At 39.0% G+C, this 72,089-nt stretch overlaps 1 protein-coding gene across 4 annotated transcripts; it reads left to right on the forward strand.

Annotated features, from left to right (window-relative positions):
* The first annotated feature begins 4,652 nt into the window (after positions 1 to 4,652).
* Positions 4,653 to 46,800, forward strand: BRMS1L (BRMS1 like transcriptional repressor). 4 transcript variants are annotated; one of them, XM_080672260.1, is made up of 11 exons: positions 4,700 to 4,963; positions 11,768 to 11,858; positions 17,838 to 17,965; positions 19,947 to 20,026; positions 33,755 to 33,919; positions 37,644 to 37,740; positions 39,070 to 39,153; positions 39,822 to 39,886; positions 40,990 to 41,029; positions 43,691 to 43,817; positions 45,233 to 46,800. In XM_080672260.1, exons 1-11 carry the CDS (start codon positions 4,822 to 4,824, stop codon positions 45,348 to 45,350), a joined length of 1,137 nt encoding a protein of 378 aa, XP_080528386.1. In that variant the 5' UTR covers positions 4,700 to 4,821; the 3' UTR covers positions 45,351 to 46,800. The 4 variants fall into 4 exon arrangements, with proteins under 4 accessions (XP_080528388.1, XP_080528387.1, XP_080528386.1 ...); XM_080672259.1 differs by having other exon boundaries at positions 4,705 to 4,963; positions 43,670 to 43,817; XM_080672262.1 differs by lacking the exon at positions 33,755 to 33,919 and having other exon boundaries at positions 4,653 to 4,963.
* The last annotated feature ends 25,289 nt before the right edge of the window (positions 46,801 to 72,089 follow it).

The raw sequence follows: 72,089 nt of genomic DNA on the forward strand, positions 1-72,089 counted from the left end.
TATTAGTAAAAGGTCTTCTGACTTTTGTTTTTTCAGCTACAGTACTGAGTCAATCAGAAATGACAAGATTTGTTGATTTTACAGCTGATGTCTCAGCTCCACCTAGTGGTGGTGATTGGATTTTAAGTTTCTTCCCTCAGAGACAAAATTTGCTAATTAAAAAACAATGGAGCCCAAGAAATATAATGGAATGAGTGAGAGTAAAACATGGACTTCTAGCTGCTTCCCTATATCTACTTTATTCCCAACAAAGATGAAATTGAAAATTATATAGATAAAAGTTTTAATATTTTCTTCCTGCACCAGATATACTCCTTGGATTACATATGTTGCACTTTGGAGATCACTGGCCTAGAGAAGACCAGTCTTCACACATATGCCCCAAAAGATACAAACAATAATATTCATTGAGGCAACTATTTTTAATAATTAAAAAAGGAAACGATATAAATGTTTACTAACAGGTTAATGAGTCAAATTTTTAATATTCATTAAATGGAATACCTGTACTCAGTGGAATACCTTAGAGCATGTTGAAATAACTGGATTTATCACAATGGATACATCTCAAAAACATTGTTAAGGAAAAAGGAAGTTGTAGCATGATATTAATGTATGAGAACACTTTAAAATATGAGCCTTTTAATACATGTTGAAGCAATCCTACATATTACTTATGCACACAAACATACAGCAATAGTATGCACACATGCATGGCAATCAAAAACACCAAAGTCTTCTCAGGTTACTCTGGAAAGAATTGGGATTGAGGAGGGATCTGGAGCAAATGTAGTAAAATGCTAAGACTTGACAAAGTTTAACGGTGGGTACTGTGTTAGGTATACAATATTCTGAGTACTTTTTATGTGTTAAATTATTATGTAATATTAAAATATTTAATAAAACTGATTAGAAAAAAGTTACCCCAAAGAAGATATGGGAGGGAAACTTAAAGGGAAAAGTCCTAATTATTTTATATCTACTTTGTACCAGAGCAAACCCAGTAGGGAATAGAGTGGCATAGGATTATCTACAAGAATATTAAAAGGACCAAGAATTTTGATAGGCAGACCATTGTAGTGAAAGGACCAAGAATTATGATAGACAGATCATTGGAGCTAAAATTTTAAAAAAATAAGAGGAAGTGACATTAGGGATATGTTCTTTTCCAGCCTTATGTTTTTCCTTATGATTCTGCTTATTTTCCCTACACGTCTTTTCTAAAATCTGTTTGGGGAGATGGGAGAGAAACTCTCCTTTTTAAAAAATTGGGGTGACATTGGTCAACATGAACATATAGGTTTCAGGTATGGGTTTCTATGTTACAAGTTCTGTATATTGCACTGTGTGCCCACCACCCAAAGTCAAATCTTCTCAGGTCACCATATATTAGACACCCCTTTGCACCCCACCCCCTTCCCTCTGGCAACCACCACACTGCTATTTGTGTTCATGAGTTTCAGAATTTATATCCCATATATGAGTGAAATCATATGGATCTTAGTTTTTTCTGACTAACTTATTTCACTTAGCATAATGTTCTCAAGGTCCATCCATGTTGTTTCAAATGGCGCTATTTCATCCTTTCTTATGGCTGAGTAATATTACATTGTTTATATGTACCACATCTTTATCCAGTCCTCGATAAAACACTTTGGTTGTTTCCATGCCTTGGCCACCAATTATGCTACAATGAATATAGGGGTGCATATATCTTTGCAAATACAACTTCACAAGCAATTAGGGAAATGGAAATCAAGACTGCAATGAGATACCACCTCACACCTGTTAGAGTGGCCATTAACAAGACAAGCAATAACAAGTGTTGGAGAGGTTATGGAATAAAGGAAACCCTCAGCCTGGCTGATGTGGCTCAGTGGTTGAGCATCAACCTATGAACCAGTCAGGGTATGGTTCCATTCCTGGTCAGGGCACGTGCACGAGTTGCATGCTCGACCTCCAGTGTGGGGCGTGCAGAAAGCAGCCAATTAGTGATTCTCTCTCATCATTGATGTTCCTATCTCTCTCTCCCTTCCTCTCTGAAATCAATAAAAATATATTTTTTTTAAAAAGAACCCTCACTTACTGCTGGTGGGACTGTAGACTGGTACAACCACTATAGAAAGCAGTCAAAAAATTAAGCATAGAGTCACCATCCAACCCAGCAATCCCTCTCCTGGGTATACCCGAAAAACTCGAAACTCCCATTAAGCAAAACACTGTCATGCAACTCTAATTGCATTATCCTCTACTGTCTGGCTGCCTTACACACAGATATAATGATGGCAAGAATTTTAGAGCTGTAAGAAAAGTTAAAGATAATATAATGCAACATTCTCATTTTACAACTGACCAGAGATGAGGTGGTTTGCCAAATTTAATTGGCTGGTTACTAGCAGAACCAGGATGCCTCACATTCAATTTCCTTCTGTATTTCTTTGAAAAGCGGCAACATAAAAAACACCTCTTAAAGATGTACTCTATGTTGTCGTTAAGTGCAGGCTCTGGGTCAAATTACCCAAGTTCAAGCCTAAATCTACTTATTAGCTGTATGACCTTGGCCAAGTAATCTAACTACCCTGTGCCTCAGTTTCCTTATCTGCAAAATGGAAGGCATAATCTTATCTACTTCAAAGAGTAGTTATGAGGATTAGCTGAATTAATGTACTTAAAGCACATAACAATGCTATAAAGAGTGACCAGAAATCTAAGCTATTGTTACTATTTTGCACACACTCTGCTAGCTGCTGATATAACAGCCATTAACAGAGGTTGGAATTTTACCCACAGCTGTTATTCTTTGGTCTGGAGTTTAAGAAACCAAACCAAAACAAAATCTACAGTTGAGATAATGTTTACAAATTTGGATATTTCACATAATATCTAAATTTCCAGTTTCTCTTGAAAATTGAAAGGTGTGACATCTACTAGTAAGCCAGAATTCTGAGGTAGTAACAACAGGCTGGAGCTACAAGCCGTTGCTCCCTTTAGTCCGCACTTCTCATATAATGTATGTGCGTGTGCTCACACTCTTCCAGTTTCCATCTTTTTAAAGATGTACTTATTTTTTAAAAATTATTTATTTCTTTTAATCCTCACCTGAGGATACGTTTTTATTGGTTTTTAGAGAAAGAGGAAGGGGTGCTTTGTGGTGCCCAGGACTACGCTCCAACCAACAGAACCACCTGGCCAGGCTTCTGTTTCCATCTTCTAACTTCATCTGCCTGACCACTCCATTCCTTTGAAATTGTATACGCTAAACATTACACAATACAGTGTGACAGAAACAATTACAAAGTTGCAAAGTACAGAAGTAGCCTGAAAGAACATGAGTGTGTGCTGTATGGTGGAGGTGCTGCTGGTGATGTATGTTGCCAAGAAAGCGGCTTTGAAAAAGAAAAGGAGTAGAAGAGGATTTCAGAGAGAATAAGATGTGCAAAGACATTGAAATGGGAAAGTTTGTGTGTTTAGCAACTGAGGGGTTCAGTTATGAAGAACATAGTAAGAAGAGAAGTAGACTGACACTAGATAATAAAAGCCTTAGTTTGCATTTTACCCTGTAGGAGATGGATAGCCCTTGAAATGTTTTCTGTCACTAAATCTAAATCTAACTTTAATGCAATTATCGCTGGATACCCTTACCATCCTCCATAAAATGTCTTTGAACCTCACGTTTGAGAATGAAATACTGTAAAATCCACAATATTCTATGAAATGTCTTTCAATAGCAAATTGGCACTTTAAGAAGAAGCTCTCTCTTTATAAAATACAATTTAGATTTGTCTGCAAATGAAGTTTCCTCATTTGTAAAATAGGGATAATAATAGCACCTACCTCCCAGCTATTAAATTAAGAATTAAATTCAGTATAAACCATGGATACCTGATACAGAGTAAAAGTGTCAACTAATTTTAGTTATTATGATTGTGATCTTTATTGACTCCTCCTTGTGTATCATCTTTCTCATTGAGGAAACAACATTTCACTAAGTCAATTAAGTATTTTTCATTGAAAACTAAAGTTAAATCAAGACTAGTGGCATCTTTGGGCTGTATTGGTATAAATGTAAAAAATACTAGATGAATTGCCCAGATAAAACTTCCTTCTATATTATTGATTGCAAAAGCTTCAAGAACAATGTAAAGATTTTTGTGCAACATAGAAAGTGTAAGTTATCGTCTGCAGTTACTAATTCAACACTTAATAGTTTATTAGTGGTAATAAAGGTGCTTAGGTAGTAGAGACGTTTTTCCAGTTCCCCCAGGCTCAAAGAGGAGGAAAAACACGCGGAAAATACCTTTTTACATCTGACAGTAACATCTTAGATAGCTAGGGAACTGAGACAATCACTTGGCGGGAAAAGAATAAATACAGACTAAACCCGCACGATCTGTTTCTGTTTAGTTTATAAACTGCGATCGAGACTGTCAGCTTTCGTGCCTTGTGGGACTTGAAGTCCAGAGGGAAGAAGTGGTGAGGGCTATTGAAGCTTGGCAGTCTGCAGCCCCTGCAGGTCTGAGCTGTAGGGACTACAACTCCCAACAGAAACTGCAGGGCCGCGCTGTGATTACGGGCAACCAACCGTACCTGAGCAGGGCAAGCCCCGCCTCTCGGCTGTGAGGACTGCCTCCACCAATGGCAGAGCTCCCAGTGCTGAGCCTCTGGGTTAGGTTGTGAGGCTCTGGCTGGAGGCGGGGCGGAGCCCAGAGGTTCAGAACTAGCTCGGCCGCTGGGTGGGTCGGGGCGTTCGGCGCGCCCTACATTGAAGAAGCAGTGGCCGGGCTGGGCACCGGGAGTGGAAAGCGACGGCGCGGCTGGAAAATGCCAGTCCATTCCCGTGGGGATAAGAAAGAGACCAACCATCATGATGAGATGGAGGTGGACTATGCCGAAAACGAGGGGAGCAGCTCCGAGGACGAGGACACGGAGAGCTCGTCGGTCTCCGAGGATGGGGATAGCTCAGGTGTGCAACCCGGCGGGGCTGGGACCGAGTCCTCGCGCCGGGCTAGCGACAGGCCGCTCCCCGCACGCCGGGCAGCTGCGTCCTGCTGGGAGAGCGGGGCGGGGAGAGAGGGAAGGGGCGGAGACTGGCTCCCGGCCCTCCGCAGCACCCGGGCGGTCTCGGGGCGCTGTCTGGCTCCAGGCGGTCCCGGTTGGCGGGGCGGGGCAGGACGCGGGCCTGAGCTTGCCCGGGCAGGACGCAGCGCCGTTCTGCTCGTGGCCCTTAGGACCCCGGGCAGTGCCTCCAGGCTATGCACTCACCGTAGCCGGGAATGTCCCGCAGTTTGTCTGGGAGACTCTGGAAATAGCTCCTCTTTCCAAACCACAGATCTCTTTCCTTATTTTTCATCTCTGCAAGCCTTCTCAACATGGGTGGATTGTCGGGGCTGAGCTTAGTTTGTACCGGGTCTTGGATGGTTTAGAATTTACCCTCAGAGTGCACGTCAACCTGTCATTCCTCGCTTGACATCCATCAGTGCTCTTGCGGGGGGGTTTGGGGAGGGGGGCGTAGGTGTGTGTATGTGTTGTGAGAGAGACTTGGGAGTTGTCCTGTTTGCAGCATCTCTGAAGTTTCCAAGACTGAGAAGAGCCCAACATCAAGGGGTGATTGGGAATCAAACGAATAAATTGGCTGATTTCTGGCAACTTTGAAATTCTCCAAATCATTTCTTCCCTGAAACCTTTTCTAACTTTGGCCGGTTTTGAGTGGTGTTTTTGTTTTTGGGGTTGTGTGTGTGTGTGGGGGGGGGAGGGGGGACAGATTAACACTACAAATTAATTTTGCAAACTTTTAGGAATTAAAAATATAAATGGAATTTGTGATACCTGAATTCTTTTCTTTCTATCCATATGATGAGGATGAGACTTTTTTTTTTCTTAGCCTGATTTTGGCCATGTAAAGCAAGGATTGATGACAAGTTGATGACATTGTGTTACAACACTGACATTCTTTAGGTTTCCCTTTCAAAGCAAATCCCTATGTAAGTATGTAATTTCAATAAATAAATCAACCATCCAAAATAAGTATTTATGAGTGACTTCATTGTGGACACTGGGCACAACTTAGTGTGAGCTGTAAATAAATAGTTATGACCTGATCTCAATTAAAGAGCTGCCGTAAGTCACCACTTGATTAAATTGCCAAATGAATGCTTATAAAAAATGCTGTAGGAATTCAGAGGTGGAGGCAGTCTTTTCAAAATAGGGTGAGCAGCAAAGGTTAGTTGAAGAAGGTGGGAGCGCCTTCATTATCATGAAAAATGGGTAGAATTTGGATTGGGGTGGTAATGGTCAGGTGTTTCTGCAGGAGGAGGAATTTAAGAAAAAGTATAAAGGCCAGAGCTTAAGGTTTATTCAAAAGAATGAGAAAACCAGTTTGGTTGGGAGAAGGATTTGAGCTAGGAAAGGAAAAGGAAGGTATAGATGTCAAAGATATTTTTAAAAGCACAAAACAGGATTGATGAATGCAAAGAAATTGGTTGTAGGATGAACAGAAGAGTAAAGGATTTGAGATGAAGATGGAAAATAGAGTAGTTCAGACACACTGCTTTAGAGGTGATGGTGGTATATTTAAGAGTGCCCAACTGACAGGTGGGAATGTGGCATTGGAACCTGCCTGGGATGGGAAGCATACTTTAGATGTCATCTGGCAAGCTATGAAAGTAGGAGAGATTTCAAAAGTGAGGAATACAGAGAAAGAACATCTAGACTGTTTGTGAATACATTTCCTAGATCTGTAAAACATTTTATTTTCAAATGTTCTTTTTTTTTTTTTGGATGGGAGTTAGGATCTCACAAAGTGACATCTATTGCTTAAAATTCTCCCTCTCTAATTTTTATGTTAACTCTTGTGACTTTTTACTGGTTTTTATTGTATCCCAGACAATAATAAAATCCTTTATTTGTGAGGAATGTAATAATAATTTGAGCTATAAGTCAAACTTTAAAAAAATATATTTTTTATTGATTTCAGAGAGGAAAGGAGAGGGAGAGAAAGATAGAAACATCAGTGATGAGAGAATCATTGATTAGCTGCCTCTTGCATGCCACCCAATGGGAATCAACCCCACAACCCAGGCATATGCCTCTATTGGGAATTGAATCGGTGACCTCATGGTTTCTGGATCAATGCTCAACCACTGAGCCACACCCAGCTGGGCATAAGTCAAACTTTTTTAAGTGCAAAGAAATTGTAAAAATAAAATTGGCAGTTTTACTACTTGTAAAAGCACATCCTTTGTACTATTGGCTAACATGTTCAACTTCCACAGTTTTATTCTTCTTAAATCTTGATACTGAGCAGGTCCTAAGGCTACAGGAAAAACTCTACTATGCAGTGATATTGGGGAGTGAGTCATCCTGAGGGACCAAGTTTTGAAGAGCTGAGGAGTTAGCTATTAGAAGCCAGACATAATTTAAATGGTTTAGGAAAGTTTAAAAAAAAAAAAAAGAATCATATACTTCCTTGCTATGTGAAAATAACTACCTAATTTAACTCTTGCTCATAGTTTGACTTTCATTTGATGAATATCAATATGCAGATCATTTTATACAGACTGATGGTTGCCAGAGGGAGTATGGGGAATTGGGTAAAAAGGTGAAGGGAGTAAGAAGTACAAATTGGTAGTTACAAAATAATCATGGGGATGTAAAGTAAGGCATAGGGAACATATTCAATAATACTGTAATAACTATGTATGGTGCCAGGTGGGGATTGGAAATATTAGGGGAACACTTTGTAAAGTATATGCTGTACACTATGCTGTATACCTGAAACTAATATGAAAGAATATTGAAGGTTAAAAATGATGTAGATTAATTTTATTTATTTATTTATTTTTTTAAATCTTTATTGTTAAAAGTATTAAATATGTCCCCTCTTTTCTCCATTGACCCCCTCCAGCCTCCCCCTCCAAGCCCACAGATTTTGTACAAAGGGTAGAAACATCCGCAGATTTGGGGGGCTGAGGGAGAGATAGGAACCAAAATGAGGTTTTATAAACTATGCTTTCTAGCTCTTAAACAGGTACTATATAAATCCAAGACAGTCTGTCAACTGGAGATTATATCAGCACCACAGAATGTCTATACTATATTTTATAAAACATATTTCACTGAGATCTACTTAAAAATAAAAAATATATACCCATTTCTAAATTATCTGTCATTTTATTTAGAAATTTCAGGAAATATAATGAAATAAAATTAAGATTATTGCCATCAGCATCGTAGGTTAAAATTAAAAACCATATATATATATATATATATATATATATATATATATTATTTTTTATTTTTTATTTTTATTTTTATTTTTATTTTTTGCTGGTTAATCCTCACCCGAGGATATTTTTTTTAAATTTAATAAATCTTTATTGTTCAGATTATTACAATTGTTTCTCCTTTACCCCCCCATAGCTCCCCTCCACCCTGTTCCCACCCCACCCTTTGCCCTTACCTCCCCCAACACTGTCCTCATCCATAGGTGTACGATTTTTGTCCAGTCTCTTCCTGCACCCCCATACCCCTTTCCCCCTGAGAATTATCAGTCCACTCCCTTTCTATGCCCCTGATTCTATTATATTCACCAGTTTATTCTGTTCCTCAGATTTTTAATTCACTTGATTTTTAGGTTCACTTGTTGATAGATATGTATTTGTTGTTCATAATTTTTCTCTTTACTTTTTTCTTCTTCCTCTTCTTAAAGAATACCTTTCAGCATTTCATATAATACTGGTTTGGTGTTGATGAACTCCTTTAGCTTTTTCTTATCTGTGAAGCTCTTTATCTGCCCTTCAATTCTGAATGATAGCTTTGCTGGGTAGAGTAATCTTGGTTGTAGGTTCATGCTATTCATCACTTTGAATATTTCTTGCCACTCCTGTCTGGCCTGCATAGTTTCTGTTGAGAAATCAGCTGACAGTCGTATGGGTGCTCCCTTGTAGGTAACTAACTGTTTTTCTCTTGCTGCTTTTAATATTCTCTCTTTGTCTTTTGCTCTTGGCATTTTAATGATGATGTGTCTTGGTGTGGTCCTCTTTGGATTCCTTTTGTTTGGGGTTCTGTGTGCTTCCTGGACTTGTAAGTCTATTTCTTTCACCAGGTTGGGGAAGTTTTCTGTCATTATTTCTTCCAATAGGTTTTCAGTATCTTGCTCTCTCTCTTCTTCTGGCACCCCCATAATTCGGATGTTGGTACGCTTGAAGTTGTCCCAGAGTCTTCTTACACTATCTTCAACTTTTTGGATTCTTTTTTCTTTTTTTTTGCTTTTCCGGTTGAGTGTTTTTTGCTTCTTTGTATTTCAAATCTTTGACTTGATTCTTGCATTCCTCTAGTCTGCTGTTGGGTCTCTGTATAATATTTTTTATTTCAGTCAGTGTATGTTTAATTTCTAGTTGGTCCTTTTTCATATCTTCGAGGGTTTTGTTATATTTATCGGTCTTTTCTAGGATATTCTTGAAAAGCCTTATAACCGTGGTTTTGAATTCTATATCCAGTCGTTTGTTTTCCTCCATTTCTTTCATTTGTGATCTGTTTCTTCGTCTCCCCATTTTTCACTGCTTCCCTGAGTTGGTAGGGTAGCTTTGTGTGCTAGGTTTCCTATATGGCCCAGTGGGTCGGCCTCCCCAGTTAACCTGAGGTGGACACTCTTGGTGCACCCCTTTGTGGACTGTGTGTACAGCCTTGTTGTAGTTAAGTCTTGATTGTTGTTGGTATCACTGGGAGGAATTGACCTCCAGGCCAGTTGGCTGTGAGGATCAGCTGTGTCTACACTGGGAGATTTTCGGTGCTGGAGATAGCCTTATAGGATTAGCCTTGCCAGATTGCAAAAGCCTCTGTGCTCAGCTTGGAAGGGGTGGAGTCTCAGGGCGGAGCAGACAGTCTTGGCTTCCCATCAGCCCTGCCCTTGCGCGCGAGTCTCCAGACCTCTGCCTTCCTCGGTTCCCGAGTTTCTGCCTTACAGTCCAGATTTCCCCCATAAGAGAGTGGGTCCCCAGGGGCTCGCCCGGAACTGCGGTACAGTGCAGTCGGAACTGGGGTTCAGTGCAGTCAGGAGCTTCTGACTCCCTTCCGCTAGGGATAGTCTGTGGTAACCTCCGCAGTCAGTCTTTGTGCGCACGTGCACCTCCAGACCCCTGCCGCCGCGGCTCCCCTGAGTCTCTGAGTCTCCGAGTCTCTGAGTCTCTGTGTCTCTGTGTGCCTTTCTCTCTACCTGACAGTCCAAACTCCCCGTGTATGAGCCTGGGTCCACAGGGTTTCGCCCGGAAGTGAGGTTCAGTGCAGTCAGAATTGGGGTTCAGTGCAGTCGGGGGCTTCCTTCCTCCTCCCGCCAGAGAAAGCCAGCCAGGCACTCCGCTGCCCTTCCTCTCTGCGCGTGCATGTCTCCGTACCTCAGCTCTTTGCCGCTCCTTCTCCGTGAGCTTTCCTCTTTCCTCCTAGTTGTAGAATTTCCACTCAGCCAGCTTTCCTGTGGTTCTGGATGGTGTCCGTTCTGTCTTTTAGTTGTAGTTTTGAAATTGTTGTGCGGGGCAGCAGTTTAGGTGCTTACCTATGCCGCCATCTTGGTTTCTCCTCGATGTAGATTAATTTTACACTTCAGTTATTTTGATGTGTTGATTATATATGATGTAAAAATAGAAAATATGGAATATAGGACAGACCTGGTAATAAAGTGTCTTTCTTAAAAGGTTTGCTTGTTTTTCTCTTCAGTTCCCTCTTTCTCACCGACTGACAGTAATTTGGGGAGAGGAAACAATGGGAGTATAAGAATAGTACCTAGATGAACCCTGATGGGGTAGCTCAGTTGGTTAGAGTGTCATCCCTATATGCCAAGGTTTCTGGTTTGATCCCTGGTCAGGGTATATACAAGAATCAACCAATGAATATAAAATAAGTGGAGCAACAAATCGATGTTGCTCTGTCTCTCCCTTCTTCTCTTTCTCTTATTTTTCAATAATAAAAATAAAAAAGAGATGAAGATATCCTGTAGTTAACAAAACGAGATTAGTTTTCTTTTATATGTGATTGGCAAATCAGCCATATGAGCAGTTCTAGAAGAATTCCAAAAGTGTTTTTGAGCAATATTAACCTTTAAAGGATGTAATCATTTTGGTGCTTAAGTTCTGGTGGGTTGGTGGAAAACAAACCAAAAGTAGGTTATTTACTTTATAGTCATAGCTTAATGTCTATAAAATGCTCTTTAAAATGATTTAAAAATGAATAAGAAAAGAATAAAGCCCAGAGACTGCTGTAGTTTTAACTCCCATCTGTATTGTAGGTTAAAACCTATAGTGGAAATTATTTTGGACAAATGCTGTTTTTGTTTTTCTCTTAAGGCTTAATAGAGGCCTTGCATATCTAACTTCATATTAAAGTTTTTTTCTTTTTTTAACCATTTGAATTAACATTTAGATATATTTGGAGCATAAAACTAATATTATTAAATTAAATTAATTAATTGATTTTTGAGAGTATGTTAAAACTAGGGACAGTGAAATAAGGAAGGGCTTAGAATAGAAGAGGCAACCGGAGAGAGTCTGGGTGGGGCTTCTTAGGGTCAATGAGAAGTCAGAAAAGGAGGCCTAAGAGACAGGTTCAGGGGGTTAGGAGCTGCTGCTACCTATTGCTCCCCTGGTTGCAAGTGTCATGGGGACCCTTAGAGTTAGGAGTTTCATGCCTGTGGGGTAATGTGACGGGGAAGGGAAAGGTGTGGGCTTGCTCCAGGGGGGAGAGTGGGGTGTGCCTAATTTATTTTTGTTATTAACAGAAATGGATGATGAAGATTGTGAAAGAAGAAGAATGGAATGTTTAGATGAAATGTCCAATCTTGAAAAACAGTTTACAGATCTCAAGGATCAGTAAGTAGTGGCTTTAGAAGGTCATTGTCACTGAATCTCAACCATGTCACATGTATAGTAGCACAGGAGAAAGTTTATTCACTCTGAACTGTTTTCTTCTTTGTGTGTTGTGGGACTGACTGATCTGAAAGAGCCTTCTGTTATTGTTTGCTTAAGACTTCATTAACTAAACTGAAGGTTTTGAGGCAGGTTTTTTGAGGGGTGTAATAAGATTTCTCTGTGGATGTTGGGTCTAATCTGCTTTATTCATTCCTTTGTTAAATAATTGGGTAAAGGTAGCATTTTTAAAATTTGAGTATAAGAGAGAGTATTTTCCAAAGATGGCAGAGTGATTTTTGTTTATATCTTAACATTGGATAGTACATACATGATTTTACATGCATATTTAGTTTGCTCCTGGCAGTAACTCTGTAAGGTTGGAAGATAGTCTTATCTCCATTTTGCTTGTGAGAAAGTTAATGGTCAGAGAGGTTAAGTGATTTGCCCATAGTTCATCAGAGAGTGATAAATTAAATCAGGCTTTCTGCCTCCTAGTGATATCGGATTCCTTTCACTAAGACACATTACTTTGGAGGAAATGTCATGGAGTAGAAAGAGCATAGGCTTCACATCCAGGCTTTCTCAGCTGATTAAAACAGTATAATAATAGCTTCTTTATTATTGAATGAGCAATGTATAAGATTCTTAGCCATTTGCTTGGTGTGTAGTAAGTGCTTATTAGATTCACCCAACCCCCTTTATAATGCCAAGCTCTTATGTAAAATTGGTAACATGAGAATAGGCTACACTGATTTAAAAGAACAAAATAGATGCTGATACAGATTTTTAAAAAACTCTTAAAGGTGAGCTTTGACTTTAGAAGTTGCTGGCAACGTCATGGGGCATAGCTATGTATTAAGCATTGTAAATGAAAGAGAGAAATTTCTGAGAATATAGATACCTTCCATGTGTGAAGACTCTTTGGTATATGAATTCTTCATAATTTTGCTGCTTATTCTTTTTTCCCAACCATTTCCCTAGAGAAGCCCAAAGAAGAGATAAAAGCTCATTAAATATCTGGAATTGACAGGCTAAAATGGGACAAATTTATTTACCATAGGAATCTGGCTATTTACACAGTTTCTGGTCTTAACTTTCATTGGTAGTAGAGATGAATATATAGATAATATTCCATGCTAGTGCAACACATTAATATTAGCAATTCAAAATCATCCAAAGTTTAAACTTTTGGCTTTAAAAAACGTTGTACCATTTTCTTATTCTAAATATTTATATTATTAATATTAAATTAAAATGAGTTTAGATTGCCAAAGAATCCATTATTTGGGAAACATGAAGAGTTCATCCATGATCATTCTGGTAAAAAGGAAACAAATTTGTATTTTTCTATTTTAGCACAAGTAATCAATGAATGAATAATTCTCATACAATTAATTAAGATATGCCTGTTAGGTTTTTAAAGTTTATTTCATAGTTATTCAAGAAATGAAAATTACTGTAAAGCTCTAGTATAATATATTACACTAGTGGCCCGGTGCACAAATTCGTGCACATCGAAAGGAAATTAATTAGAAGAAATATTTTAATATCGCTATTCGACTTTTCTCTATAATAGAAGTGTCAACCAAATTCACGATCGACAATGACAGATCGAAACACACACGTGCAATTGGTGCCAGTGAGAGCTTTATATGTATCATGCATGTGCAAGACAACTTAGCCTTTTAGTAGGTGTACCGGTTAATGCGGATTTTGTAATCAAAGAAAACATGATAATTTCAAGAGAAACATCAAAAGTGCTTTATTCAAAGTAATGTCTATCGCTTGCTACACATTTCCCCCATCTTTCAGGTAATTTGTGGATACCATCCCAATAGAACTTTTCTTATTTTGAGGCAAACCATTCAGAGACCCAATTTTCCACTTCTTTGTATGTTTTGAAGTGCTCCTCAGAAAGTGCATGTGCCATCGATCGGAACAAGTGGTAATCTGAAGAAGCAAGGTCTGGTGAATAAGGCGGGTGGGTTAATACTTCCCAGGCAAGATCTTTTAATGTATCTTTAACTGGTTTTGAAGTGTGTGATGGTGCGTCATCATGAAGCAAAATTACTTTGCTGTGTCTTCTGGCACATTCTGGTCGTTTCACGATCAAAGCGTGGTTCAAATTGATTATTTGTTGTCAGTAGCGATCAGTACCAATGGTTTCACCTGGTTTTAGAAGCTCATAATACACCAGACCTTCCTGATCCCACCAAACGCAGAGCATTGTCTTCTTTCTGAAGCGATTTGGTCTTGCAGTCGATGTTGATGGTTGACCTGGATCAACCCATGATTTTGTGCATTTGGGATTCTCAAAATAAATCCACTTTTCATCGCCAGTCACAATTCCATGCAAGAAAGACTTTCTTTTGTGCTGTTGAAGCAACATTTTACTGATGACTTTTTGGTTTTCCATTTGTCTTTCGTTCAGTTGATGTGGTACCTATTTTTCTTCCTTTAAAATCTTTCCCATTGCTTGTAAACGATCAGAAATTGTTTGCTGAGCAACCTTTAATCTTTCTGTAAGTTGTTTTTGAGTTTGACATGCATCTTCATCCAATAATGCTTGTAATTGTTGGTCTTCAAACTTTTTCGGTTAACCTGGACATTCTTTGTCTTTCACATCGAAATCATCACTTTTAAAGCATTTAAACCAGCGTTCACAAGTATCTTGAGATGGAGCATGTTCACCATAAGCTTCCTGAAGTATATGATAACTTTTTCTTCAAAATAAAGTAGTGGATTAAAACTTCCCACAAATGCTCTTTTTTGGCGCGAAAGTCGACATTTTTAAGTGTAAAAATATCTATGATGTTAACACCTTCAGCAAATTTGACATATGAAGTTTTGAAGCTTGCTGTCAATACAACAAAATAGCATACATATCAAATTGCATATATATCAACATATGTGTAACTCTATTGATTGAAAAAATCCGCATTATTAACTGGTACACCTAGTATATATAGAATAAACTTGCTTAATTAGACCTGCTTTATGATTTAGCTAAACTTTTTCCTGCCCAGTGAAGCACCCCAACTTCTCTTTCAGGTAATTGTCAGCGACATAACAGTAAATATCAACACAAAGCAGATTATTATTGTAGATCACACAGGGAGAACAAAGGGTAAAATATGTAACTGCAGCAGTGTTTGACTATATTCTGCACAGTAAGAAAACCTGAAGTCATTTTTAAGGCCCACCATTTCTTACTTCTTTTCAGTGGGTCAAGTTTCTAAGCTTTCTAAATACCCGTTTTCCGGTTAATGAAAAGCAAATAGGATTCCACTGAGTCTCCTATCTACCTACTCCAGGACTTCTGTGAGGATCAAATGAGATGAGGCACGTGAAAATTTGGTTAAAGTGTAAATGTTTCCACCTGGCTATAAAGCAAATTGTGTTCCTGAGCTGAAGAAACTGCAAGGAGGCTGTTGCTAGGGAGAGGAAGCTGGGCATTGCTATGTGACATTGTTACCCAGATGGACACTTAGCATATTAGCCTTTTATATATATAGAGAGGAAAACTTTGCAGCTAGTAAGTCATTAAGCCTAATCTTGTTCATCTTGGGGCTGGCAGTTGCCTTGATTTTTGCTTTCTCATGACTCACTATATTCACCAGACAGTTACCCCTACCAGCTTCATTCAACTCTGAAAGTATTAAAAGTAGACCCATTACCACCGTTTAATAGTATTCTTTCTCAAAGACTTGGTATCTAGAATATGTTACAGGAAAAAAATTAATCTTTGTGTCTGGTTTATACTTCCTTTTTTGTCTTGCCCATTGGCCTTGTTTGTTATTTTTATCCTGTGTATCTCTGTAAGCGGTCTTGAATCCTCTTTAGAAAAGGTGGGAAATAAGCTAATATGATAAGAATAATATAATAGTAATGATAGTAAGAATAGTAATATAATTATCCTGCTTCTCCTGTTCTAGTACCACAGGGCACAATAGCACTCCTTTCATAAGGCAGAAAATTCACCATTTGCAGTTTGTGTAATGGTGGAAGGTGAATTCTTCCACCTCCTTAAAAAGATAGAAGAACTTATACCATGCAAATTTCCATTCATTTCAATATTCATTGTCCAACAAACATTAATTAAGCATCTACTCTGTGACTGGTATTGTTGCTGCTGAGGGACTCATGATCCTTGACTTTGATGAGTTTATACTTGAATTCTAAGATTGTAGAAATTATACTGATTTTGAGGAATCCATTTTTTAAAAGGGCAGTTAATTGAATATTGTTAATTCACATACCTCTTCATTCAAGATGCTGTTCATCTATTCAGGATACCTTATTAATGTTTTGTGTACGTTTGGTGTTTTTAAGTGCAGTAATCCTTTGTATCACATTTTTATCATTTTGCCTAAAGTTGTATAGTAAATCCTCACTTAGCATCATCAATAGGTTCTTTGACCTTAAGCAAAATAACATATAACAAAACCAGTTTTACCATAGGCTAATTAATATAAACAAGAGTTAAGTTTCTATAGTACTGCATTAGTGTTATAACAAAATGACATTGAATAAAATTGCTATGTGAAGATCTGCTGTATTTATAATTTCAAAAAGTATTAAGTATCATGTTGTACTTTTCTGACATTACACATTTATTTATCATTGTATTTTGAGTTTAGAAAAATTTAACCCAGATGTGATAATATATTATTTTGGCAGTTAACTCAGATTATTTTTCCCCTTTTTGTTTATTTTAAAGAATATTTATTTCATTAACACACGAACTTGCTTTCTCCCTTCAGATTCATTATATAAATCTCTATGCTAATTATAATGATCAATTATAGACAATATTGACTCTCTTATTTGTCTTGCTTTATATTTTCAAGAGGAAAAGCAGAATTTTACATGAAAGCCAGGTGCCATGTTTTCAAAAGCCAACTGCTAGTTATACTAACACCTACAAGCTTAATCAGTGGTTTCTTTTGGAAGTTACTACATGCCATCCTGGTGACATATTATGACATATTCTTCACCTATGATAAAAGTAATAAATGGCAAAAAATAATTCACAAAATGATTTTAAATTGTTAGTCTGCTTTGAAATTTTTAGGGATATCTTGAAAGTGCCGCAAAACTAGGATTAGAAGTGCCTTTCATAAAAAATGACAATGTAAATATTTTCTTGTTAAAAGAGTTCTATCCTGCAGAATTATTTCCAAAATAAATATTGAGTTATCTCACATACTCGTCTTTGATAAACTAAAGGTATTGGTATGGTAGCTGGCAAATTAGAATATTTGTATGTGGACTCGAATTCGACAGTAGGGATCCCCTAACCCATTTTCATTCCCTATCCATGGGACAACTCACTTTATTAAGCATCTTCAGTTGCAGCCCGGATGAACTGGGTATGCCTGATCACAAGTTCTATAGTTTTTCTATTTTCTATAGTACTATTGGTTTTACCTTCATCACTCTACTTCCTCTTCGTTCTTTTTTAAAATCAAGCAGGCTAAATATTTTACCCGGACTCTTTTTCAGGAAAGGTGGAGAGAAGCCAGGGGATTATTTCTTTTGACAACTAGTAATGTCTCAAGTTGTTCAAAATGATTTCTGTGTTTCTTTTAAACTCAGTGCTTAAATGACCTTTCTGTTAGACTCAACTTATTGTTATGCAATTAAATAAACCCAATAATCTAGAGTGCCAAAAAGTAGTTATTTCAGTTATGTTTCTTTGTATTGTGAATTAACCATTAAAGAGTGATATATCTAAAAAATGATAGCAAAAATTTATTTTATGACTAAGTACATAAAGTCAAATACTTGTAATTGAGTTTTTAACTTGAGATCAAGGCAAAAATACATTTGGTAGGTCATTAGAATATGAATATTAGGAAGAGGTATTATATAGAAATGGTAAATTGTTAGCCTTTGTTGGGCTTTTTAAATTAATATCTTAATTTTTGCTTTGTTAAGACTTTATAAAGAACGATTAAGTCAGGTGGATGCAAAACTACAAGAAGTCATAGCTGGAAAAGCACCAGAATATTTGGAACCACTGGCAACTTTACAAGAAAATATGCAAATTCGTACAAAGGTAGCAGGTAGGAAAGTGAAACATCTTTTTCATATAGTAGAATACGAACTCTTCAGATTTAAAAGGTGTTTGTCAAGTGAGCATTTGTTGTTAATGGAATCACAAATATATTTACACTGTGGACCAGAGTGTTTCACTGTCAATCACTGTCAATCAGCCCACAGTTATTTATTAAATGCCTCTTGCTTTTCTCTGCTGCTGTGGGGTATCTAAAAAACAAAAACAAAACAAAAAGAAGGCCCTCAAGTTGCTTACAGTGTTACAGTGTTGTTGATAAGATATTTCCACAAGTGAAACAATTAGTAGTTTCATTAAGAGATACTGTTACCTTCATAGTTTAATTTCCTATTAGATAAATTAAAGTTCAATTTAAATACTCTTAGTAGTTTTCACCTTAAGAGTGATAAGGATTTTTTTTTAATTTATAAAAACATTAAAAAGTCTTTGATCAAGATATAGAGAACAAGGAATTAGCCCTCAACCAGATAATTTAATGGTAATTATGATAGGATTGTTAACTCATTTGTGGCTATGAATAAATGAAAATGTACTATAGTATTTGTATGATTAAAATTTCACTCTTCTGTTTGTAAGTGGGATCCTACCTCAGAATTGTCTCCTAGCCCTCATCACAAGGATATCCATTTAAAGAGCACTTGGTTTTTCATAGTCAAACTAAAAACTGAATTTTAATTAATGAAGATGCTGATTGTTTTCTTTTTTTCAGACACTAATTGATCCTCATGTACTTGTTATACTAAATGCATTATGGATAATAGTTTCTTTTTGTTACTAAGCCTATCTTAATCCAAATTTTATTCTTGAGTGCTTAATATGTAAATATGTAGATGATACTCAATTTGTTTGCTGTCTGCATAATGGTTTAGCACACCCTTAAAAATAAGCATGTCTGTAATTTTCTTTGACATTCTTAAAGAACTAAGTGAGATTCACTGGATATTTAGGAAATATTACTTGAGTCAGTTATTCAATTTTCTGCCCTGTGGCCTTTCTTTAGTTTTTTATTGTATGGAGAGTAGTGTGTATGAATGTGTTGCTAATGGCATAGTTCTGAATATCTGTCCCTTTTACTATACAAGAAAGACATTTCTAGGGCCAACTATGGCATGGAGTTTAGTATATACATCTAGAGCTCTGCCATTTTTGTGATGGCATATTTGCGTGGCCATGTTGCCTTGGTACCTCTAAGTTAAACTCTAGAGCATCCATCCTACAGGTAAAGCCTGGTCAGGAGCATTCAGACATCACAGATTTTGTTATATCAGTTTATACATTGAATCCTCTTGGAAGCTTTGGACTCTAAAAACACATAGTACTTAAGGTTATGGTTTTGATGGCTAGAGTATCCAGTTGTTTGAGTATATATGATTAATGAAACCAGAGCTTATTTACTCTGTTTCCATTATGAGTCCTCAGAGATTGTTTTTCATAGGAGAAGAGTTTTATTTTCATTTTGATCATTCTCTATCAAAGATTTAAGAGTATTCTCTAGAAGAATGGGGTAAGAACTAAAATTTGTGGTGTAGTTTCTTTCTAGCTCTTCTTAAAAATATATATATTTTTATTGATTTCAGAGAGGAAGGGAGAAGAGAGACAGAAACATCACTGATGAGAGAGAATCATTGATCGGCTGCCTCCTGGACGCCCCTTATTGGGGATTGAGCTTGCAATGTGGGCATGAGCCCTGACCAGGAATCGAACCATGACTTCCTGGTTCATAAGTCGATGTTCAATCTCTGAGCCACAGTGGCTGTGCTCTTCCTAGTTCTTAAACTCTTAGTTTTCTGCTCTTCTTTAATATATACTTTAGCTGAGCCTTCTAGTTTTAGATTTTAAGGAATAAGTTAGAATCACTGGTCAATTTCTTCCTAATTCATCTTAGAAAATTCAGTTAGGACTATTTCTGTAGGAAAGTGATATTGAAACTTTGTTGCGAACATAATCAGAATAATTGTGTTTGGTTGCAGGAATCTATAGAGAGCTCTGCTTAGAATCTGTAAAGAACAAATATGAATGTGAAATTCAAGCTTCTCGCCAGCATTGTGAGGTACTGTTATTTTGCTTAATCTTTAAGCTAATTTCATTTCTTTAAACCTTTTCTGAGTGTAGAAGTTTAAAAAGTAAATAAAATAAGTTAAAAAAAATTAAATAGTTCATCACTTGTGTGAATTTTTAAAAAAATATAGTTGTACTGGAAGCTGTATTGGAAATAGGACACAAAGGAAGGACCAGAGAAAAGAACTAAGTGAGATAATTTTAGAAGTTTTGTAGCTGTTACCTTAAAAAGACTTGGTAATGATTCTAGCATTACTGATGGTAATGTCATCTAGCATTACTGAAAATACTGTAGTGTTATTTACAATAGCCAAGATCTGGAAACAGCCCAAGTGCCCATCAGTAGATGAGTGGAAGAAAAAGCTGTGGAACATTTACACAATGGAATATTATGCAGCTACAAAAAAGAGAATGAACTCTTACCTTTTGCAACAATATGGATGGACATGGAGAATATTATGCTAAGTGAAATAAGCCACTTAGAGGAAGACAAATTCCATATGATCTCACTTATATGTGGAATCTAATGAAATAAACTGATGAACCAGAGGCATAGATGTGTGGAACAGACAGACAGCTGTCAGAGGCGAGAGAGGTGGGGGGACTGGATGAAAGAAGGTGAAGGGATTAGCCAAAGAACCTATATACATAGCCCATAGACATAATAGTGAGGTGATGGCCAGAGGAAGTGGGGGTGGGGACTGGGTGGAGGTGGGCAAAGTGCATGGGGGAGGGGGATGGGGAGAGGATGGGAACATCTGTAATAGTGTCAACAATAAAGTTAAAAAAAATTTAGTGTGATATGCAAGTTAAGACTCAAATATGCATATTCATTAGGTCAGTTAGAATGTTGGGCTATGTTATCAATTTCTGATTCTCTAAATCTGTTTTCACATCTTTGGGCATAAATCTTTATTTATGGCAAAAAAATAGATGTACTTTTCTATAGGTTCTGTTTATTTTGAATAGCATTTAAAAGACAGTGCTAATTTTACAGATAACTTTTCATAAAACTTAGGTAAGATTTCAAGTGTACTAGTGGAAATAAGAAGATAAGTTCTATAATGATTCTTGTCTTACTTTAAACATACCAAATCTTTATAAATAATTAAAATACTAAAAGTAGATAAGTATGAAAATGGTGGATCTTGTTTCATTTTTCTGATTACAACTGAAATGAATCATCTTTTTTTAAAAAAAATATTTTTATTCATTTCAGAGAGGAAGGGAGAGGGAGAGAGAGATAGAAACCTCAATGAGTCTCTCTCATCATTGATTGGCTGCCTCCTACACACCCCACACCGGGGATCAATTCCGCAACCCCGGCATGTGCCCTGACCGGGAATTGAACAGTGGCCTCCTGGTTCATAGGTCGATGCTCAATCACTGAGCCATGCTGGCCAGGCCTGAAACATCTTTTTGATGTTTGCTGGATGCTTGGATTTTTTTTTCCTAAGAAGTGCCTGATTATGTCTTTTAACTTAATGTTGGGCTGTTAGCCTTTCCCTCATTGATTTTAGAGGTTCTTCATATATTCTGGATACGAATGCCCTGTTGGTTATATGGTTTTTTTTTTTTGTTTTGTTTTGTTTTTTGGTTATATGTTTTGCAAATATTTTTACCCAGGCAGTGAGATGTCTTTGAACTCTCTTTGATGACTTGATGAACAAAAGTTTTCCTTTTTAATGTAACTAAAGTTTAATCTTTTCTTTATGATATGTGCTTTTTGTATCTTCCCTACTTTGAGCTGAAAAGATGTATCTTCCTTTAAAATTTGAAAATTTGCTTTTTAACTTTTAAATCAATAAACTCCCTTTAATTACTTTTTGTGTGTGGTATAATGTATGGATCTAATGTATGGCTAGGTAATTTCAACACTCTTATATACTTCACTAGAGGCCCGGTGCATGAAATTCATGCACTGAGTGGGGGGGGGGATCCCTCAGCCCAGCCTGCACCCTCTCCAATCTGGAACCCCTTGGGGGATAACCGGCAGTCGGACATCCCTCTCACAATCTGGGACTGCTGGCTCCCAACTGCTCACCTGCCTGCCTGCCTGATTGCCCCTAACCACTCTGCATGCCAGCCTGATCGACACCTAACTACTCCCCTGTTAGCCCGATTGCCCCCAACTGCCCTCCCCTGCTGGCCCGATCACTCCCAACTGCCCTCCCCTGCCAGCCAGTTGCCCCCAATTGCCCTCCCCTGCCGGCCCGGTCACCCCTAACTGCCTCCCCTGCCGGCCTGGTTGCCCCCAACTGCCCTCCCCTGCAGGCCTGGTCCCCCCAACTGCCCTCCCCTGCAGGTCTGGTCACCCCCAACTGCCCTCCCCTGCAGGCCTGGTCCCCCCCCCACTGCCCTCCCCTGCAGGCCTGGTTGCCCCCAACTGCCCTCCCCTGCAGGTCTGGTCACCCCCAACTGCCCTCCCCTGCAGGCCTGGTCCCCCCCCCACTGCCCTCCCCTGCAGGTCTGGTTGCCCCCAACTGCCCTCCCCTGCCGGCCTGGTTGCCCCCAACTGCCCTCCCCTGCAGGCCTGGTCCCCCCAACTGCCCTCCCCTGCAGGTCTGGTCACCCCCAACTGCCCTCCCCTGCAGACCTGGTCCCCCCCCCCCCCCACTGCCCTCCCCTGCAGGCCTGGTTGCCCCCAACTGCCCTCCCCTGCAGGTCTGGTCACCCCCAACTGCCCTCCCCTGCAGGCCTGGTCCCCCCCCCCCCCCCCCACTGCCCTCCCCTGCAGGCCTGGTTGCCCCCAACTGCCCTCCCCTGCCAGCCCAGTCACCCCTAACTGCCTCCCCTGCCGGCCTGGTTGCCCCCAATTGCCCTCCCCTGCAGGCCTGGTTGCCCCCAACTGCCCTTCCCTGCAGGCCCGGTCGCCCCCAACTGCCCTCCCCTGCAGGCCTGATTGCCCACAACTGCCCTCCCCTGGCAGCCATCTTGTGACCACATGGGGGCGGCCATCTTGTGTGAGGGTGTGATGGTCAATTTGCATATTACCTCTATTATGTAGGAAGGATTGTTTACCCACTAATCAGTAATTATAACTCTTTTTTATTTCAAATGTTTATGTATGTGATAGCTGGTTTCTAGCTTTTTTCATTTGTTCTGTTGGTCTCTTTGGCTGTTTCTACACCAGTATCACAATTCTGTTTTTACAGCTTTCAGTCTAGTAAGTCTTGAAAACTCAATAATTTTACCTTGTTCTTTTTGTTCTCACAATTGTTATTGTTAAAACATTTTTTTAAGTTGAATTTTTGGGGTGACACTGGTTAACAATATTATACAGGTTTCAGGTGCACAATTTTACACACATCATGTATACATTGTATTGTGTGTTCACCACCCCAAGCCAAGTCCCCATCCATCACCATTTATACCCGCTATACCCTCCTCCACCTCTTCCCACCCCACACTCACAATCAACACACTGTTGTCCGTGCCCATGTGCTTTTTCCCTTTCTTTTTTTTTTCTCAATCTATCAACTCCCTCATGCAGCTCCCCAGCCCACCCTGACAGCTGTCAGCCTGCTCTCTATGAATCTGTCTTTATTTTGCTTGTTAGTTCATTTTGTTCATTAGATTCCACATACGAGTGAAATCACATGGTACTTGTCTTCCTCTGTCTGGCTTATTTCACTTAGCCTAATTTCTCTGTGTCCATCCATGCTGTTGAAAAAGGTAAGATTTCTGTCCTTTTTATGGGAAAAGTATCCATTGTATTAATGTACCACAGCTTTTTTATGAACTCATCTACTGATGGACACGGGCTGCTTCCATATCTTGGCTATTGTAAATATCACTGCAATGAACATAGGAGTGCATATATTATTTCAAAATTAGTGTTTCGTTTTTCTTCAGGTAAATTCCCAGAAGTGGAATTACTGGGTCGTAAGGCAGTTCCATTTTTAATTTTTTGTGGTAACTCCATACTGCTTTTCACAGTAGCTGCACCAGTTGCATTCCCATCAACAGTGCATGAGGGTTCCCTTTTCTCCACATCCTTGCCAGCACTTGTTGTTTGATTTATTGATGATAGTCATTCTGGCAGGTGTAAGATGATATCTCATTGTGGTTTTAAATTTAAAAAAAAATTTTTTTTTATAGATTTTAGAGAAAGAGAAAGGGAGAGGGAGAGAGAGAAATATCAATGAGAGAGAAACATCAATCGGCTGCCTCCGGCACGCTCCCCCACTGAGGATTGAGCCTGGAATTTAGGCATGTGCCCTGATCTGGAATCGAACCAGTGACCTCTTGATGTGTGGGTCGACACTCAACCACTGACCCACACTGGCTGGGCTCACTGTGGTCTTAATTTGCATCTCTCTGATGATTAGTGACATTAAGCATCTTTTCATATGTCTATTGGCCATCTGTATGTCCTCTTTGGAGAAGTGTCTATTCAGGTCCTTTGCCCATATTTCATTTGGATTGTGTGGTGTGTGTTTTTTGGTGTTGAGTTATAAAAATTTTTTGTTGTTTAGTAACATCTTTTAAAAAGTTACTTTTTATTTTCTGTTGCTGTATAGAAAAGTAATTTTCTATATTGATATTATATCCAACCTTATTTATTTCTCATTTTAATTCTAATAATTTCATTACAGATTTTTGGGTTTTCCATGTAGATTATGTCATTTGTGAATAATGCTAGTTTGTTTCTTTCAGTCTGATCTTCCTCTTAATTTATTTTACTTGTCTTATTGGCAATAGGACCTCCAGTACAGCATGGAGTAGAAGCGGTAAAAGCAGATCCTTGTTGTGTTCTTGATTTTAAGGGAATGCTTTTAACAGTTTTATAATAAATATATTTACTATTGGTTTTTGGTTAATACTATTTTTATTAAGTTAAGGAAATTTACTTTTGTTTCTTGTTTTCTAAGAATTTTTACCATGAATAGATGCTTTGTCTGCATCTATTGAATTAGTCATGGTTTTTTGCTCTTAAAATATTAATGTGGTGACTTACATTATTAATGAATTTTCTAATGTAAAACTATACTTGGATTCCTGGAATTACTATTTTTCTTGTGTGTAGCCAGATTCATTTGCTAATATTTTTTTAGAAGCTTTATTTCTATGTTTATAAGTTAGATTTAATTTTTAATTCTCATACTGCCTTTAATTTGATTTTAAGATTTGTAAAATGAGTTAAGAATATTCCATATTTTTCTCTTCTATAGAGGTATATATTTAAGATTGCAGTCATTAGTTTCACGAGTGCTTAGTACACCTTGCCTTTATGATATATTTTTTAACAGTCTCATAAAAAAAGATGCAAGAAAGTACAAAAGAATGAGTTTACAACATGATGCCCATCACCCCTAAATATGTAACATATACTTCAGACAAATGAGGAACATTTTCTTATATAACCACAATCATTGAAACCAGGAAATGTACATTAATATGTTACTATCGTCTAATCTTCAGCCTCCATTTAAGTTTTAGTAGTTGTCCCAGTAGCACCTTCAGAGCAAAGAGATTCAGTTCAGAATCACATGTCTTTGTCATTGCACTTAGTTGTTATGTCTTTTCAGTTTCCTTCAATGTGGAATACCTCAGTCTATCTTTGACTTTTGTAAAACTTTCCATTTTTGAAAATTTTAGGCTAGTTATTTGCAGAATGTTAATTTTGAATTGATCTGCTATTTCTTCATAATTAGAATCAGGTTTTGTATCTTTGATAGGAACATCACAGCAGTGATACTGTGTTTTTCTGATTGAATTCTATCAAGCAGTGCACAATTTTGATATATTCCATTATTGGTGATACACACTTTGATCACTTGATTTACTTGGTGTCTTCCAGGTTTCTCTAAGTAAACTTACTTTTTTCTCATTGTGATTAATAAGTATACAGGGGAGAAGTTCTTTGAAGCTATACAAATATCTCATTCCTCATAATGCTTTCAATTTATTTACTTATGTAAGTCTGGACTCATTCCTTATTCATTCTTTTTGGTCAGCTTCATCTTTCAATTACAGAGGAGAGTATATCAGAATTTCTCTCTGTGGTGGTAGATTTGCTAATACCTCTTTGTATTACCTTTCTTTTTGTTCCAAAATTTTTTCTGAATTAACTAAGAAAACACACATGCATACTATAATTTTTTTTCATTTTTTTTAATTTTTTATTGATTAAGGTATTACATGTGTACATATCTTCCCATTGCCCCATCCCCCACCCCACTCCCATATATGCCCTCACCTCCCAGTGTCTTGCATCCATTGGTTATCCTTATATGCATGCATACAAGTCCTTTGGTTGATCTCTTATCTCCCCCACTCCTCCCCAACCTTCCCGCTGTAATTTGGCAGTCTGTTTGATGCTTTACTGCCTCTGTATCTATCTTTTTGTTCATCAGGTTATAATGTTCTTTATTATCCATAAATGAGATCATGTGGTATTTTTCTTTCATTGACTGGCTTATTTCACTTAGCATAATGCTCTCCAGTTCCGTCTAGGCTGCTGAAAATGGTAAGAATTCCTTCTTTTTTATAGCAGCATAGTATTCCATTGTGTAGATGTACCATAGTTTTCTGATCCAGTCATCTGCTGATGGGCACCTAGGCTGTTTCCAAATCTTAGCTATGGTGAATTGTGCTGCTATGAACATAGGGGTGCATATATCCTTTCTGATTGGTGTTTCTAGTTTCTTAGGATATATTCCTAGAAGTGCGATTACTGGATCAAATGGGAGTTCCATTTTTAGTTTTTTGAGGCAACTCCATACTGTTCTCCACAGTGGCTGCACCAGTCTGCATTCCCACCAGCAGTGCACGAGGGTTCCTTTTTCTCCGCATCCTTGCCAGCACTTGTCGTTTGTTGATTTGTTGATGATAGCCATTCTGACAGGTGTGAGGTGGTACCTCATTGTTGTTTTGATTTGCATCTCTTGGATAATTAGTGACTTTGAGCATGTTTTCATGTGTCTCTTGGCCTTCCTTCTGTCTTCTTTCAAAAAGTTTCTATTTAGGTCCATTGCCCATTTTTTATTGGGTCGTTTATCTTCCTTTTATTAAGTTGTATGAGTTCCCTGTAAATGTTGGAGATTAAACCTTTTTCAGTGATAACATTTGAAAATATGTTCTCCCATACAGCGAGCTTTCTTGTTGTTTTGTTGGTTTCATTTGCTCTGCAAAAGCTTTTTATTTTGATGTAGTCCCATTTGTTTATTTTCTCTTTAGTTTCCATGGCCCTAGCAGTGGTATTGGTGAAGAAATTGCTTCGGCATATGTCTGAGATTTCTCTGCCTGTGGATTCTTCTAGTATTTTTATGGTTTCCCGTCTATGTTTAAGTCCTTTATCCATTTTGAGTTTATTTTTTTGTATGGTGTAAGTTGGTGGTCTACTTTCATTTTTTTGCATGTATCTGTCCAATTTTCCCAACATCATTTATTGAAGAGACTGTCTTGACTCCATTGTATGTTCATGCCTCCTTTGTCAAATATTAATTGAGCATAGTGGTTTGGGTCGATATCTAGATTCTCTATTCTATTCCATTGATCTATATGCCTGTTCTTGTGCCAATACCAGACTGTTTTGAGAACAGTGGCTTTGTAATACAGCTTGAAATCTGGTATTGAGATCCCTCCTACTTTGTTCTTCTTTCTCAGGATTGCTGTGGCTATTTTGGAGAGTTCTTTCTAGGTCTGTGAAATATGCCATTGGTATTTTAATGGGGAGTGCATTGAATCTATAGATTGCTTTGGGTAGTATGGACATTTTAATGATGTCGATTCTACCAATCCATGAACATGGTATGCTCTTCCATCTATTTATGTCTTCCTCTATCTCTTTTTCAATGTCCTGTAGTTTTCCGAGTAGAGGTCTTTTATCTCCTTAGTTAAGTTTATTCCTAGGTATCTTAATTTTTTTGGTGTGATGGTAAATGGGATTGTTTTCTTAGTCTCTCTTTCTGTAAGTTCACTGTTGGTGTATAGAAATGCCATAGATTTCTTGGCATTAATCTTGTATCCTGCCACATTGCTGAATTTATTTATTAAGTCTAATAAATTTATTTTAATATATCTTAATTGATTTTTTTACAGAGAGGATGGGAGAAGGATAGAGTTAGAAACATCAGTGAGAGAGAAACATTGATCAGCTGCCTCCTGCACACCCCCTACTGGGGATGTGCCTGCAACCAAGGTACATGCCCTTGACCGGAATCGAACCTGGGACCCTTAGTCTGCAGGCCGATGCTCTATCCACCGAGCCAAACCGGTTAGGGCAAGTCTAATAATTTTTTGATGGAGTCTTTAGGGTTTTCTATGTACAGTATCATGTCATCTGCGAATAAGGACTGTTTTACTTCTTCTTTTCCAATTTGGATGCCTTTTATTTCTTCTTCTTGTTTAATCGCAATGGCTAGTACTTCCAGTACTATGTTGAAGAGGAGTGGTGAAAGCGGGCATCCCTGTCTTGTTCCTGTTCTTAGGGGAAATGGTTTTAGTTTTTCACCATTGAGTATGATGTTGGCTGTGGGTTTATCATATATGGCTTTTATTATGTTGAGGTATGATCCTTCTATTCCCACCTTGCTGAGAGTTTTTATCAAGAAAGGGTGTTGGATTTTGTCAAATGCTTTTTCTGTATCAATTGCTATGACTATGTGGTTTTTATCTCTCAAATTGTTTATGTGATGTATCACGTTTATTGATTTGTGGATATTGTACCACCCTTGCATCCCTGGGATAAATCCTACTTGGTCATGGTGTATGATCTTTCTGATGCACTGCTGCATCCGATTTGCTAGAATTTTGTTGAGGATTTTGGCATCTATGTTCATCAGGGATATTGGCCTGTAGTTCTCTTTCATTGTGTTGTCTTTATCTGGTTTTGGTATTAGGGTGATGCTGGCTTCATAGAAGGAGCTTGGAAGTGTTCCTTCCTCTTGAATTTTTTGAAGTAGTCTGAGGAGGATAGGTTTTAGTTCTTCCTTGAATGTTTGGTAAAACTCCTCTGTGAAGCCATCTGGCCCTGGGCTTTTGTTTGCTGGAAGCTTTTTGATGACTGCTTTAATTTCTTCCATAGTTACTGGCATGTTGAGCTGTTTAGATTCTTCCTAATGGAGTTTTGGAAGGTTATATTTTTCTAGGACTATGTCCATTTCCTCCGGGTTGTCCAGTTTGTTGGAATATAGTTGTTCATAATATTTTTTAACAATCCTTTGTATTTCTGTGGGGTCTGTTGTTATTTCTCCTCTTTCATTTCTGATTTTGTTTATTTGGGTCCTCTCTTTTTGCTTATTGGTGAGCCTGGCAAGAGGTTCATCAATCTTTTTTTTTTTTTTTTTTTTAAATATATTTTATTGATTTTTTACAGAGAGGAAGAGAGAGGGATAGAAAGTTAGAAACATCGATGAGAGAGAGACATCGATCAGCTGCCTCCTGCACGCCCCCTACTGGGGATGTGCCCGCAACCCAGGTACATGCCCTTGACCGGAATCGAACCTGGGACCCTTGAGTCCACAGGCCAACGCTCTATCCACTGAGCCAAACCGGTTAGGGCGAGGTTCATCAATCTTATTTATCCTTTCAAAGAACCAACTCTTGGTTTCATTGATCTTTTGTATTGTTTCTTTGGTCTCAGTGTTGTTTATCTCCCCTCTGATCTTTATTATTTCCTTCCTTCTGCTTACACTGGGCTTTTCTTGTTGCTCTCGTTCTAACTCGTTGAGTTGTAGGGTTAGATAATTTATTACCATTGTTTTTTGTTTTTTTTGCAGTAGGCTTGTAGAGCTGTGAACTTCCCGCTCAAGACTGCTTTCACTGTGTCCCATAGATTTTGGATTGTTGTGTTTTCATTGTTGTTTGTTGCCATGATGTTTTTTATTTCTTCTTTGATCTCTCTGGTAACCCAGTCATGTTTAATAGCATGCTATTTAGTCTCCAAGTGTTTGATTTTTTTGGGATTGTTTTTAATGTAGCTGATTTCCAGTTTTATGCCACTGTGATCTGAGAAGATGCTTGATATGATTTCTATCTTCTTGAATTTGAAGAGACTTCGTCTGTGTCCTAATATGTGGTCTATCCTTGAAAATGTTCCGTGTGCACTGGAGAAGAATGTATATTCTGTAGCTTTGGGGTGAAATGTTCTAAAGATGTCAATTAACTCCAATTGATCTAGTGTGTCTTTAGGATTGCTGTTTCTTTGCTGATTTTTTGTTTAATTGATTTATCCAGTGGTGTCAGTGGGGTATTAAAGTCCCCTACTATGACTGTATTGCTATCAATCTCTCCCTTGATATCTTCCAGAAGTTGTTTTATGTATTTGGGTGCACCTGTATTGGGTGCATATATGTTTACCAGAGTTATGTCTTCTTGTTGAATCGCTCCCTTTAGTACTATGTAGTGGCCTTCCTTATCTCTTGTTATGGCCTTTACTTTGAGGTCTATTTTATCAGATGTAAGTATTGCAACCCCAGCTTTTTTCTCCATACTATAATTTTCAAAACAGTAAAGTCATTCACAATGTGAAATTTGGAGGCCCAAAATACTAATGATGAGATGTTCCACAATGCACGTCTACTATTTCAGCTTTCTTAGATCAGAACAATTCGAAACTGAATGCTTATGATTCCAGCTGAAACTCACCTCCCATGGAAATTTTTTAATTTTTTTCCTTTATTTAATTTTTATAAGAACACTTAACATGAGATCTACCCTCTTAACACATTTTAAGTGTGCAATACAGTATTGTTAACTATAGGCATACTTTATCATTATGTATATCTGAAATTTTATACCTGTTGAATAGCAATTTCCTATTTCCTCTTCCTCTTACCCCCTGGCAACCACCATTCTACTCTCTGCTTCTATGTGTTTAATTTGTTTATATACCTCAGCTATGTATCATGCAATATTTGTCCCTATGTAACTGGCTTATTTCACTTAGCATAGTACTCTCAAGGTTCATTCATGTTATAGCATATGACAGGATTTACTTATTTTTTTTAGACTGACTAATGTTTCACTGTATGTGTAAATCACATTTTCTTTATCCGTTCATCCTTCAGTGTGCACTAAGGTTGTTTATCACATATTGGCTATTATGAATGGTGCTGTAATGAACACAGGAGTGCAATTATCTCTTTGAGATCCTGATATAAATTCTTTTGGGCATATACTCAGAAGGGATTGCTAGATCATGTGGTAGTTCTGTTTTTAAAATTTTTTAATTAATTGATTGATTGTAGAGAATGAGAGAGAAAGAGACAAACAGAAACAGACATCAATTTGTTGTTCCACTCATGTATGCATTCATTGGTTGATTCTTGTATGTGCCCTGACCGGGGATCAAACCTGCAACCTTGGCATATAAAGATGACACTCTAACCAACTGACTTGCCCTACCAGGGTGGTAGTTCTATTTTTAATTTTTTGAGAAACATCCATATCGTTTTTCACAGTGACCAAATCATTTTATATTGCCACCAACTGTGCACAGGTTTCCAATTTCTCTATATCCTCACCAACACTTATCTGTTTTTTGATAATAGCCATCAAAACAGGTAGCAAGTGTTATCTCATTGTGATTTGCATTTTCTTGATGATTGGTGACATTGAGTACTTTTTCACATACCTATTGGTCATTGTATATCTTTGGAGAAATGTCTACTCACATTCTTTGCCCATTTTTTAATTGAGTTCCTTAAAGTTTGGGTATTAGCCCCTTATATGTGATTTGCAAATATTTTCTCCTATTCTCTAGGTTGCCTTTTCACTTTAATTGTTCCTTTGCTGTGCGGAAGCTTTTTAGTTTGACATAAACACACTTATCTATTTTTGCTTTTGTTGCATGTGCTTTTGGTGTCATATCCAAAAAAATCATTGCCAAGACCAATGTCATGAAGCTTATTCCCTATATTTTCTTCTAGTGATTTTACAGTTTCAGGTTTTACATTTAAACCTTTAATCCATTTTGAATTGATTTTTGTGTATGGTGTAAGAGAAGAGTCAAATTTTACTCTTTTGCATATTTCTGCCAAGTTTCCCCAACACTGTTTGTTGAAGCGACTGTCCTTTCCCTATTATGTATTTTTGGCACCCTTGTTGAAGATCGGTTGACCATATGTACATATATGTATGGGTTTATTTCTGGGCTCTCTATTCTATTCCACTGGTCTATATGTCTATCTTCATGCTAGTATCATATTATCTTAATTACTATAGCTTTGTAATATATTTTGAAATTAGGAAATGTGAGGCCTTCAATTTTTTTTTCCCCTTAAGATAGTTTTAGTATTCAGGGTCCTTTGTGGTTCCATATGAATTTTGGGATTTTTTTCTTAGATGCCACTGGGATTTTTTTTTTAAATGTATTTTTTTTATTGATTTCAGAGAGGAAGGGAGAGGGAGAGCAAGAGATATAGAAACATCAATGATGAGAGAGAATCATCAATTGGCTGCCTCCTGCACGCCCCACACTAGGGATCGAGCCCACTACCCAGGTGTGTGCCCTGACCTGGAATTGAACCATGACCTCCTGGTTCATAGGTCAACACTCAACTACATAGCCACACTGGCTGGGTGGGATTTTGATAGAGATTGCACTGAATTTATAAGTTACTTTAGTAATATTGACATTGTAACAATATTAAGTCTTTCAATCTGTGTACAAGGGATATCTTTTCATTTATATGTTTTCTTTAATTTCTTTCATTAATGTCTTATAGTTTTCAGTGTACAGTTCTTTCTTTAGTTAATTAAGTATTTTGTTCTTTTTGATGCTATTGTAAATGGGATTGTTAATTTCCTATTCTTTTATTTCTATCCTTTTTTATATATGTTTAATCATACATTTTTACAATTTTTTTTTTTTTTTAAAGGAAGGAAACTTTTACTTTTTTTTTTTTTTAATATATTTTATTGATATTTCACAGAGAGGAAGGGAGAGGGATAGAGAGCTAGAAACATCGATGAGAGAGAAACATCGATCAGCTGCCTCCTGCACACCTCCCACTGAGGATGTGCCCGCAACCAAGGTACATGCCCTTGACCGGAATCGAACCCGGGACCTTTCAGTCCGCAGGCCGACGCTCTATCCACTGAGCCAAACCGGTTTCGGCCATTTTTACAATTTTTTATATCTATTAGTAAATGTAACATTTTATTCTTCTGCTTTCTCTGTAACAATGATTTTTCTTTAAAGACTATTTTGTCTGATAATTAAAACAGCTACCCTATTTGTATTTGGTCTGGCATTTGCCTGAGAGAAGGTTTGTTTCATCCTTTTTTCCCAACAACATTTCTATGGCCTTCTATTTTAGGTATGTTACTTATAAATAGCATATGACTTGATTTATAATAAACCTATTTTAATCTGTCTTTTAAAAAATATATGTGTATTGATTTGAGAGAGGAAGGGAGAGGGAGAAAGAGAGAGAAACATCAATGATTACAGAAAATCACTGATCAGCTGCCTCCTGCACATCCCCCACTGGGGACTGAGCCTGCAACCCGGGCATATGTCCTGACCGGGAATCAAACCGTGACGTCCTGGTTCGTAAGTTGATGCTCACCAGCTGGGCATGTACAATTATTTTTTTAAACCTTGGAATTAATAATTGTTTAGTTTATTGTTTGTTAGTTTTCTCTGTATTTATCAATTCTTCCCAGAGACTCCAGTAGATCTGTGAAAGCTTTCTAATGCCATTTTCCATGTGATTGAATGCATTAGATAATCAATGAGTGCCGTTTTCTTCTGGTGTCCTCCCTCCAGGGAGCAGTCCTTCCAGCCTTCGGTCCCCTGTGCTCCCACTCCATCCTGCTCCATCCTTCAGAGTTTACCAGCTGCTGGAAGTATTTGCTCCTTTTAAGAATGTATTCAACTTTCATTTATGAGCATAATGTGATAAGGAGGGCCTTCTCCTATCCAGGCTTGAAGGTATTTTCCCCAGGACTACCTATCCAGATTCTACTTCATTTCTTTTAAGATTTGAAGTAGTGCTCAGACTTTTCCAAATATTGCCCCTTGCTCACATTTTTTTCTTTACAAAGAGCACACTTGCGTATAGTACATGCCTTGGGGTTCTATCTTAGTTTAGTTACCATATTCAGAGATCACGGCATGCAATTGTGCCATCCCTTGGTTTGATAACTGCAGGTGTTTGTTGATTTATTTTGTGCATTTCATTAGGTCTTGGGGAAGAGACAGTTTGTGATATGGGTTCATTTGTAATCTTACCCTAGAAGTCTCTCCCTGCTTTTTGAATTCTGAATTTTCAGTGTCTGCAGAGCAATAATATGGACATCAATAATTTAGGTAGCCAATACTCTATTATTGGATTTTATTGCTTTCCTAATCTTTGCATTGCAAGTATGCCATCGTTAGCATCCTTTTACATACAACTTTGGTTGAGATTATTTCCTTAGGATGGAATCTCAAAGTGTAATTATTAGATCAAAGGATGCAATCATTAATCCCCTTAATACTTGTTTCTAAATTACTATCCCAAGTAATTGGATCAGTTTATACACTAGTATCAGTCAACATTGTGAATTATAATTGAAAATAAAACTTTGCTAAGAGAAAAATAATATCACATAATGCACATTTTAATTTCCATTTGTGTTTTTTCTCTCTCTCATTTTGGCCTCTTTTGGCAGTGGGAATGGGCAGTATTGAGGTTGCCTTGCTGAGTTATCCATGCTTGTTTAATGCCATCTTATGGTTATTGAGCCTTAATCATGTTAGTTTTTTATTGCCTTTTTACTTCCATTTGCTTTTAAATTTGATTTTAATTTTTATGTGATTAAATGTATTAGTCTTTCCTTTATGGTTTCTCCTAACTTTTGTGTTCTGAAAGGCTTCCTTTATCCCAACATCAAATAAAGAGTCACTATCTTTCATTTAGTTCTTTTAGATTTCATTTTGTAACTTTAACTCTGTAGTCCACTTATTTTCACGTATAATGTGAGACATAGAATCCTGAGTTTTTTCTGTATATAGTTAAACTCATTTCTGTTGTTTTATTTATTATCAGATTTCCGGATGATTTGAAAAGTCACCTTTATCATATACTAAAATTTCCCTGAATTAGGGTCTGTTCTGAGCTTCTGTTTTTGTTTTTTTGTTAATCCTCACTGGAGGATGTTTTCCCATTGATTTTTAGAGAGAGTGGAAGGGAGAGGGGGATAGAGGAAGAGAGAAACATGAATGTGAGAAGCATGTTGATTGGTTGCCTCCCACATGCGCTCCCAATTGGGGCCTTGATCGAACCTGCAACCCAGGTAGATGCCCTTGACCAGCGATCAAACCCGAGACCCTTTGGTGCAGGGGCTGACTGTCTATCCACTGAGCAACACTGGCTAGGGCTGTTCTCTGAGCTTTTAAATTCTATTCTGCTTATCTTTTTCTCTCTTAAATAAACACAGCAGTGTTATACTTTATTGATTTTTTTAGAGTGAGAGGAATGGAGAAGAGAGAATGCAAAATCAATCGGCTGCCTCCTGCACACCCTCTACAGGGAATGGAGCCCGCAACCCAGGCACCTGCCCTGATTGGGAAATGAACCAGCAACCTTTTAGGGTACTGGATGGTGCCCAACCAGTTGAGCCATACCATCCAAGACTATTCTGTTTATCTTTTTATTGCAGTGCAGTATACTTTTAAAAAATGATGATAGCCTTATAATATGTTTCATTCTCTGGTAATGCTAGTCCTTCAAAAATCTCCCAGGACTGGAGAGTCCTGAAGGAAGATGAAACCCGTGAGGTGCCCAAGTCAGGGAACTGCCAAAAGGAAGCTGGTTCTGAACATGGGCCAGATTGAGACCAGTACAAAAAAGGAAACTTGGAGCTACTTTCGTGCCTCCTTGAAGCTGCCCTGATGAGAAACAGCATAGGTGTCAGCCTAGGAAAGGGCTCAGGGAGCAGGTTCGCTCAGTCTATGTGTGAAAATTGCAGGGACTTGGGGTCTTAAAGCCAAATACATAAATAGTGCCTTTAAAAGCAAAATTACATGTTGAACATAGAAGCCTCTATGGGCACCTAAGCAATTCAAGTTTGGATGCCCCTTTCTTTTCCAGATGTCCTCTAGCTGCTCTATTATAACTTCCTTTTATCCTCAAGGAAGCCCTTTGAGACTCTTACCAGGTTAAGGGTAAGGGAGGGAAGAATAAAGAAATCAGAACGAGAATAGAATCAAGGCACTTCTGTCTATAAGCTTTAAAACACACATATAATATCTTTAGAGATGCTTCCAAAGTTTCAAACGTTTCAGTCGCATTGTGGCTTCTTTTTTCATTGTAAAAAAATTATTAGTGGATTTATTTTAGAGTTTCTGCTTGGCCAAGGGCAAACTTATCAGTAGAAAGGAGAGAACATACCAGTTAAACTCTCATAGTCTTAATAAAAGCCCTACCACTCCAGCTCTATAGTCAGAGTCATCTTTAGTTGGAGAATCTGGATCTATTTATAGCTGTCACATACACAGTGGTGGGGTCTGCTCTCCCTTTTTCCTGACACATAATATTTCCCAATTCTAGTAGCACAATTTAAATAAGGTGGGAATACTTCATAAGACTTTCCCAAAAGCAGGGGAACAAGTAAAAGGAAGTACACAGAGAGTAGCCTGCCACGAGATCACTTTTCATATGAGATCTAGTTTTTGTTATCTTCAGCTTTGCTTTCCTACTAGCTCCTGGTTTGCCTCAAATTCACAAAAGTCATCTTTTCCCCACCACTCAGAAGAATCTTCAAGCGTGTGTAGACTCTAAATTTCAAACTTGAAAGAGAGGACTTTATGATTGACACTGGCAATGCTGTCTACCTGGGTGTGTCCTATGCCTTCCACAAGAAATCATAGCTAACTATATTCCAGTAGCTTCTACAAAATAATCATCTAGTTATATCCCAATAGCCTAATATCCTTACTAGCAATAAGCATGTGGTGAGTGGCTTGGGAATCTGTCATAAGCATCTAAAAGTATGTTCATTATGGCTTTTCAAATAAGGGGTACAGTGCTATATAAAACAACAGTGGACTAGAACTAGTAGACCTGGGTTCTAATCTGATTTGACAGTAAACGGCCTTGCCTCTTGTAGCAAGTCACTCAATCCTTCCATAGATAGTTTTGTTGCGAGATTTGGATATATTTAGTCTGTAATTTTATGATCTTGACTGTAATTGAAGTATTATAAAATTTGTACTTGAATCTTTCTCTTTGTGATATATTAGTCTATTTTAATATTATGCTGAGATATTAGTGAGGAATAAAGGCCCAATTACTGTTCCAATAAGGAAATATGATCCATTTTATAAAGTTATACTTTATTGGACAGGTTCTCCATTATGGTGACAGGTGGGACCTGCTTATATTTAAGAGGAGACATGGAGCTTATTATGAGTTTCTTATAAAGTAAATAACTTCTTTAATTATCACATACAAATTTAGATGTCCTTAAGCAATTTAATTGCATGTATTTTCTGGTTTTATTTCTTTCATATTTTGACTTTTTATCTTTAAAATACATAAGTTGGAATAAAAAAGCAAACAAAAGCATCATTCATTAAAGTACTTTAAGAATAAGTTATTTAGTACTCTTAGTTAAGATAGACCAATTTTTCCTTTCTACTTATGTGTAATCTTTTTTTTTTTTTTTTAAAGAGTGAAAAGCTTTTGTTATATGATACAGTCCAGAGTGAGCTAGAGGAGAAGATAAGAAGGCTTGAAGAGGACAGGCACAGCATTGATATTACCTCAGGTAATGGGAATGATGTGACTGTTATGTTTAGTTTAGGTGACACCGAACCTTTGACTTATTATAATGTCTCACTAGAGGCCCGATGCACGAAATTTGTGCAAGGGGCTCAGCCCTTGCAGCCTCGACGGCTTGCCTCTCCTAATATAAATGTTATGTAAAAGAAGTGTTCTAATGAGAGGGGAGAAGGGGAGACTTCTAAACAATCGGTAAGATTGTGATTGTTCCTTTGAGTTGAACTCAGACTTAAGATGTAGAAAGGAGCAATGAAAAGGGACAAAATAGAAGTCTGACAGGAATTATAAGAATAAGAATACTATACTATAAGAATGATAAGAATATAATTTTTTATAAATTTACTTATTGACTTTTTTTTTTTAAGGAGAGAGAGAGGAAGGGAGAAAGAGAAACACAGATAGAGAAACATTGATTTTGTTGTTCTGCTTATTTATGCAATCATTGGTTGCTTCTTGTATGTGCCCTGACCAGGAATTGAACCCACAAGTTTGGCATATTGGGATGACACTCTTAACCAACTGAGCTACCTGGTCAGGTCAAGAATATTATTATTTTATGAGAATAGTATTGAAAGATAATAAGAGTAGGCTTTGAAGACAGTTATAGTATATGTTGCCTCTAAGTTTTGAAAGATTGTCATGTGGAAGAAGGAATAAAAACCTCTTACCACGCAAACTAGGACAAATGAATAGAAGTTACAAGGAGGCAGATTTGTGTCTCAGATAAAGGAAAAACTTGATAATAATTAGATCAGTCCAATGAGAAATTGGCTTTTTCAGGGGTATTGTGGAAAGGCTTTCTCCACTAAATGGATTACTTACTGGGTTGTCCTACAGTTCTTGCATATCATTATTTTATTTTTTGCAAATTCTGTTCTTTTGTATAGAGTAGACATAGTGGAGTCAGACAAGCTGAGCTTAATGCCACTGCTCCATTACCTGCTAGTCAAGGGCGACCATGGGTGACAGTCACTTTAGCTTTTCTAATTGGTCTTTTTGTCTGTAAAACTGAAGCAGTGAGAATACCTCCCTCAGTGGTAGCTTTGAGGGTTAGTTGAGACAATTCATGTATATTTAACAAAGTGCCTGATATATGTTGACCAATTATTAGTTATTAAGTTCAAGTTGATTTTTACTTCAATAAAAGCAGAGAAAACTTCATAAATATATAGCTGCTCATGAAATTCTTGAAGTCACATATCTACATACATATACATAACCGCCAATGAAATTTTGCTACCTTGAAATTATAGTCTCTTTTTCCTCCTTTGGTCTCCAGAAATCAGCTAATACTTAACTTTTATTTACTTACCAGAGCTGTGGAATGACGAGCTTCAGTCAAGAAAAAAGAGGAAGGATCCTTTCAGTCCTGACAAAAAGAAACCAGTTGTTGTTTCAGATATCCTTTTCCAAATTTCCTGGGTTTTTGTTGTTGTGGAGATTGTTGCCTTATGTATATTTTTGCACTGTACATACCTTTATAAATTTTATTAGTATACATTGCCTTTGTTTGCAAGATCTGTAATAAGCAAAAGATAATTTATAAAATGCATTAAAGGCATAAGAATATAATTTAGATTAAGAGGGACGGGAGGAACAGAAATTTAGTTATAATCTCAACTTCAAAAATTAATATGGCTTTATAGTTCACAGGAGCTTTGATGTGAAATAGTTGTTTAGTATATAGCACAATTACATAATTCTTGTGTGCTTTTTAACATTTTTTAATGTTTCTCAACGTGGAGTGTCTTTAAATTAAATTAATATGTGCATGCAATCTTGGCATTCCTATGGTACCCTACCCTTTTCCCCCATTTCAAAACAGTGACTAGGTTGGTGCTATATCTGACAATATATGTAGAATTAAGAGAATATGGTTAATAACATCTGAAGTATTATAATATATTTATCCTGGCACTAAGGTTTTGAAGAATAATTGAAGTCAGAAATCAGCATGCCAAGGGATTATGTCCAGAAATCATTATTCTATTCTTTGAAAAACAGCAGTTTGAAAGTATAATTCACAATGTGAAATTCTTACAGTTAAAATGTCCTTGACTTTTCAACGTCCATATATAGTTTATATGCTACAAGACCTTGATATTCTTGAAGACTGGACAACAATTCGGAAGGTATGATTAACAAGCAATGGAATACAAGTATATTTTTATAGTTTACTTTTTAAGATTCTATGGTTATTTTTCATTAGTACATTAAAATAGGATTATTATAAATATACTTTGTCACAGTTTCTCTAAGGCAATTAACACTAATACAGATAACAGTGAATTGAAGGAGTATTTTGAGAGACATGTCAACATGTCTCTCAAACAGTTTTTTTTCTTGTAATAATGTCATTAATAATTTATGTAAAAGTACAGGAAAGTATTTATTTAGGTTGCCCCAAAATAATAATAAATAACCATTTTGTGCCCAGTTCTTAGCCTGGTCCTGGCTCACAGAAGGCACTCAATAAATATTTATTGAATGAACGAAAATGAAAATTTCAACCTTTGTTGTATGTTTTGCATTTTGTCATCAGAGATTCAAGAATTCTAGGATTTTTCTGTGCTTGTTTGAAAGTGAAGCTTTTGTTTTCCTTAATTTTCCATTTTTAGAAACTTTTTAGTTGAAAATGAGAGATTATTTCAGGTATTAATAATATTTCCCAGAGATAATATCATATATATATATTTAAAAATTTAAAAAAAATTTTTTTTAGAGAGAGAAAGAGAAACATTGATGTGAGAGAGAAACTTTGATTGGTTGCCTCCTGCATGCACCCTGACTAGGGATCGAACCAGGGTATGTGCCCTGACCAGGAATCAAACCCGCCACCTTTTGGTGTATGTGACCATACTCCAAACAACTGAGCCATACCAACCAGGGCTAAAACTGTTTTTATTTACTGATTTTTAGAGAGAGAGAGATATCAACATGTTGTTCCACTTACTATGCATTCATTGGTTGATTCTTGTATGTGCCCTGATTGGGATTCGAACCTGCAAACCTTGGCGTATCGGACCATGCTCTAACCAACCGAGCTACCTGGCCAGGGCTCATATATATTCTTTATGGTCTTAGACATTAACAACTTATTAGAAGAGCTGAAGATTATACTTCACTGTGCTTGTTATTGAGCTTATCTATCAGTGGTCACTGTATATGTTAAATAGATGCCAAAATATACTTTGTGGACTCAGACGTCTTTCTTCCTTTTTTCCCCCTCAATTAGGCGATGGCTACATTGGGTCCACACAGAGTGAAAACAGAACGTAAGTCATTTAGTCTGAGCTCAGAAATCTTTATGGAGACTGTTGAATCAGGGTTAAGTCATCTACATCCAAAAGAGCTTCCCCTGTCAGTGGTTTCATTTCATCAGTACACACTATACCCGAAATTATGAGGAATCCTCTGGAGTCTTCGCCTCATATAAAAGTTTCAAGATTTGTGAATGAAATGTATTTCTTCTTTCAGTGTTTCAGCTACATTACTATTGATAATAGTGGATCAATAATTTTAAAAGTATTTATTTAGTCTTTTTTTTTATGGGCCCAATAATTCTATAAGGGAGGTGTTTGGAGTCCGTGAGAATCCTCTGGAATTGTGGGCAACATTTCTTCTGTGCCTGCATTTTCTGGGAGAGAAATTAGAGTGCTAGCAGTGTAATCCATCAGAAAAATTTACACAGCACTAAGATTTACACATCTGATATACCTTAGTAAAATTTATATCCAATTACACTTTTTTGACTTTTTTTAAAAGTCTGAAAATCACTGCCGAGTTGAGGTCTGAGTCCAGCAACCACAAGAAATGAGTTCCAACAACAACCATGTGCTTAGAAGAGGACCCAGGGTGCCCTGACCAGTACCTCCAGCCCTGACCAGTACCTCCAGTGCAGCCTTGTGAGGCCCTGAGCAGAGGACCAGCTCACCTGTGCCTGCACCCAGGGAAATGTTTAAATTGTCAGTTTTTCTTATGATTCCTTAAAACTCAGGCAGTGCCTAGTAGTTTCTCTTCATTTTCAACTTTCTCAAATCAAAGTCCAGTTGGCTCTCTGAATCAGGATGTTTTACCAAGCAAAGGAGAAAATAGAGGAATATGTGACACCCAGGAAGCAGGAGATTCAGAATACATGAGTCGGAGGACATTCTCGTGGTTGTGAAAGGGGATCCCAGAGTGTCACTTTGCAACAAGCCCTGATCATGGCAAGATGCCAGCTTTTTGTAGATTCCTTCAGGAGAGGTGTTTTCAAGAAAAAACAACAACACACACACAAGTAAATATAGATTGCCTCACATGTTTGAGTGTATAACAAAGTGATTCACATATTTCTTATGGAGAGTCTGGACATGAATTAGTGATAGATACATTATAAAAAATTAAGCAATCAACATATCATACCAATACCCCCAAGAAGCAGTGTTTTAACTCCAGAGGAGACATAAGTTGTTAAGGAAAAAAATGCTATTATGTTATTGTACATTGTTTACCACATTTACATTTAAAGTCATGTTAATAAAACACAAATAAATTACTTTAAAAAAATCACTGCCAAAGTAGTGATGGACATTGTTGTCTAGGATAACTCTCGTGCCTTTTTTCACTGTATATGAAATTTCTAATTCTTCTAAGAACAGTGAAGCTAGGTTTTTAAAATACATGTTTTAAATACTAAAAAGTACATTATAAGAGCTCAAATTCTATTTTATATTTAACCCAAGGATTAACCTTTAAACTTTATTATTAGGTCATGAAATTGTGGCAATACTATACTAAAATGCTTCCCTTAGAAATTAACTGGCAGGGTAACTCTCTAAATCTCTAGGTTGTTAACATTTTGAGTCATGAATTCCTTTGAGGATCTTACTATACTATTGCTTGGGTCTCCTCCCCATTTCTGTTGTCTGTAGCATTGTGCCCTGTTTGTTTTCTTCATGGCACTTACCACAATTTGTAATTTTTTATTTATTGTTTACATGTTTATCTGTCTCCTGACAGGATTGTAAGCTCCACAAAGGTCAGAATCATATTTCTTTTAGTCACAGTGCTTAGAAAACATTTTGTTGAATGAATGAACAAATGAATGAATGAGTGAGTGAATGAATACTTATTGAACACCTTCTGCATATCAGGCACTACTTGAGGCTCTGGGAATACAATGATACAAGAGAAGGACCCCCAGGAATTTGTTGGGGGAGGAAGAATAATATATATGAAAATAAATAATGAACAACATAATGACAAATTGTAATAATTGCTATGAAGGAAATATAATGTTGTGATGAAGATTAACTGAGGAGTTAGGCTGGTTGGAGAAGGGTTTTCTGAGGTGGTGACATTTAAATGATAAAGAGGTGTCTACTTCATTGTATACTCTTGACAGTGTTCTTTTATAAAGAACATTTTTTCTCTGCATGAGTTTACCTGATTAATGCCAAATCATTTGTAGGACATTAAAAAAAAAAGGAAGTTCTACTTAGGACATTTCCCTTTTAGGATCGAAGGCCTGGGGAACTCTTGGAATATGTAATAAACTCTTTTTCTTTGGAATTGTCAGACAGCTGCTGGGGAGAAAATATGAAAAATATAGTTTTCAATGGAAACATGGCAATTGATATTTTAACTCCTATTTAAAATTGGCCTTAGTAATTGATAGTGTCCTGCTTTCCCTTCTGGCACTTGCCTAGTTAATCGATGATTTAGTGTACATTATTTAGCTTTGTTTAGTACTTATACTGAAAATTTTGTGAATTATATTTAAAAAGTAAGAAATTAAATTTTCTTATTTCTATTATATTTATGTTTGTTTTATAAGAAACATTTTTAGTGTTTTTTTCACATATATGCATGGATTGGTGTTAATTCTTAATGTTCTGCACTTTTGTTCTGACCGTGTCTTATTAATATAACAGTTTTTGAACTGATCCCTTTAGCACCTGTGAAACTGGAAAAACATCTGCACAGTGCTAGATCTGAAGAGGGAAGATTATATTATGATGGTGAATGGTATATACGTGGACAAACAATATGTATTGACAAAAAAGATGAATGTCCTACAAGGTAAAACGCCTTTATCATTTCAGTGTTTACAACATTGATATAAATATTTGCTGCCTCCATAGTATATTCATAATTAGTTGCCCGTGGATCCTTTCTTTCTCTTAACATATGATTTGATTAACATGTGTGTACACCAGTGTTACTCTTTATATACAAGAGTTGCATAGTACATGAACACAAGCATTAGCCCATTGGAAGTCTTGGAATTATTTAGTTAGGTAAGGGATGCTATTTGTTAATTCTTTTAGTAGATGACCTTTAAATCAGAGAATTGTGAATTTGACAGTGTGCTTCCACAACGTGTGGACCCATCAGTCCTCCCCTTTCTTTGTGGTGTGTGACAGTATTTTGGATAAGAAGAATTTGGATCAATTAAAGTAGGAAAGGAATGGAAAACTCATGAAAACTTTAAGAGTAACAGTAATTAAAGTATAACTTGAAAACTGAAAATAGTCTTTTAAAATATTTAATCTGTCTAGGCTTAAATAAAGTTTATATAATTACTTATATATCCTTCTAAGTTTTATCTGGTTTTGGCCTTTGAAAAATATTAATACTAATTACTGCTTTAATTCCTTCAGTAGTTAAAGATATAATTCTCAGAGTAGTAGCCATCTAACATTAAGAAAATATCTTTCTAGATTTCAGTGGTAAGTGAAGTATAGAATATTCAACTTGCATTTAGTATAGAATGTTCATTTTCCAAATACAGTGGTTTTAATGGGATTGTAATTTCATCTTTAAATTTTTAGGATACCAGGAGCATTATGTATAGAAACTTCTCTCAGAAGCTCATTAAGCTGATTACTAGGTTATAGAGTATAGACTATACCCCTGGATTCTTGGCTTTCTCTTATTACTTTGGAAACATTTACTATTACTTAATATAAATGTGGTTTAAAAAGATGAAATAGCAGAGGAGACAATTAAACAAAAATCTATTTTTAAAAAGATTTCTATATTGAGATGAGTAGTGTCCAAAAAAATCTGTACAATTGCCACAGAGGCTCGACACTGGGAATTAGGGATTAGTATTTGAAAGATTTTCTACAACCAAGACTGATAAGAGTTGGAGGTGTAATACCATATAAGTAGTGGTTTTAGTTCCACTTTGTTTTTTTGGGGGGATGTGGAGGGTAAGATGGGGATTGAGTAGGAACAATGTATATTTATTTAATAGTTCTAATAAATCTCACCAACTATTAGAAAAGGAAAGAAAATGATTAGGTGTTGCTAAATATGCTATTTTGACAAAATGATAGATGATTGTCAGTATTCTGGTAAAAGGCAATTGTGTACCTGAATCTATTCTTTTCATCCAGTTATTTTGATTTTATAGCTAGTACTTGGAAACGAATAGAGGAAGAATATTGTGATTCATTCATTCATTCCTTTTTCCCCCCAATCCTTTTTAGTGCCGTAATTACAACAATTAACCATGATGAAGTTTGGTTTAAGAGGCCTGATGGAAGCAAATCTAAGCTTTACATTTCACAGCTACAGAAAGGAAAATATTCAATTAAACATTCATAATCATGATTTAAGTGTTATCTAAATCTACCTTATTAGTGTTACCAAATGTGATGTGCCATGGGAGTAAAAATGTATTCAATGACTTCAATATTCTCGCTGAATCATGAGAGACTGTGTATTTGTAGGTAGTATTCTAAGTAGGCCTCATATTGATATGTTATTAAAAGAGACAGAAAAAATGTTTAATTGTGATCATTACATTTATTTACCTTTTAGGTCCAATGACCAATAGGTGTATATGGTAGGGGTTTCTTATTAAACGTTTTTATGCAAATCTGTGTTTAGTGAACTGTGTTGCTAAATGGCTAATTTTATCTGCATTTTTAAAAATTTTCCATATCTTTGTCACTCATTATGTGTTTGTAAATAAGCATCATAAAACATTTCCTATAAATGGTTTGTACTAGTATATTAGCGTCTAATCAGGATTGAAATTAATCATATTTATGTATGTATATATGGCATTATCAGCTTGTTTAGAACTGATGGCCTTACTTTACAATCTTTTTTACCCAAAATTAAGCTATTGGGTTTGACAGCTAAAAGGAGCACTTTTGTAGACTAGTAGCTTTCTTTCTTGTCTTCTTTGATTATATGGTGGTGACCTATTTTTACAAATGATACTTAATGTTAATTAGTAACATTAGTGTCAAGTAATAACATGCTTCTATGTGTATTTCTTGTGAGCCTTTAGAGAGCAGGTGTTTATGTTACCGCATAGTGGTGGACAGTAACTGACAGTATTGTGGTGCTTGCTGTGCATTCTGATCTTCCAAACAGATTTTTAGTAAGCATTTTCCAGAGGTAAAAGTAGTTCCTTATACTAATTTTATTCCTAGGGCAAAATAGACAGGGATAATTTCCCTGAATTCTCAAATTAGAAATTTTATCTACACTTCTACTAGATTCTATACTTTAAGGGCACTTGGTGCAATTTAGAAAGTATTGGCCTCTCTTCTCTTAGCCACATTCAAAATTAATTTCTAAAGCCTCAGGAACAGTACAAATAATCAAAACCCTCAATATGGCAGCACAGTTGGCTGTAGTGTATATTAGGGTACAACCAAATCAAGTATTCCTGGTGGTCTTGTGCACTTTAATGTCTGTTATAGTGAGACTTAAGAGGATGAGAAAGAGATCTACTTATTAACACTTAGGGCAGGAATATCTGCATTATTCTGTTTGTTTTCTTACTATTTTACCTCTGCAAACAGCTTCCTGCGTGGATCACTACTTCACAGTTGCCAAATGTTAAAATATTTGACATCTGAAATTCATTATCAGTAAAGTTATGTACTTTGTTCTGTTTCTAATTAACTGTGGCAAATGTACATAATGTCGTAATCTGATAGTATTTGACAGTACTTATGTATACAATATTTCATAAGCATTTTTAATAAGATTTGTATTTTTAAATTTAGTATATAATAAAAAGATGTGTTTGAGTGTCATTTGTAGTGTCTTGAATTACTTGTGTGTAAGTTCTTTATTATTTATAATCTGTCTACTTCTAAGAAGGATTTGAGCCAATTTACATCAATAGATACAGAGTGTTGAACAAATGTTTTTGCTTCCCTAAAGCACAATTCAACCTCTATTGGGGCATATTTAGACACATAAGATAGCTAATTTATACTTAATTTTAAAATATGCATGTGTTTTACTTTAATAAAAGCATACTGTATAAGTTCTGAAATTCTAAATAGAAAGTTTTGATATTAATTTATTTATTTTGAGAGTATGTTTATTAAAGCTAGGGACAGTGAAACAAAGGAAGGGCTTAGGGTAAAAGAAGCAACAGAGCCTACCAGCCGTGGGCAAACTACGGCCCGCGGGCCGGATCCGGCTGTTCTATTCGATTCTCTTGCTCTCCCCTCTGCTCCTTTACTTTGAATTTATATTAGTTCACACAAACACTCCATCTATGCTTTTGTTCCGGCCCTCCGGTCCAGTTTAAGAACCCATTGTGGCCCTCGAGTCAAAAAGTTTGCCCACCCCTGGTAGGCGGTGCTCTGCTTTGGTGTCTGGAAAGGTCAGAGGGAAGAACTAAGCCATGCTGGGGCTGCTTTTAGCCGACTGGGAATTGAGAGAGAAGGGGGCCTTGGAGACAGCTTCTGGGGGTTAGCTCGGGACTAGCTGGTGCTGCTCGTTGCTCTGCTGGTTGCAAGTCTCCTAGGGACCCTTAGATTTGTTAGGAGAGAAAAGTAAAGATGCATGCCTGAGAGGAAAAAAAGGCATGGGCATGCTCCTGAGAGAGCCCACGCTGGGCCTTTCTCTTGAGGGTTCTCATCTGTTTTCTAAAGGTAGGAATTGTAGAGGAGGTCTTAGAGAGGATCTCAATAAAATCTCATCAGCTTTATGCTGATGCACCAAAACGATATTCTCCTGACTTCATCCATCCTTGGGTGTGGTTGGCACAAAAGGCACTAATTGGATTTCTGCTACCTGTCTTTAGGAGTAGGATGATTTACACTTCTCCTCCCTCTGGTTGGGGAGGAGAAGTGTAAATCATTTACTCTCAAGTGTCTTTGGTTAGGGAAGATAGGATTTTGTGATTTACTAGATGGCTATAAACTGCTTGGCTGTTTAACTATCTGTCTCAGTTTCCCTATTCCACTTGTCCTGACTTACCTGTCTCATTACCTCCTCAGATACTTCACTGAAATATTTTAGAGATGATGAGGGAGGACAGTCTGGCTTCAGTAACTGTTCCTGCTGATGAAGGTCATGGTCCCTGCCTGTGTAGAGTATGGAAGTCTATCCCTGCCTGATCTAAGGGCAACAAGGGAATGGGATCCAAGACTGGAACAGAGAAATTGTTAGCTGATTCTTCTAAAGTAGAGATGGGCCAGAAGCATCATCCCCTTGGTATGGAATTATTGCATCCTGGGGACTGATTATGAGACCTCCAAAACCAGGATTTGGGGCATGGGATGAAGTGTCAATTCAGTTATTCCTTAGAGTTTTATACATCTCATCCAGTTTAAAGGTATGATTTGAAAGTTTATTTTTAGAAATCTGTAATTTAGAATAAGTCAGAGTTCTTCCCATGGCTTTTTCTAAATACATAACACATCTGCAAATGCATCAGAGTAAGGCAATGACTGTTTCTAAATGACAAAAACTTAAAATGACATGGTTATAGAAATACTGGAAAATCCTTGTTTTCTAATAGAGTGAAAAAAGAACCAATTTCCAACTCTGTATTAGCTTACTTTTGATATTTAAATTCATTGACCTAATTAAATTCATTATTCAGCTTAACCATATAACTCTCCCTCAAGATTTCTCTTCACAAACCTACAACATTCACAATCCGGTCAGGGCTAACATACTTACTTTCAAAACTTTAATATTTATATATACCTATTTCATAATATTGATACTGATTTGGGTAAGCTTATGCTCACCTATGACTATAGAATATATATATACTAGAGGCCCGGTGCACTAAATTCGTGCACTGGGGTGGGGTGTCCCTCAGCCCAACCTGCACCGTCTCCAATCTGGGACCCCTCGGGGGATGTCTGACTGCCTGTTTAGGCCCGATCCCTAAACAGGCAGTCGGACATCCCTTTCACAATCCAGGACTTCTGGCTCCCAACTGCTCGCCTACCTGCCTGATTGCCCCTAACCACTTCTGCCTGCCAGCCTGATCACCCCTAACCACTCCCCTGCCAGCTTGATCAACGCCTAACTGCTCCCCTGCCAGCCTGATCATCCCCAACTGCCCTCCCCTGACAACCCGGTCACCCCCAAATGCCCTCCCCTGAATATTCCCTCTTTATTAGATAGGGTTTTTTCTTTAACATATTGGACAGCCCTAACTGGTTTGGCTAGGTGGATGGAGCATCAGCCTACAGACTCAAGGGTCCCAGGTTTGATTCCGGTCAAGGGCATGTATCTTGGTTGGGGGCACACACCCAGTGGGGAGTGTGCAGGAGGCAGCTGATCGATGTTTCTCTCTCATAGATGTTTCTAGCTCTATATCCTTTTCCCTTCCTCTCTGTAAAAAATCAATAAAATTTATTTTTTTAAAAAAGAAATGTTTAAGATTCCTTCATATCTGCCTGGCTGGTGTGACTCAGTGGTTGAGACCCCAGGCTGCCTCCGCTGGCAGGGGATCGCGCCATGGGGGTACGCGCCCCTGCCAGGCTGAGACCCCGGCCCAGGCTGCCTCTGCTGGCAGGGGATTGTGCCGTGGGGGTGCGTGCCCCTGCCAGGCTGAGACCCCAGCCCAGGCTGCCGCCGCTGGCAGGAGATTGCACCGTGGGGGTACGCGCCCCTGCCAGGCTGAGACCCCAGCCCAGGCTGCCTCCGCTGGCAGGGGATTGTGCCGTGGGTGTGCGTGCCCCTGCCAGGCTGAGACCCCAGCCCAGGTTGCCTCCGCTGGCAGGGGATTGTGCCGTGGGGGTGCGTGCCCCTGCCATGCTGAGACCCCAGCCCAGGCTGCCTCCGCTGGCAGGGGACTGGGCTGTGGGGAGTGAATTTGTTTTTGTTTTTTATAAAGGGTCAGGAGGGGCTCTGAGCAGCATCCCGCCAGGCCGCTTACTCTGCAGGCTCTCAGCGGCATCCCTCCCTGAGACTGGGGGACTCTGGCGGGGCTGAGAGGACTGGGCGCCACCATCTTGTGGCTATGGGCGCCGCCATTTTTGTTACGGTATGACAGTTAATTTACATATTACTATTTTATTAGATAGGGTACATATATTTTTAAATATATTTTATTGATTTTTTTACAGAGCGGAAGGGAGAGGGATAGAGAGTTAGAAACATCGATCAGCTGCCTGCTGCATGCTTCCCACTGGGGATGTGCCCGCAACCAAGGTACATGCCCTTGACTAGAATCAAATCTGGGACCTGTCAGTCCACAGGCCAATGCTCTATCCACTGAGCCAAACTGGTTAGGGCTATAATATATATATATATATATATATATATATATTTTTTTTTTTTTTAATTTTTTATTAAGGTATTATATGTGTACAGTTCTTACCATTGCCCCCCCCCCACTCCCGTACATGCCCTCACCCCCCAATGTTTTGCATCCGTTGGTTACTCTTATATGCATGCATATAAGTCCTTCAGTTGATCTCTTATTTCCCCCACCTCTCCCTAACTTTACCGCTGTAATTTGACAGTCTGTTTGATGCTTTACTGCCTCTGTATCTATCTTTTTGTTCATCAGTTTATAATGTTTTTCATTATCCCCAAATGAGTGAGATCATGTGGTATTTTTCTTTCATTGACTGGCTTATTTCACTTAGCATAATGTTCTCTAATTCCATCCAGGTGCCTACAAATGGTAGTAATGCCTTCTTTTTTATGGCAGCATAGTATTCCATTGTGTAGATGTACCATAGTTTTCTGATCCAGTCATCTGCTGACGGGCACCTAGGCTGTTTCCAAATCTTAGCTATTGTAAATTGTGCTGCTATGAACATAGGGGTGCATATATCCTTTCTGATTGGTGTTTCTAGTTTCTTAGGATATATTCCTAGGAGTGGGATTACTGGATCAAATGGGAGTTCCATTTTCAGTTTTTTGAGGAAACTCCATACTGTTCTCCACAGTGGCTGCACCAGTCTGCATTCCCACCAGCAGTGCACGAGGGTTCCTTTTTCTCCGCATCCTCGCCAACACTTGTCATTTGTTGATTTGTTGATGATAGCCATTCTGACAGGTGTGAGATGGTATCGCATTGTCGTTTTGATTTGCATCTCTCGGATAATTAGTGACTTTGAGCATGTTTTCATGTGTCTCTTGGCCTTCCTTCTGTCTTCTTTCGAAAAGATTCTATTTAGGTCCGTTGCCCATTTTTTTTTATTGGCTCATTTATCTTCCTTTTATTAAGTTGTATAAGCTGCCTGTAGATGTTGGAGATTAAACCTTTATCAGTGATAACATTTGCAAATATGTTCTCCCATACAGTGGGCTTTCTTGTTGTTTTGTTGATGGTTTCTTTTGCTGTGCAAAAGCTTTTTATTTTGATGTAGTCCCATTTGTTTATTTTCTCTTTGGCTTCCATTGCCCTAGGGGCAGTATCAGTGAAAAAGTTCTTTTGGCATATGTCTGAGATTTTGCTGCCTGTGGATTCCTCTAGTATTTTTGTGGTTTCCCGTCTTATATTTAAGTCCTGTATCCATTTTGAGTTTATTTTTGTGTATGGTGTAAGTTGGTGATCTAGTTTCATTTTTTTGCATGTATCTGTCCAATTTTCCCAACATCATTTATTGATGAGACTGTCTTGACTCCATTGTATGCTCATCCCTCCTTTGTCAAATATTAATTGCGCATATTGGTTTGGGTCGATATCTGGATTCTCTATTCTATTCCATTGATCTATATGTCTGTTCTTGTGCCAGTACCAGGCTGTTTTGAGGACAGTGGCTTTGTAATACAGCTTGAAATCTGGTATTGAGATCCCTCCTACTTTGTTCTTCTTTCTCAGGATTGCTGTGGCTATTTGGGGTCTTTTTTTATTCTAGATGAATTTTTGGAGAGTTCTTTCTAGGTCTGTGAAATATGCCGTTGGTATTTTAATGGGGAGTGCATTGAATCTATAGATTGCTTTGGGTAGTATGGACATTTTAATGATGTTGATTCTAACAATCCATGAACATGGTATGTTCTTCCATCTGTTTACATCTTCCTCTATCTCTTTTTTCAGTATCCTGTAGTTTTCTGCGTATAGGTCTTTTACCTTTTTGGTTAGGTTTATTCCTAAGTATCTTAATTTTTTTTTGTGCGATGGAAAATGGGATTGCTCTTTTAGTCTCTCTTTCTGTAAGTTCACTGTTGGTGTATAGAAATGCCATAGATTTCTTGGTGTTAATTTTGTATCCTGCTACATTGCCGAATTCATTTATTAAGTCTGTTAGTTTTTTGATGGAGTCTTTCGGGTTTTTTATGTACAATATCATGTCATCTGCAAATAAGGACAGCTTTACTTCTTCTTTTCCAATTTGGATGCCTTTTATTTCTTCTTCTTGTCTATTGCAATGGCTAATACTTCCAGTACTATGTCAAACAGGAGTGGTGAGAGTGGGCATCCCTGTCTTGTTCCTGTTCTTAGGGGAAATGGTTTTAGTTTTTGCCCATTGAGTATGATGTTAGCTGTGGGTTTATCATATATGGCTTTTATTATGTTGAGGTATGATCCTTCTATTCCCACCTTGTTGAGAGTTTTTATCAAGAAAGGGTGTTGGATTTTGTCAAATGCTTTTTCTGCATCAGTTGATATGACTATGTGATTTTTATCTCTCAATTTGTTTATGTGATGTATCACATTTATTGATTTTCGGATATTGTACCATCCTTGCATTCCTGGGATAAACCCTACTTGGTCATGGTGTATGATCTTTCTGATGTACTGCTGGATCCGATTTGCTAGAATTTTGTTGAGGATTTTGGCATCTACATTCATGAGGGATATTGTCCTGTAATTCTCCTTCATTGTGTTGTCTTTATCTGGTTTTGGTATTAGGGTGATGCTGGCTTCATAGAAGGAGCTTGGAAGTGGTCCTTCCTCTTGAATTTTTTGGAATAGCTGAGGAGGATAGGTTTTAGGTCTTCCTTGAATGTTTGCTAAAACTCTCCTGTGAAGCCGTCTGGCCCCGGGCTTTTGTTTGCCGGAAGCTCTTTGATGACTGCTTCAATTTCTTCCATAGTTACTGGCATGTTGAGCTGTTTAGATTCTTCCTGATTGAGTTTTGTAAGATTATATTTTTCTAGGAATATGTCCATTTCCTCCAGGTTGTCCTGTTTGTTGGAATAGAGTTGTTCGTAGTATTTTTTAACAATCCTTTGTATTTCGGCGGGATCTGTTGTTATTTCACCTCTTTCATTTCTGATTTTGTTTATTTGAGTCCTCTCTCTTTGCTTCTTGGTGAGCCGGGCTAGAGGTTCATCAATCTTATTTATCCTTTCAAAGAACCAGCCTTTGGTTTTGTTGATCTTTTGTATTGTTTCTTTGGTCTCTATGTCATTTATCTCCGCTCTGATCTTTATTATTTCCTTCCTTCTGCTTACACTGGGCTTTTCTTGTTGCTCTTTTTCTAACTCTTTGAGTTGTTGGGTTAGGTAATTTATTACCATTGTTTCTTGTTTTTTGCAGTAGGCTTGTACAGCTATGAACTTCCCGCTCAAGACTGCTTTTGCTTTGTCCCATAGCTTTGGATTGTAGTGTTTTCATTGTCATTTGTTGCCATGATGTTTTTTATTTCTTCTTTGATCTCTCTGGTAACCCAGTTATGGTTTAATAGCATGCTGTTTAGTCTCCATATGTTTGATTTCTTTGAGTTGTTTTTATTGTAGTTGATTTCCAGTTTTATGCCACTGTGGTCTGAGAAGATGCTTGATATGATTTCTATCTTCTTGAATTTGAAGAGACTTTGCCTATGTCCCAACATATGGTCTATCTTTGAAAATGACCCATGTGCACTTGAGAAGAATGTATATTCTGTGGCTTTGGGGTGAAATGTTCTGAAGATGTCAATTAATTCCATCTGGTCTAGTGAGTCATTTAGGATTAATGTTTCTTTGCTGATTTTTTGTTTAGAGGATTTCTCCAATGGTGATAGTGGGGTATTAAAGTCTCCTACTATGATTGTATTGCTGTCAATCTCTCCCTTGATATCCTCCAGGAGTTTTTTTTTATGTATTTGGGTTGCTCCTGTATTGCGTGCATATATGTTTACTAGAGTTATATCTTCTTGTTGGATTGCTCCTTTTATTATTATGAAGTGGCCTTCCTTATCTCTTGTTATGTCCTTCACTTTGAGATCTAATTTGTCAGATATAAGTACAGCTTTTTTTTCAGTTCCATTTGCCTGGAAAACCTTTTTCCATCCCTTCACCCTCAGTCTGTGTGCGTCTTTTTTTCTGAGGTGGGTTTCTTGTAGACAGCAGATATATGGGTCGTGTTTTCTTATCCAATCCGTTACCCTATGTCTTTTGATTGGGGCATTTACTCCATTTACATTTAAAGTTATTATTGAGAGGTACTTATTTGTCACCATTCCTATTCTTTACCCCTGTGTTCCTTCTTCGCTTCCTATTTCTTTCTTTCTTTTTTTTTTTTTTTTTTTTTTTTTTACAGCAGACCCTTTAGCATTTCTTGCATTGCTGGTTTGGTGGTAATAAATTCCCTTAGCCCTTTTTTGTCTGTGAAGCTCCTGATTTCACCTTCAATTTTGATTGACAGTCTTGCTGGGTACAGTATTCTTGGATTCAGACCCTTCCTTTGCATGACTTTGTATATTTCATTCCATTCCCTTCTGGCCTGATGAGTTTCTGTTGAGAAATCAGTTGCTAGTCTGATGGGGGTTCCTTTGTATGTAACTTTCTGTCTCTCTCTTGCCGCTTTTAAGATTCTTACTTTGTCGTTGGTGTTTGCCAATTTAATTATAATGTGCCTTGGTGTCGGTCTTTTGGGGTTCATTTTGCTTGGGACTCTGTGAGCTTCTTGGATTTGTGTGGGTTTTTTCTTCCGTATATCAGGGAAATTTTCTGTCATTATTTCTTCAAAGAGGTTTTCTATTCCTTGCTCAGCTTCCTTTCCTTCTGGAACTCCTATTATGCGGATGTAGTTTTGTTTTGTGTTGTCCCAAAGTTCCCTTAGGCTCTCCTCCTGCCTTTTAATTTTTTTTTTCTAGAAGTTGCTCTTCTTGGGTATTTTTCCCCATCTTGTCTTCTAGCTCACTGATGCGGTCCTCTGCTTCTTTTAGTCTACTCTTGATGCTTTCTATTGAGTTCTTTACAGCAGCGATGTCATTTTTCATTTCTTCTTGGTTCTTCTTCATTTCCTCTTGGTTCTTGCTCATATTGTCGAATTTGTCTTCCATTCTTTTCAGCCACCTTATGACCATTTCTCTGAATTCTTTTTCTGGAAGGTTGCTTGCCTCCATTTCGTTTACTTCCTTTTCTGGTGATGCCTGCTTTTCTTTCATATGCGGGCTGTTTCTTTGTCTCCCCATGGTCTCTTCTCTGGGTGTCTGGTTATGTAGTTCTCTTTCTCCTGCGTTTATTTAAAGGCACAAAATACAGCACTACCAGGTACAACACACAAGGCACTGAGCAGAAATGTATTCACGATATTAATAACCTCCAATAAAGGTGACCACCAGAGAAAGGCAAATTAGGGGATAGGAGAGAAAGTAGAAGAGGAAAAAGAAAGAAGAAGAAGAATAAAAAAGGAGTGTCAAAATGAAATTGGGAAAAGGGAAAGAAAAAGTAAGAGAGACAAGCAACAGACTAAGAGAGAAAGGGAAACAGACTATATATATTGGGGATAAAACTGCAATAGAACAATCACTAATCCCAGCAAATGCCAGCAACAAGTGCCTGGGGATTAATACAAACTACAACACCAACCAATATTGAGTGAGGCAAGGGAAAACAGAAGCACAAAACAAACAAAAAAATAAACAAAAGAAGAATAAGCAAAACAATCTCACAAAAAAGCATAAAAATTCGATATAATCTACATTCAAGCGAACAACAACAGAAGGACAGAGAGAAAAACAATTTTTTGGATAGTTAAGACAGTGAAGAGAGAGGTGTGTATGGACTTGGAGCAGGGGATTGGAGATTAGATATGTAAGTAGGGTGAAATTTTAACAAGGGGTTAACAGAAAGAATAGGGAAAATCTAAAGCAGGAAAGGGGTAAGATAAACAGGACACCCAAAAGGGAAGGTTAGGAAGAGAGTGATGGCATAAAGGTAGAGTTGAGATAGAGTAAAACGATGCTAAAGGAAAGATAAAAATAGAATGTAGAACACTAATCCCAAAATAAAATGAAGAGAAAATAAAATGACACTTAAAAAAAAAAAAAGATAAAATAGCAGTAGTAATAATACGGATTGAAAATAAAAATATAATAATTAAAAAGGTAAAATCAAGTGAGGAAAAAAGGAAAAAAATAGTTTCTTGAGTAAAAGATGCAAAAACTGAAAATAAAAAAATAAAAAAATAAAAAATAAAAATAAAATGTGGCGTAGTGAAGGTCATTCACTTCCTCTGTTGTTCTGTTTGGCATGCCTGTTTCTCAGTCCGGACAGTATTGCAGTTCCCTGCGTTCCACTGCTCTTCAGTGTTGTAAGCCAGTCCTGATTTTAAGCAGGTGGTGTGTCTTAATTTCTCGTATTCCTTTATTTTTGATTACACAAGAGTCAATTTGTGATTCAGCCCCTGGGTGGCAGTGTTTCTGGATTGACTTCCGGGTCTATCTATGGCCTCTCTAGGCAGTGTTAGAGCCTTCTTTCCCTGTGGCACTCACTACCGGTTTGTGGGAGTGGGCTGCCTCAGAGCTGGTTCTCCGATGGTCACTCCCCGCTCCGATCCTCAGGTTCCAGAAAAACAACTTTCCCCTGCAGTCTCCCAGGGTGTCCCCAAATGGGTGATCCTATGTATTGGGCTTAGTAATCAGAAGCAAGGATTTGAAGAGGAGAAAGCCCAAGTGTGCGAACTCCGGGGTTGCGCGTAAGTCTAGGCAGCCGGCACACCCCCGAAATTCTTAGGGTGTCCCTGCATGTCAGATCAAAATGGGTTGCTTTTTAGAGAGCCCTTCTGTTAGCAGCTCTGAGGCCCCCCTTCCACATTCACAGATCACGCCAGCCCCAACAGCCACGGATTTTTCTAGGCACAGACTTCCCTGGTCCTCCAGCTCCCACAAAACACGCGTTCCTCTCTCCCGCCGGGACCAGAGACCTCACCTTATCCCAGGCGAAATCTGACCTTTCCGTGGTGGAGTGTAGAGCTCCTCTGAATCCGCGTGTTTGCGCCAACTGGGGACCGGTGTTCTGGGGCTCGCAGCTGTTCCGTGGGTGCCGCAGTTGTGGATTCTCAGGCTTCCGATAAGCTCCACTTTCTGGTTCAAGATGGTGCAGACTCCTATAATATATTTTGTTATTGGCAGTTTGCTGTTAGACTTCTAGTGAAAAGGTCTAGCAGAATTGTTAGAATCTGTGAAGTGTGATGTAGCTGCTGTTGCTGCTATTATGTTTAGATCAGCCTCTGTCTTAGGATCAATTTAAGGGCCTTTCCTGTCACAGCTCCCAGTATTTCATATTCAGTTCACCCCTTCCTGCTATCTCCCATTTAAAAATCCAATCACAGCTAATCCAACTTATTGCTAATAATTATTAACAAACAGCATTGGTATACTCCTCATTCTGTCCCTTTTATCACTGTTCATTTTGGTAGGCTGGGAACTAAGTACTTTTTATTGCAGCCTCCCTCATATAAAAGTTGTTCTGAGATACATATTGTTACTCAGAACTCAAATACCACTGACAGAGCCGTGTACATACACCTCATTGATAGTTACTTAAAAAGAAGAACAGGGATATTGGCTGTTATTTCTAAGATTTTCTCTTTGGACCCAGTAAGTCCTATACACTAAAATGGAACTAAGATGAAGTTATAAGGTAAAGAAAATGAATGTAGGATAAATGAATATAGTAGTTAGGATTTATGTAGTCTCTTGCCAAATTGGAATGTAAACTATTTTAATTGCTGAAGATAAGGAAATCTAAAATATTTTTAAAGAATACAAAAGCTCAGAATCGGGGGAGAGAAAATGCATGTTCCTTATACTGTCTTTATGAATGAACTACAAGATTGTGGGTCTTGTGTCAAGTGGAATTCCCTGAGGCAGTTTCCCCTGTTGTTCACTGTGGCCCAGAGGCTTGCCCTTTACTTCATCGGCCCAGAAACTTGAACTTTATATGTATGTCCTGTTATGGGCTGAATTGTGTCTCCACATTCATATGTTAAAGCCATCACCCTTGGAACCTTCCAATGTGACTGTATTTGGCGATAGTACCTTTAGAGATGTGATTAAGTTAAAGTGAAGCTGTTAGGATGGGGCCTAATCCAATCTGACTAATGTTCTTATAAAGAAGAGGAAATTTGGACATCAGAGGAAACAGCAGGAAGGCAACTATCCGCAAGCCAAGGGAGAGGCCTCAGAAGAAACAAAGCTATGGACACCTTGATTCTGGACTGGTAGCCTCCAACTGTGAGAAAATAAGTTCTGTGGGTTAGGCCATCCCGTCTGTGGTATTCTGTTACAGCAGCCCAAGCAGACTAATACATGCCCCAAGGTGACAGCTCTGGGGAAGTTAGACCAACTCATGGGATGGAAATGACTGCTGAGTGTCCACTTAATAATTTACGTTGGGAAGTGTAACTGAGAAGGAGAACACTCTTCAAGTTGCTATTTGGCACATTCCTTCCTTCTAGGAAAATCAATGTGAAAGCAAACTTGTCACCAGAAGAAGATTTCTTTATTTTGGAGAAACCAGTAGTCACCTGTCCTCTGGTGAGGGTACCCCATTCCTGGTATTGTGCTGGACACACTGCTATACTCTTAATGTTCACTTTGTTTTTTCCTGGTGGCCTATTGATTGAGCTCTCTCCTCTGTTAAGGTGCTGTGCAGGCCTGGCCCACAGCCCTCTCTAACTTCTTTCTAAATCATTTGCTTTGCTATTCTAGCCAGTGTATTGACCAGTGTGGCCCCTGACTCATAGGCAGCCAGTGATAATACTTACAATTTGAGTGTTTGCCATGTGCCAGGAACTGTATCTATATATATAAAAGCCTAATCAACCAAATGACCGAACAACCAGTCGATGAGTTGCTATGATGTGCACTGATCACCAGGGAACAGATGCTCAGTGCACAGGGTCGGGCTTCCTCCTGTCTGGATCAGGCCTGCAGGGATTGGGATTAGGCCTGTGGGGATCAGGCCTGCAGGGATTGGGCTGAAACTGGCTATCAGACATCCCCCAAGAGATCCCAGATTGCGAGAGGATGCAGGCCAGGCCAAGGGACTCCACTGATACACAAATCTGTGCACCGGGCCTCTCGTTTAACGTATAAATGAAAAGTCATTTAATATTGTTCATGTTTAAACAATGAACACAAATGTAAGAATTCTGATGTGATTACTCTTTATAAATTTACTAGAGGCCTGGTGCATGAAATTCGTGCACGGGGGGGGGGTGTCCCTCAGCCCAGCCTGCACCCTCTCCAATCTGGGAGCCCTCAAGGGATGTCCGACTGCCTGTTTAGGCCTGATCCCAGTAGGATCGGGCTTAAACGGGCAGTCGAACATCCCTCTCACAATCCAGGACTGCTGGCTCCCAACTGCTCGCCTGCCTGCCTTCCTGATTGCCCCTAACTGCCTCTGCCTGCCAGCCCTATCACCCCCTAACCAACCCCTGCCAGCCTGATTGATGCCTAACTGCTCCCCTGCAGGCCTGGTCACCCCTAACTGCCTTCCCCTGCAGGCCTGGTCACCCCTAACTGCCCTCCCCTGCAGGCCTGATACCCCCCAACTGCCCTCCCCTGCAGGCTTGATTGCCCCCAACTGCCCTCCCTTGCAGGCCTGGTCCCTCCCCTGCCCTCCCCTGCTGGCCTGATCACCCACAACTGCCCTCCCTTGCATGCCTGGTCCCTCCCAACTGCCCTCCCCTGCTGGCCATCTTGTGGTCGCCATCTTCTGTCCACATGGGGGCAGCCATCTTATGTGTTGGAGTGATGGTCAATTTGCATATTACTCTTTTATTAGATAGGATCATATACTAGAGGCCTGGTGCACGAATTCATGCATGGGAGGGGTCCCTCGGCCTGGCTGGCGATTGAGGCCTATCGGGGGGATAGCCGGCCAGGGGGAGGGACCCTGGGAAGTTGGCCAGCTGGCCCCCCGATCGGGGCCTATCGGGGCCAGCCAGCAGGGGGGAGGGGCCCCAGGAGGTTGGCTGTGGGAGCGCACTGACCACCAGGGGCAGCTCCTGTGTTGAGCGTCTGCCCTCCTGTTGGTCAGTGCGGGTCATAGCGACTGGCTGACCAGTTGTTCCAGTTGTTCTGGTCGTTCAGTTGTAACAGCCGCTTAGGCTTATATATATATAGATTAGGTCTTTCTGGTCATAATGTTTTTCTGAAGGTATGAGAGGCAAAAATCCTGTGGCACGATTTATATATTGAGAGTGCTAAAGCTGAGTTGATTATCTCAAGTTGCTAATCTTTCTGAAAAAAAAAAAGTGTTATATCTATCTACTGATCTATCTAAAAAGCAACTATAAGTATAAAATTTCTTTGTTCCTGTACTTGAAGCTAAATGTATTCTTTTTCAAAGACACATTTTGTTATTAAAGGAAGATCAAGGGGATAAGTTATGCAATAACAGTGTTTAAAAAAAATTTTTTTTTTCTGTATCTAATATAGGTTTGAGGTGGGTGACCTTGTCAGGAGACTGTTGCATTCTCTTGAAGAGAGAAGTGCCACATGGTAGCATTTCACCTCTGCTAGTCAAGATGATAGTTTCTGTTAAACTGCTTACGAAACCAGGCCTTTAAGCAGAGGCTAAACTACATCTACTAGTAGAGGGATGTTGAAAAAAATACCGTATTTCATTTATTAGGGAAAGAATTTCAAAAAGGCATTGCTAATGGCAAAGATAGTACTTCCACTTGTTTGATGATGAATTTATGATTTCCTTATAATTAAGTACATTGATGGGTAATTGCTCTTATTATAGCAAAGTTATTTTTTAAAAATATGTTTTTATTGATTTTAGAGAGAAAGGGAGAGAGATATAGGAACATTGATGAGAGAGAAACATCAACATCGATTGGCTGGGGATCAGGCCCGCAACCCAGGCATGTGCTCTGACTGGGAATTGAACTGTGATCTCCTGGTTCATATGTCAATGCTCAATCACAGAGCCACACCGGCCAGGTAAAACATTTTTTTTTTTTTTATAAGACTTTAGACACTGTATAAATTACTGACTACAGCAGTTTTTTATTTGTCCACTAGAGGCCTGGTGCACGAAATTCGTGCATGGGGGTGTGTGTGTCCCTCAGCTCAGCCTGCACCCTCTCCAATCTGGGACCCCTCGAGGGATGTCGGACTGCCCGTTTAGGCCCGATCCCGGTGGGCAGTCGGACATCCCTGTCACAATCCAGGACTGCTGGCTCCCAACTGCTCACCTGCCTGCCTTCCTGATTGCCCCTAAGTGCTTCTGCCTGCCAGCCTGATCACCCCCTAACCACTCCCCTGCCAGCCTGACTGATGCCTAACTGCTCCCCTGCCAGCCTGTTTTCCCCTAACTGCCCTCCCCTGCAGGCCTGGGTCCCTCCCAACTGCCTTTCCCTGCAGGCTTGATCACCCCCAACTGCCCTCCCTTGCAGGCCTGGTCCCTCCCAACTGCCCTCCCCTGCTGGCCTGATCGCCCACAACTGCCCTCCCTTGCAGGCCTGGTCCCTCCCAACTGCCATCCCCTGCTGGCCATCTTGTGGTGGCCATCTTGTGTCCACATGGGGGCAGGATCTTTGACCACATGGGGGCAGCCATCTTGTATGTTGGAGTGATGGTCAATCTGCATATTACTCTTTTATTAGATAGGATAGAGGCCTGGTGGACGGGTGGGGGCCAGCTGGTTTGCCCTGAAGGGTGTCCCAGATCAGGGTGGGGGTTCCCTTGGGGCGTGGGGTGGCCTGGGTGAGGGGCCTGTGGTGGTTTGCAGGCCGGCCATGCCCCCTGGCGACCCAAGTGGAGGCCCTGGTATCTGGGGTTTATTTATCTTCTACAATTGAAACTTTGTAGCCTGGAGTGGAGCCAAGCCTTCTGCTTGCTCCATGCTGGCAACCATTTCTATTGGGTTTTATGTATCTTCTATAATTGAAACTTTGTAGCCTTAAGCAGAGGCCTGGGCTGGCCAGGGTGTGCGGAAAGCTTGGCTTCCTCCATCGCCGAGGGGAACCCTATCCTCCTGCTCTTTTCAGCTCCGTGGCTGCCGCCATTTCTGTTTGGGTTTATGTATCTTCTATCATTGAAACTTTGTAGCCTTGAGTGGAGGCCTAGGCCGGCAAGGGCAGGAGGAAAGCTTGGCTTCCTCCATTGCCAGGGAAACCCAAGCCTCCCTTCTGCTCTCTGTGGCCGTAGCCATCTTGGTTGAGTATATTTGCATATTTGCTCCTGATTGGCTGGTGGGTGTGGCTTGTGGGTGTTGCAGAGTGAGGGTTAATTTGCATATTATTCTTTTATTAGATAGGATGGTATTAAGTTATATTTTATCAATGTACTTCTATAATATGTATATATTATAACATTATCCACTACACCACTTTGATTGGCCAGGGCAACCTCATTCTTTCTAAGGACTGTGTGGTATTCATTTTTATGGAATAGCCACATGTAATTCCATAGTATGCAATATCAGCCCAACATTGATGGAATATTTAGGTTCCTTTCCTCTCTCCTTTCTTCCCTCCTTCTCTTTCTTCTTATCACATAAGGCTGAAGTGAATACACTTGTATATACATCTTTGACCATTGGAAAGAACATGTTTGTGGAATAAATTTCAAGAATTGCTTGATCAAATGGTAGGGGAATTTTATATTGTATTAGATACTAGAGGCCCGGTGCACAAAATTGTAACAGCCGCTTAGGTTTTTATATATATAGATTAGGTCTTTCTGGTCATAATGTTTTTCTGAAGGTATGAGAGGCAAAAATCCTGTGGCAGGATTTATATATTGAGAGTGCTAAAGCTGAGTTGATTATCTCAAGTTGCTAATCTTTCTGAAAAAAATGGGGGGGTGTCCCTCAGCCCAGCCTGCACCCTCTCCAATCTGAGACCCCTCAAGGGATGTCTGACTGCCCGTTTAGGCCCAATCCTACTGGGCCTAAACTGGCAGTTGGACATTCCTCTCACAATCCAGCACTCCTGGGTTCCAACTGCTCGCCTGCCTGCCTTCCTGATTGCCCCTAACCGCTTCTGCCTGCCAGCCTGATCACCCCTTAACCACCCCCTGCCAGCCTGATTGATGCCTAACTGCTCCCCTGCCAGCCTGTTTGCCCCTAACTACCCTCCCCTGCAGGCCTGGACCCCCTCAACTGCTCTCCCCTGCAGGCCTGGGTCCCCCCCAACTGCCCTTCCCTGCAGGCCTGGTCACCCCCAACTTCCCTCCTCTGCTGGCCTGGTCACTCCTAACTGCCCTCCCCTGCAGGCTTTATTGCCCCCAACTGCCCTCCCTTGCATGCCTGGTCCCTCCCAACTGCCCTCCCCTGCTGGCCTGATCACCCACAACTGCCCTCCCTTGCATGCCTGGTCCCTCCCAACTGCCCTCCCCTGCTGGCCTGATCACCCACAACTGCCCTCCCTTGCAGGCCTGGTCCCTCCCAACTGCCCTCCCCTGCTGGCCATCTTGTGGCAGCTATCTTGTGTCCACATGGGGGCAGGCAGGCCACGCCCCCCGGCGACCCAAGCGGAGGCCCTGGTACCTGGGATTTATTTATCTTCTATAATTGAAACTCTGTAGCCTTGAACAGAGGAAGCTTGGCTTCCTCCATCACCGGGGGCAACCCAAGCCTCCTGCTCTCTCCAGCTCTGTGGCTGCCGCCATTTTTGTTGGGATTTATTTATCTTCTATAATTGAAACTTTGTAGCCTTGAGTGGAGGCCTGGGCTGGCCAGGGTGTGCTGAAAGCTTGGCTTCCTCCATTTCCAGGGAAACCTAAGCCTCCTGCTCACTTCGTGGCTGTAGCCATCTTGGTTGGGTTAATTTGCATACTCACTCCTGATTGGCTGGTGGGTGTGGCTTGTGGGTGTAGTGGAGTGATGGTTAATTTGCATATTACTCTTTCATTAGATAGGATTGCCAAATTTTCCTGCAAATAAATTGTACCACTAGCAGTATCTGAGGATGCCTATTTTTTCCTTATCATCAGAAAAGATGATTCTGATCATTAATTTTCAGGATCATTCTTTCACCTTCTCTTTGTTTGTTTTGCTTCAGGCTGCATGCTAAGTCCTCACCCAAATCCTTTGAGAAGTTTTCAGTCACTTTTTTGATGTCAGCTACCACCTGTGGCCTGACAATTGCAAATCTAAATCTCTACTCTCACCCCAGTTACATATTTCAGGTTGTCTGCTCGGCATTTCCATCTGTTCCTCATACTTTTAAAAATTAACACACAAAACCAAAGATTAGCTCTTTTTTATATCTCTCCCCCAACCCCACATGTACTCCTCTTTTGTTCCCACCCTTGATTCATACTACCATCCATCCAAACTCAGACCTTGGAGAGGCTGTGGCAGGTGGTTAAATTCCTGGACCTCATGGACTTCAGAGCAAGACTAACTGGGTATGAACTCTGCCACTTACCTGCTGTATGACCTTGGGAAATTTCTTAACCTTTGTGTGCATCACTATCCCCATCTGAGAATGGAAAGAATAATACTTAGTACTTCATAGGGCTGTGGTGAGGAATTGATATATGTTATGTGCTTAGCACAGTGCCTGTTACATGATAAATCCTATGTAAGGGCTATTTATGTATTTTGACTCCTCACATCTATTTAATTACCAAGTCCTATAGATTTTAACTCTGTAATCAAACTTTTTTCTCCAGTCCCACTGATGCTGCCTAGTTCAAGCCTCTAGTACATTTTACCAAGATGATTATAATGGCCTAATCTCCTTGCTTCTTATCTTTTCCTTCTGTAGCAAATGTTATATTTCTAAAACCCAGAACTGATTTACTTTTTAACTTCCTGCTGGACTTCAATTCTTTCACCTACTCAGCACTCCAGTTCCACTTTTTCCGGGAAATACTTATCCCAACCACGTGGTTCCAATGAGAGCATCCATTTCTCTCTTGCTCCATCAATCTTGGTTATAGTTGTTTAGACTAGGTGGGCATGAAACTCAGCTGTCCCAGTGAGAACCCTTCCCTGGGATCTTTCCAGCTATAGCTGTGGAAAGATAGCCAGTCTCCCTTTCATGTTGAAACTGGGAAGGCAAGAAAGTTTGGGAATTATAGGCAAGTAAGTTTCCTGCCCTGTGGAGTAAGATGACACAGAGAGCTGAAGAGAAGAGAGATGGATAGGTAGTTTCTTGGCATTGAACTCCTGCTTGCAGCTGACTCATAGTCCACCTGTACACCAATCTTCCTCATGTGACATGAGGTCTTCTAGTAAATTACTCCTTTTCTATTTTTTTATTGAATTTATGGGGTGACATTGATTCACAACATCATATAGGTTTCAAGTCCCCCTTTTCTACTTTTTAAAATCTGGGTTTCTGACTCTTGCAACATTTATTAGTGACATAGCACTTCATATTCTGTTGATTTCCATCTTAAAAATCATAATGAGCAACAACAAAAAATAAAAAAAATCATAATGAACTTTTATAATCGCATCACACATTCAAGGAATAAAAAATAAAGGTATTGGTAGAATTGTAGATGTACATGTAAAAAGGAGAGAAGCAGTCCCTGACAACTAGGAACCGCCTGGAACTCGCTGCTTGTCCTCATGTTCTCCTGTTGAACATAAACAACCTCATAAAACAGCAGCATCAAACAAGGCCACTCTGTGACTGTGTTGGGAGTGAGACAAAAACGAAGACCCTTCCCCCTCATAATCTTGCCTAAGTATAGATAAACAAGGTCAGTCTACAAAGCACAAGAATACTAAACCTCCCCCTTTTTTGACTGATATGCATGACTGCTGCTTCTTTACCAATACATTCCTTTTGCCCTGTCAATAAGATTTATTAAGATACCTAATCATGGAATTGTCCCCACTTCCTGACAGTACTCTATCCAGAGCAAAGCCCTACTTCCTTGAGCACAACCCCAAACCTCCCACTACAAGCCCAAATCCTGTAAGTCCTTTCTAGCACCTTCTCTCTCAGATACCCCCAGTTTCCATGGTGTGTGTTCTCTCTGTCTGCAATGAGCAGGAGCTCAACTTGTTCACTATACGTGTGTTCCTGGTGGTCTTTGGCTGGAGGGCATCGATACATGGAGCATTTAAACAGTTTTGCTTGAAGAGTTTTCCATTAGATTTGGACTAAAATTAAGCATATTCTGGACAGTTTTCTGGGAGCTTCCAGTATGTAATCTTCTATAATAATAAAAGCGTAATATGCAAATCAATCAAATAGCCGAACAGTGGAACGACCGTCCAGACGCCCTTCCAGATGAAGCCAGGGCTGCGAGGGCCAAGACAGCAGGGGCTGTGAAGGCCTACTCTTGTACGAATTTCGTTACAGTTATAACTAGAGGCCCAATGCACAAAAATTCGTGCAAGGGTAGGCCTTCCTTCTCCTGGCTGCTGGCACCAGCTTCCCTCTGGCACCCGAGACCTGGCCTGGCTTCCCTCGGGCCACCCTCTGGCACCCGGGACCTGGGCTGGCTTCCCTTTAGCCCCGGCTTTGTCAGAAAGGACGTCTGGTCTAATTAGCATATTACCCTTTTATTATTATAGATGATGGATAAAACACACAGTAAGCTTTGATTTTCAGTCACGTTATAGAAAGACAAAGTCCAAGTATTTCATGAAAGACATTTGTACTGCAATCTTAGTACTTTGCTCTCCAAACCAGAAAATAATGTTTTTCTTATACATTAAGCACAAGCTGTCTCCTGGAAATGTAAAAGCTGTAGTACCACTGTATTTTGATTAAAACCTGAAGGTGGCAGTAAATTCCTACAAGACTTAGATGCTTAGTTTAGAATTTGTATTTTTCCTTCTGTTTATTCAAAATCGTATAGTGAGACTGTAGTTCCATTTAATTGAAATGTGTACTAATTAAGAGATGCTTAGGAAGAAGATAAAATTCTAAACAAGGATTATATTGTTATTACTACTTACTGACTGCAAAGAACTCACCATGTAAAAGGCTTAGGAACATTGCAACATATATGTATGCTAAAACGTTAATATAGAAACAAAGTATGTAATTAAATAAAAAGAAACTTTTAATAGAAGTCAAAGTGCTCTAGCATTAAATAGACAGTTTATATTTGTCTATTAAATTTATAACCCTGTTGTAGGCTTTTGTCCCTCACTTCCCCAATTTTATCCTCAAAAATTTTATTTTACTTTTTATCCTCAACATTTTAAAAAGATTCTTGTAGAGTTGTGTTTTTACCCGATTATCTACTTAAAATCAATAGAATCTCTACATTATTAATCAGGAATATCCTAAGTGATAATTATAATACAAATAGCAAGTCAATAAATACTAATTCATATTGGAGAGTGAATTAGTCTATTGACCTTTTATATGAAGATCTAGAAGTAAATTATTTCATAGTTCCTTCTATAAGGAGCTAAACATTGTTATTGGTACATTGAATTATACCAAAAATTAAAGTGAGGTATAGTGACCTCAGTTTATAGGCACAAGATTATAAGAGCTTTGAAAATTAGAAAGTATATAATTTCTATAATATTTCTAGATACAGTTAAGATAAACAGGTACTGCCTGGACAGCATGGCTCAGTGGTTAAGTGTCGACCTGTGAACCAGGAGATCATGGTTCTATTCCCGGTCAGGGCACATGCCCAGGTTGTGGGCTTGATCCCCAGTGTGGGGTGTGCAGGAGGCAGCCAATCAATGATTCTCTGTCATCATTGATATATCTCTCCCTCTCTGAAATCAATAAAAATATATTTTAAAAAATAAACAGGTACTGTATGTAAATACACTAAGTTAGTTAATTTTGTTGAGCTAAATAAATGATGCTGGTATTTTAAATATCTTCCTATGACGATGCTGAATAATTATCAGTTTAGAAATTAATATAGCTGATATGAATTTTCAAGATGTTATTTATCCCGCCACTTAATTTCATTTAATTCAATTTTAAGGTTGTATTATAGTAATAAACTATTAATCACAATAAGTGCAAATTTAATGTTCATAATTCCATATAATTTAATTTTTATTCTTTTTATGGCCATTTTTCTTAGAAATTTTACATAAAGACTGAAAGAAGATAGTCATGGGTTTGTTTGATTTTGACCAAGGAATAATGTTAGAAGCATAGACATATGACATATTTATTCCAGAAATATTGATACCTGTTCATAATAAAATATTTCTAAAAATGTTATTTTTAATATAAAAATATTCTCAATAATTGTAAATGATGAATCCATTTCATTTTCAAATAGTGTTTAGATTTGTTTGTAATAGTTGGAAACTTTTGTTTTGTTTTGTTAATCCTCATCTGAGGATATATATTTTTTTTTGGCGAAAATGAGACTTTTAATAACACTCTCGAGAGCGGGTGCCCATTGTACAGGTGGGGCAAGGAACATAGCCTATTTATTTAGACCCTCCCCCAGTTCCTCATTGGCTGAGGACTGTTTGGTCACCTATTTCCTAATAGGCTGCCTAGGTCTTGCTGCCTCCCATTGGGTTATTTTAAAAAATGGGCTGGGGCCTTCTCTAGTTGCCTCCACCTCCCTTTGTCTAGGGGAATCTTCCTAGGACATGTGCTATCAGCCACGTGTACAGCTCTCATCCTCTCTCCTCACCCCCACATCCTGTTTGCTGTGGGGAAATTCAGCAGCCACCAGGCCACATGCAGTTTTTTTTCTGTGAAGATAAATCAGAGGCATATTTCTTACAAATTCCCCCCTCTTTTTCTTACACTGATTTGATCTTCATTAGCTGTTCTAAAACCTGTTGGCTTTCACCCACCAGAAACTCTTAGCTAGTGATATTTCTGGCTGTCTGTAATGTAATTTTGGCTTTCTATTTCTTGGGGACTTTAGTTTACTCTTCTCTGGTTTATGAATAATAGGGACAAAGATTATATGGGGAAGTAGGGATTATAGCAGCCGTGGGCAAACTACGGCCCGCGGGCCGGATCCAGCTGTTCTATCCGGTTCTCTTGCTCTCCCCTCCGCTCCTTTACTTTGAATTTATATTAGTTCACACAAACACTCCATCCATGCTTTTGTTCCGGCCCTTGAGTCAAAAAGTTTGCCCACCCCTGGATTACAGGCTCGGGGAAGTAAACTATACAGGCTGGGTTGGGACTCCATGTTTGGGTAACAAGGTTAATGTTTCCATGATAATGGGCAGTTCTTGAATGAGAAGGAGCCACATTCCAAGGTTGACTTCCAGGTCGGGGAGGGGCTGTGTACTCCCAGCCTGGTTGGTATGTCCTTTCTTTTAAGAGAAAGGGCAGTCATGGTTAACAGCATAATTAATATTTCCCATAACCATAACTAGTCCCCAATGTTCTATTTTTCTCCATAATCCTGGGAGGAACAGATCTTGTAGAAGTACCCTCTAGCAGTGAAGTGGGGGCACTCCTGTTTTTATAAAGGAAAATAAAATAGTATTTTCACATTAAAGCCACTGAAGGCTGGTGAGTTATCCCGAGGATATTTTTTCCATTGATTTTTAGAGAGAGTGGAAGGGAGGGGGAAGGGAGAGGAAAGGGAGGAAAGAGAGACAGACAGACATCGATGTGAGACACATTGATTGGTTGTCTCTTGCATGCACACCGATGGGGCTGAGAATGAACCTGTAACCCAGGTACATGCCCTTGACTGGAATGGAACCTGTGACCCTTCAGTGCATGGGCCAATGCTCAAACCACTTAGCCATGCTGCCAAGGCTAGCTGAAAATTTTTTAAAAGTCTTGTAACTGTAGATTCTGTATAATTTAGTGCTGTTTTAACTTATGATACTTGAATTCTTTTTTTTAGTTGGAAAACATAATAGTAAATGTAAATAGAATTATCTTATGTGTCATCACCAGCTTAAAACCTATGGATCAATGAAGTCTGCATTATTTTGTATTGACTAATGGTGGTTAATAATGGCTGCCAGCAGAGGGCGCTTTGAGGTTTATATATTAGAATTTCAAACATTGGTGGCAAAGAGTCCAGACTGGATCGTCTTCACACTTTTTCTGAATAAAGGCACTTCTAACATTTCTTTATTCCCTATGATTTCCTGTCTCATTTTACAAACTTCCAAACTGTGGCAAGGGATAAGAAGACCATCTAAAAAAAAACACAATAGTTTCCAGCTGACAACACAAAACAGGTGTGTAAGAGATGGTCCTGTATGACCAAACCTGAGGGAGGCAGGAAACGTCCTGGATTTTCCTCCCAACCCCTTTCAAATTCCAGCACCACTGTCAGCAGTTCTCCCCTAGAGATCTGTATAAAACCCAGAGAGAAAAGCATGGAATTTATCAGGGATGTAAAATGCAGCATAGGAAATATACTCAATAATCCTATCTAATAAAAGAGTAATATGCAAATTGAGCATACCTCTGCTACACACACACACCACGCCCACAAGCCACGCCCACCAGCCAATCAGGAGTGAATATGCAAATACACCCAACCAAGATGGCTGTGGCCACAGAGAGCAGGAGGGAGGCTTGGGTTTCCCCTGCAATGGAGGAAGCCAAGCTTTCTGCCTGCCCTGGCCAGCCCAGGCCTCCATTCCAGGCTACAAAGTTTCAATTATAGAAGATACATAAAACCAAACAGAAATGGTGGCAGCCACAGAGCGAGCAGAAGGCTTGGCTCCGCTCAAGGCTACAACGTTTCAATTGTAGAAGATAAATAAATCCCAGATACCAGGGCCTCGACTTGGGTTGCCAGGGGGCGTGGCCGGCCTGCAAACCACCACAGGCCCCTCGCCCAGGCTGCCCCACGCCCCAAAGGAACCCCCACCCTGATCTGGGACACCCTTCAGGGCAAACCAGCTGGCCCCTACCCATGCACCAGGCCTCTATCCTATCTAATAAAAGAGTAATATGCAGATTGACCATCATTCCAACACACAAGATGGCTGCCCCCATGTGGTCAAAGATCCTGCCCCCATGTGGACACAAGATGGCCACCACAAGATGGCCAGCAGGGGAGGGCAGTTGGGAGGGACCAGGCATGCAAGGGAGGGCAGTTGGGGGTGACTGGGCCTGCAGGGAAGGGCAGTTGGGGGGGACCCAGGCCTGCAGGGGAGGGCAGTTGGGGGGGAACCAGGCCTGCAGGGGAAGGCAGTTAGGGGCAATCAGGCTGGCAGGGGAGCAGTTAGGCATCAATCAGGCTGGCAGGGGAGTGGTTAGGGGGTGATCAGGCTGGCAGGCAGAAGCGGTTAGGGGCAATCAGGAAGGCAGGCAGGCGAGCAGTTGGGAGCCAGCAGTCCTGGATTGTGAGAGGGATGGATTGCGGTGGATCGGGCCTAAACAGGCAGTCGGACATCCCTCGAGGGGTCCCAGATTGGAGAGGGTGCAGGGTGGGCTGAGGGACAACCCCCATACACATTTTTTGTACCAGGCCTCTAGTATTGAAATAACTATGTATGTTATCAGAGAGGTATTAGACTGACCGAGGTGATCACTTCATAAGTTTTTACACCTGAAACTAATATAATATTGTATGTCAACTGTAGTTGAAAATTTAAAAAATGAAAAGAACATGCAGTTTAAAAACACTCTAATTTATTCAATAAGGAAGTAAATACCAAATGGAAAAGAGAAAGCCCAAGTGGGGACAAGTGCCGAGGTTGCCTCTGGATGACTGAGGGCAGTGATTTTCATAATTTTTGACAGGAACACATCTTAATACATAAGTGTGTATGCACAACACAAATACCACATGCATACACATCTTAAACAAAATATCTTGAAACAGCATTTATCTTCATAATCTAAGAAGGAGGTATATATAATTTTTAAATATTTAAATATAGGAACTAAATTCTAACAGGGATTTTTAAGGAACATGACAAACTTGATTTGGAAATGTATATGGAAGAACAAAAGGCCAAAATTAGCCAAAACACTTCCAAGACAAATAAGGTAAGGAGGTACCGCCTTACCAGATATTCGAATTTTAATAAAGATTTATTAATTAAAATAGTGAGTTATTCATATGATTTCACTCATATGTA

Source organism: Plecotus auritus (genome assembly GCF_963455305.1).
Source record: "Plecotus auritus genome assembly, chromosome: 1".
Classification (NCBI taxonomy): domain Eukaryota; kingdom Metazoa; phylum Chordata; class Mammalia; order Chiroptera; family Vespertilionidae; genus Plecotus; species Plecotus auritus.

What these genes read in the sequence shown, in the direction of transcription:
- BRMS1L (XM_080672259.1), top strand. Translation starts at nt 4,822, where the DNA reads ATGCCAGTCCATTCCCGTGGGGATAAGAAAGAGACCAACCATCATGAT. An exon ending in AATTCGTACAAAGGTAGCAG is followed by an intron (nt 17,966 to 19,946) that starts GTAGGAAAGTGA and finishes GTTTGGTTGCAG; the next exon opens with GAATCTATAGAGAGCTCTGC. An exon ending in CTTCTCGCCAGCATTGTGAG is followed by an intron (nt 20,027 to 33,754) that starts GTACTGTTATTT and finishes TCCTCCCTCCAG; the next exon opens with GGAGCAGTCCTTCCAGCCTT.